This window comes from Silene latifolia, chromosome 2 (assembly GCF_048544455.1).
Source record: "Silene latifolia isolate original U9 population chromosome 2, ASM4854445v1, whole genome shotgun sequence".
Taxonomy (NCBI): Eukaryota; Viridiplantae; Streptophyta; class Magnoliopsida; order Caryophyllales; family Caryophyllaceae; genus Silene; species Silene latifolia.
Genome location: NC_133527.1, coordinates 63,470,116 through 63,542,204, shown reverse-complemented (window position 1 = coordinate 63,542,204; position 72,089 = coordinate 63,470,116). Strand labels below are relative to the sequence as shown.

General features: G+C 38.0%; 3 protein-coding genes across 3 annotated transcripts; all 3 read left to right on the top strand.

Moving 5' to 3' along the window:
* Positions 1 to 15,216: 15,216 nt before the first annotated feature.
* LOC141640886 (uncharacterized) lies at positions 15,217 to 17,911 on the top strand. The gene is made up of 3 exons (XM_074449564.1): positions 15,217 to 16,739; positions 16,869 to 17,364; positions 17,525 to 17,911. The coding sequence occupies exons 1-3, from the start codon at positions 15,217 to 15,219 to the stop codon at positions 17,909 to 17,911; spliced, it is 2,406 nt and encodes an 801-aa protein (XP_074305665.1).
* A 16,665-nt stretch (positions 17,912 to 34,576) lies between these two features.
* LOC141640884 (uncharacterized) lies at positions 34,577 to 35,527 on the top strand. Its single transcript, XM_074449563.1, has one exon. It carries the CDS (start codon positions 34,577 to 34,579, stop codon positions 35,525 to 35,527), a length of 951 nt encoding a protein of 316 aa, XP_074305664.1.
* A 740-nt stretch (positions 35,528 to 36,267) lies between these two features.
* On the top strand, positions 36,268 to 37,895 carry LOC141640883 (uncharacterized). Its single transcript, XM_074449562.1, has 3 exons — positions 36,268 to 36,522; positions 36,616 to 36,826; positions 37,033 to 37,895. Exons 1-3 carry the CDS (start codon positions 36,268 to 36,270, stop codon positions 37,893 to 37,895), a joined length of 1,329 nt encoding a protein of 442 aa, XP_074305663.1.
* Positions 37,896 to 72,089: the final 34,194 nt, after the last annotated feature.

Sequence of the window (72,089 nt, the reverse complement as noted above, 5' to 3'; positions counted from 1 at the left end):
TCCGCGTCACCAAATCTCACATGTTAATTTATATTTCGCACTTAATTTCTTTATTTACGCATCAACGTACAAACAATTAATCAAATATCCAACGAGTAAGACCGTATTGACCCTAATCAATCAACTCGGTAAAAAATACCTAAAACGTTTGGCGCCCACCGTGGGGCATTGTGGTCGTCAATCGTTGATACTCTAATTACACAATGGATAAACAAGCATCGGACACCGTGTCGGGGAGCAGACAACCATCGCCACCACCGCCCTCTACTCAAAATCCAACATCAACAGTGGCAACACAGGCTCCCGGACACACCTCAAGAATCATACCAACAGCAAAAACCTCTCTACCTCCTAGGACTCCAGCTGTCGCGACCCAAGCTAGATCAGATAAGGGAGCAGCAAGTTCAGGCCTCACCCCGCCACCTAGTCCCACATAAATCTTGCTCACTAGCGTAGAAAATATTCAGAAAGCCATGGAAAACATGAGAGAAAACCAGAAGAAAGCTGAAGCTGAAGCAAGAAAGTGGGACAGAGAGCTCTGGGCGCAGATAGACATCCTGAAACAGCAGTCTGACACCCCAGCGAGCAGGGCAGACGTGGGAAGGTCTCCACTAGTAGATCTTACGCAGGGGCATCAGGCAGCAGGAATCGACTTCGACAGATACTGGCTGAACTGATAACAAGATTAGATCTGTCCACAATACCATACGCGTTCAAGCACGTAGGAAAGCTAGCCATTCCGCTGTAGTTGTGCCGCCACATCTACTTTATCAACGAGGCTATCATAAGCCTCCTTTTGTCTGGCCACCGCAACAACAAACCCTTCCTCCCATTAAAGAGAATGAAGGGGCTGCCGAATTGAAGTCTATGGTAAAAGCACTTATGCCTCAAATGCAAGAAAGTGATAAATCTAGAGAAGCTCACCTCAAGCTACTTGAATCTCAAGTAGCTCAATTACTTGCCGAGTTGGATTCTAGCGACTCAGAGACAGAATATGCTGTATTTCCTGTCGGTAGTCTTTCCCATGAAAGACCCGAGTTCTCTAGTGATGATGAAGACATTTATGACTCGAAAATTGAAGGTGATAACGAAGATGAAGCTTTTCTCAAGCACTTCACCACGGTCCAGCCTAACCCACTCGATCGAACAGTCCACATTGCTCGATCGAGTAAATTCTATGATGAGGAAGACGATCGAGTAGATTTAACCGCTCGATCGAATGGTTTGTGTGAAGAAGCCTCTCGATCGAGTTCCATAGCTGCTCGATCGAGTAGTTTAGCCAGAGAGAGCAATGAAACGTCATTTGGGTCCGTTTTGGGTGACGATTTTGATGATGATAATGGTTACGGTGAATATCCCCTTTTCAAGGCCGAGCACGATTTACGGGACGATATCCACAGAGGAGGGTGACGAGAAGACAGCTGAGTCGGTAATTGCTCCTAGCACGGATGAGGTAATATATTCTTTTATCAATGATTCCGACATTGAGAACAACCCACCCGAGGTAGTAAGCGATAATTTTATTGTTGTTAATATTAATAGTACACTACCTCGTATGACTCGTGTTTTTTCTTTTAATGCCATACCCCCTCCCAGTTGGTCAATTAATTTAACAGTTCTTCACCGTTCTTGTCATCTTAATTTTGTTAATCTGGAACGGTACCATATGTTATTATTAATTGCTCCTGAGCTCCTTTATTTGGTTGATAAATTTAGGAGTTGTCATAGGAAATTTGTTAGGCTTAAACATTTATACATTTTATTTTCCTATGCTTCTATTCTACTGTGGTCCTACTTACAGTTTTTTGTAGCACATGCGCAACTGTTTGATCGGTTGCTGCGCGCTTTGAGTTGTTTTGACCAGGCTAAATTAGAGAGGCTCGTTGAATAAAAGAAGGTCGAGCTGGGACCTGACTGAAACTAGCGCTACCGGGAGGCAACCCGGAGATTTTTTATCTTTAGTTGTTTTTCAAACTTCGCATTTCATTTCATTTTAGTTGTAATAATTGGTCTTCGTACCATAGACTATATCAGTTATGGTTGTTTTGTTAGTTTTGCGGGCTGTTTTGTTGCGTCTTTGCAGGAATATACTGAGGATGTCTCGATCGAGTACTTTTTGTACTCGATCGAACCCTTTCTCTGATAATTTCACTCGATCGAGCATTTATTCTTCTCGATCGAGTACCTCCCAAAGAAAAATCCTTCGATGGAGTGCCATATCTTCTCGATCGAGCAGTTTTAGATGCCCAAGTCACTCGATCGAGTAATCTACTCTCTCGATCGAGTGTTTTTTGCTTGGATTAGCTTCCCGTGACGATGTCCTGCAGCTGTTTGTGACCTCCCACGTTGCTGGCTGGTTTGGGAAGGTCCCTACTTCGCGCAATCTTGTGAGCTTTCCGTATTTACTCTCTTTCTCTTTTAGTTTGCATTTCCTTTCCATGTTTTGGTACAATGAGGGCATTGTACGTTTTGGTTTAGGGAGGTTATGCATCCATATCTGTGTCTGCATGTTGTTTTTATTGCACTTCTATTGTCACGTTTAATTTCTGTATGCATTGTTGTTTATTTTTAATAAAAATTCAAAAATATCATAAAAATAGAAAAAATTCAAACAATTTCACGTTTATTTTAGCATGTAGGTTGAGTCGGAATGGTAGATTTCAATGATGAAACTGCTCTTCAATTGTCTTTTTGCTTAAGCCTTGCATAAACTATTATCTCTTTAGCACTGTCTTTTTGCATATCTACGAGTTAATGTTAAAATTTAGCTGAACGAATAGACTTGACCGGAAAGTATTGGCCAGCTACTTATAATTTCTAAGATTTAGAGCCTTATAAACTGGTGTCATTTGTGACCAGTTTCATGTAGGATTGTGAGTAGTTACTCCTTGCATAACATGTTCATTAATTTGTACGTATATGAAATTCAATTGCTTTTTGCCTACATACATTCGGGTTAGTGGTTGGTGTCACATGCAGGGAGGTGCTTACAATTTCCCTTTCTTTCATTTTTACCCATTTAACTCCACATTAGCCAAATTTGCCTATTGACCCTTAACTACATCCAAATTTAGCCTGCCTTGTCAAGCTAGTTAGTGTATGTTCTGCGGTATATATTTCATTGTGCCATGTTTGGCTTGTATCTGATGATTTGGAGTTGGTAATTTATGAAGAAAAGGAGGATGAAAAAAAAATAGAGGAGCAGTGAAAAAAATCGTGAAAAAGAAAAAAGAAAAAAAATAGAAAAAGAAAAAAAAAGAAACCGAAAAGAAAAGAAAAAGTGAAGGAAAAAATGTTGTTGACGAGACGGTTTCACTCCTATGCTTTATTTTCATTTATTGAGGAGTATTTTCAGTTCGGTTTGGTGAGTTTTGTGCCAAATGAAGGGCATTGTGCTTAATTCTATAATTGAGTTGGAAATGGATGTTGTTATATGGTTTTGTTTAGGTACTACCTTGGCCGCCTATACCTCCACATTCCCATAAATGTTTTGCCTTTTCTTACCCATTGCCTCACTTTAGCATATTTTTGTAAGCCCTCGGCTGTGACGGACCTTGTTTGGTTGGAATGTATGTACGGTAGCTAGAGTTGTCTATCATATTGGTTGCATGCATGTTTATGTGGGTCGTAGTCTAGGTGAGCGACTATTTTTCTTTCTCTCTTATATATATATGTTCACCCTTTGCTTCATGAGAGAAGGGTGACCCGTGATAGTCCAATTTTAAAGGTCTTGTAAGGTCGACTGTTTTGCTATAAGTGTTAGTTTGCTTGCATTAAATTGGTTTAAGTGGGCATTCGTAGTTAGCTCTGAGTTATCTTTTCCGTTCCATTAGTTTGCATTTAGTTTACTCGAGGACGAGTAAAGGTTTGGTTTGGGGATATTTGATACGTGCATTTTATATAGTCCTTTTTGGCCTTTTTATGCACGTATTTATATGCTATTATCGTAGTTTTATGCTACGAAATGCCCCGAATATGCTACTTTGGTTTGTTTTGTTCTATTTGCAGAAATGGACCCGAAAGTAGTGAAATCGAACCTTTTACCGTCTGTTTAGCATGAATTTGGAGGAAGAGTAAATTTGAAGCGGGAATGTAGCTATTTTGAGATGCGCAAAGAAGTAAAATAGCTAGGCGAGCAAAGGAAGAACTTCAAATTGCTAGTGCCTACTTTGAAGAGCCATATCTCTAGTTTTACAACATATTTTCAAGTGATTCTAATTGGATATAAAAGCTTGTCCTCTTAGCTTTCCAACGCCATCAGAATCGCCCTGTTTTCCCAAGTAACGAAGAAATGGCAGCCATTTGAAGTTCAATGCGCGAAGCAGGAATTGTGCGCTGGAAAGTACTCGATCGAGTATAATTATGCTCGATCGACTCCTTTTTCTACTCGATCGAGTAGTTTCATTTTAGAGTTTACTCGATCGAGTTTTTATTTTACTCGATCGAGTGGTTTTAGCTTAATTTTACTCGATCGAGTGGTTTAAAATCACTCGATCGAGTGGTTTGCTATTGGGCTAGGGCTTTTTAGTCTTATTTCGCTATTAGGTCAAATAAAAATCCTATTTCTTATAAATAGTAAGGATCAGACGTGACTTGTATCATATCACACACTACTACATACACTACTTTTCTTCTGTTTTCTACTGTTCTCTTTTCCTTTCTTTTTCCGGATCTACTGTAATTCTCTCTTTTTCATTTTCTCTTTATTTAATGTTTATTTGTTTTCCCTTTGCTTTTGTTCTTTCTTTTATCATGTCTAGCTAATTTCTCTCTGCTAGGATTAGGGGATTCGATGAATGAATGTTAATTGCTAATTAGTTTGCAGATTGTTGTTGTTTTTTTTGTCTATGTTGTTAATCACTGCTTTAATTGTATCTTGCTGATTGAATCGATGCAATTAGCCTTTTTAATTTTGGTAAGCCTTGACCTAGACCGGAAGGTTGGAAGGGGTGAGACCCGCAGTGAACGATAGAATGCTTTAGTGAGGGCGGAAGCTAAGCTAATAGTATTTTAGGGCGAATTGAGACCGGAAGGAGATATTCATTGCCCCTTAGACCAACACATCGACTAATCTGTGACCTTAACTGCAATTAATTGACGTTCATTGATGAACCGACATCCTAGTTTTCTTTCCCTCTGCTTAATTTCTCTTATCTCTTTTTCTCTTGCCTTAATCTCGTTAGTTTAGTCAAAACAATTCAAAACCCCCACTGTGACCATAGACAGACCGAATTTGACAAGTAGATAGTGACCGCCTCCCAGTGGAGATCGACCCTACTTACTGCTAGCTTCTTTTAGTGTAACTGGGTAGTTTATTTTTGGTACCTGACGACGGTGTCACGCCTACACCATAGCAATCACACAACAAATTTCCAACAACCTAAAGGACACATCTAACAAAAGGAATGGAAAAGAAATAGAGATAATACAATGAAAGTAGGTACAAGGGAAGAGAATACCGAGTAAGAGCGTAGGAGTTCCCCCAACCTAGCTGCAAAAATTGGGGAAAATAACCAACAAAGGCCAACTATGTTTCTGACCCAAAACAAAAGGGTACTCGATCGAACCGATCACCACTCGATCGAGTACTCTTCTGGCGAGCAAATTCCTACATTTAAAACAAAGGCCCATACAAATCACAATCAATACAACTTAAAGCACACAATAGTAAATCAAAAAGTAACGCATGTGCTACACACAGACATAAGTAGCACCAATAAATAGTCCAAGCAAAGAATGTAAGCAATGAATAAAGTTTTGGGTCATCAAACTCAAAATATAATATAAAATATGAGCAAGGTTGCTCATCGCTCTTCAAGTGATCATCATGAGGAAGGAGATGGGGCGTATCATCCGTCATAGGAGCTTCATCAACTTTGACGGGCTTCTCTTAGAAAATCTCGGCCTCCAAGGCATCCAATTCAGCTTCAATATCAACATTGTCATCAAAGCTATAAACTGGCTCAGGATAAGGCTCATCTCCATAAATCAACTTCTCTATCTCATCTACTTCCTTGCTCCATGGTCCTGACGCAGCAGCAGGGGCGTCGGACTGATTCTTGTCATACAAAGTAAAGGAATCATGAATAGTTGGATTAACAATATTAAGCATATAACATGGAGCTACTGAGTGGGGACGCTTTAAAGCGTTATCAAGAACAAATTTAATTATGTCATCCCCAACTCTTAGTGTGAAAATGCCATTCCTAACATCTATGAGTGCTCTTGCAGTGTGAAGGAACGGTCTACCTAGAATAATAGGGACTTGAGAGTCCTCAGCCATATCCATAATGATAAAGTTAACTGGAATGAAATACTTCCCTATTCTAACTGGCACATCCCCTAAGATACCCATAGACTTCTTTAAAGATCTATCAACCATTTTCAAGGTCATATTAGTGACACGTAGTTGACCCATATTTAACTTTTTGCATATAGAATATGGCATGACACTAACACTAGCCCCTAAATTGCAAAGGGCTTTATCAATAGCTATACTACCAATATGACAAGGAATAGAAAAACTCCCTGGATCCTCTAGCTTTGGTGGTGAGTTAGCTTGTAATGCGGCCGCGCACTCTTGAGTGATCACTATCGTCTCAACTTCATCAAAAGACCGCTTCTTTAACAAGATTTCATTCAAAAATTTAGCATACGCCAGCACTTGAGTTACCAATTCAGTAAATGGCACACTCACTTGAAGATTCTTCACTATCTCCATGAACCTCCCAAACTGTTGTTCAAGCGTAGACTTTTGAAAACGTTGTGGAAAAGGTAGTTGAATTTTAATTGGCTCGACTTCTTTTACTTTGATAGTCGGTTTAGAAGAACCATCGTCATTTATAGGGTGTACTTGATTGAGTCCAGTGGTCACTCGATCGAGGATCCTATTTTATTCCAATGCCGTAGCTGAAAATCTCGAAAAATCACGCTCTGGGGGGTTCCTCGATCGAGCCCGTGTTGTACTCGATCGAGTACAGTGGTTCCTCGATCAATCCTGTTGGGGCTCGATCGAGTACTCACGATATTCCTCTTTTTTTCGTCTTTTTGCTTACCCCGTGTTTGATCCTTGCTTAATTCTTTCTCATCATCACTCAACTTGAGATTTCCCAATCCCTTAGGATGCATATAAGGGACTTCCTCTTCATCAATGGGCACATCTGGACTTTGATAAGTGGTACCGCTCCTCAAAGAAATAGCATTAACTTGCTCATGTGCTTGGTTACCTTGAGGAGGAAGATTGCCATTCTATTTTGAAGGATTTTGAGCCGCCATTTGAGCAGCTTGAGTATCCAACATCTTGTTGTGAGCTATTAGTTCGGAAATCTGAGTTGTTTGCTTTTCTTGAATCATCAAATTTTTTTGCAAAAGAGCCTTCATCTCTACCATCTTATTGCTTGGACCTTGAGGAGGAGGTTGGATCTGTTGAAAACCTCCTTGATTTTGCCGAACAAAGTTCCCTTGTGGTTGATTACCACGATTTTGAGAAATGATATAAGTATTCTACTGTAGGGCTTGACAAATACATTATGACTCCTTTAAGGGAAGAAGTTAGAATAGGGAGCACCTTGCTTAAAAGACTAGAAAGCATGGACTTGTTCAATGGTATACACTTGGCCACAGTGTGGCCATCTATCCCACATCTCTCATAGGACACTTCTTGGTTAATCATTGCATGGACCTTTTCTTGCTTATTACCCAAAGACTGAGATGTCTTTAATTAAGCTATTTGAGCCATTAAGGCCTCCAGTTGTGCCGCAATAACATTGTCTGAACCACTTTCTGTCTTAGTACCTCTGGGGTTACCATACTCAGCAGTGTGAGTAGCTATCTGATCAATCAACTTCTAAGCATTACTGTCATTAGTATTATCCTGGAATCTCCCATTGGCAGCAGAATTAAGCAAAGCTCTGTGATCATCATACAACTCGTTGTAAAACTTGTTGCAAAGGAACCAAATCTGGAAACCATGATGAGGGACGGATCGAACTAGCCTTTTGAAACTAACCCAGGTCTTATTAAACTCTTCAGTAGAACCTTCTTTAAAACTCATGATCTGGCTTTTAAGAGCATTAGTCTTCTGCGGTGGAAAATACCTCTTGTAGAATGAAAGAGCTAGTGAAGTCCAGTTAGTGATTGATTCAGTCCTCATATCCAAGTCACGTAGCCATTCTGCTACATCATCTCTCAAAGAGAAAGGAAAAAGAGTCTGTTTGACTTGATCTTGAGTCACCCCAACAGTGAAAGGAATAGAATAGCAATATGTGACGAATTTCTCCATGTGCTTGGCGGGGTCCTCTCCAGCTTCTCCTCAAAATAGATTTCTCTCTACCAGGCTTATATAAGATGGTTTGATCTCAAAGGTTTCTTTATCAGTGGTAGGGAGCTTAAAGCCTTTAGGAATACAATCAATGGTGGGTTCGGAATGACTTGCTAAGGTCGGCATCTTCAATGTGTTAGGAGTAACGGGTGCAGAAACTAATGTGTCCTCTTCAAAGGACAAATCTTCTGCGAAAGTAAATCACTCGTAGTCAAGTGTACTCAAGTCTTCTACCTAACCTACTTCTCTTTGAAATTTTCTTATACAGCGAAAAGTCTTCTCTGGCTCGGGATCAAAAGGTACAATCTCCAACCTGTCAGACCTGGGCATACATGAACAACAAGAAAATATCAAATGGTCTCAAGGAACTGATGCTCCCTGAGACAAAAAGACAAAAATAAACAAAAACAAACAGAAAAATGATTGCCTCCTCGGTAAAAAAAAGGCCTGTATTTAATATAAATTAGCACGAAAACCGTATCAAAAGTAATTAAGGGGAGGCATAAATATGTATGTAATTATGACTCATCAAGCTTGTACTGCGCCGTTTTTTTGAGGACGGTAAGGTGATGACTTGTGATGTTTGATTTTATACTTTTCAAGTATAACTGCAGCCTTAGCTTGAAAATGGGTTCCATGATCGCTGATGAACTCATGTGGTACTCCGTACCGGCAAATGATGTCATTCTGAATGAACTCTACTACTTGCTTCGCTTTTAACACTTTGTTAGACTTAGCCTCTTCCTACTTTGTGAAGTACTCAATTACAACAAGGATAAAATAGTGCCCTCCAGTTCTTGATGGGTTTACTTTTCCAATGATGTCTATTCCTCCAGGTTGAAAATGGCCAGGGTGACGTCATGGTGTATAACATAAAAGGTGCCACATATTGCACATTTGCGAATATCTAACAATTGTGACAGTGCCTGACATACTTGCAACAATCTGTTTCCATCGTTGTCTAATAATAACCAAGCCTTATGATCTTACGGACTAACATATGGGCATTCATGTGTAGCCCACATTCACCGTCATGAACTTCCTCTATAACCTTTTCAGCTGTCGGTTTATCGATGTGATACGGTCGTTATGTACCAAAAATAAAATACCTAAGTACTACTAACAGAAGTCAGCGGTAAGTAGGGTCGATCTCCACAGGGAGGCTAAGTTGCTATCTATCTGTTTAATTCGGTCTGTCAGGGTGTCACAGAAATGGGGGTTTTGATTTTATTGATTTAACTAAACTAAAGAGACTAAGGCAAGAGAGAAATAAATAGAAGAAATTAACAATAAAGAGAGGGATGTGCTAGGAATCGGTCTACCGTGGCAGCTACACTATCGGGTCAACTGAGTCGATTAAATTATTGATAAGAAGAGCGAGGTCGTCACCTTTCGGTCCTTAAACCTACGATTATACCCTTTCGGTCTCTAATCGCCCTAGGGTCCCCCTAACTTAGCTTTCGCCCTAATTAGGTATCACCTATTGTAATCAAGCAAGCCTTCCCTTCCAATCTTTCGATCCAGGTCGGGGGTAACTAAATAAATTGATCTCCTGCATGCATTCATTCAACCTAATGACAATTATATTGCTTAATACAATTCTCGTCGCAAAACTAATCTAATCATGCTAATCCTTACATATTGCTACCACGGCTTCCCTAGTCCTAACATATCAAGGAAATTAGCTACGCATAATTAAATAAGCAATGACAAGAATTAAAGAAGAAATAAGCATTAAAAGAGAATAAGGGAAAGATTACTGAATTAGTGGTCCGGAAATAGAGAAGAACAAAGTAACAGTGAACAGTAACGTGCGATCCCAGATAAAAAGCACACCCTAAATGACGTCCTAACTCTCCTATTTATAAGAAAATAGGATTATTACTTAACCTAATGACGGAAATAAGCTAAAAAGCCCAACCCGTAAGAGAAACCACTCGATCGAGTGGTTTAGAATCACTCGATCGAGCAGTTCCTGACTCAAACCGCTCGATCGAGTACAAAATCTACTCGATCGAGTAAAGCAATAACAGCAACTGGTCGATCGAGTGAGCAAAGTACTCGATCGACCATTTATTATTCCTAAAACCACTCGGTCGACTAGAAAAGCACTCGATCGAGTGGATCTTGACTTCAGTAGGTATAAAATCCGTTAGTTTGACTTTGACTTGTCCTTTTAGCTCCCGAAATAGCTTCACGCATCCCAAGACAGCTATATATCCGCTCCAAATTCACTCCTCCTCCAAATGCATGCAAATTAGACAGTAAATGGCTTGATTTCACTACTTTCTGGTCCGTTCCTGCAATTAAGACAAAATAAACCAAAGTAGCATATTCGGGGCATTTCGTAGCAATAAACTACGATAAAAGAATAGAAATACGTGTATAAAATATTCTAAAAAGACTATATAAAATGCACGTATCAAATCTCCCCAAACCAAACCTTTACTCGTCCTCGAGTAAACTAAAATGCAACTAATGGAACAGAAAAGATAACTCAGAACTAGCTACAAATGCCCACATAAGCCGATTTAATGCAGACAAACTAACACTTATAGCTAAACAGTCAAATGCAAACGAGTTATAAGATGTTTATAAAAGCAGTTGAACCGTCGACCTTGCAAGAACTTAAACAATGGACTCTCACGGGTCACTCTCTCTCATGAAGCAAAGGGTGAACATATATATGTAAGAGAGAAAGAAAAATAGTCGCTCACCTAAACTACGACCCACATAAACATGCATGCAACTAATATGATAGACAATTCTAGCTATCGTACACACATTCCATCCAAACAAGGTCCTGTCACAGCCGAGGGCTTACAAAAATATGGTAAAGTGAGGCAATGGGTAAGAAAAGGCAAAACAGTTATGGGAATGTGGAGGTATAGGCAGCCAAGCTAGTACCTAGACAAAACCATATGACAACATCCGTTTCCACCTCAATTATGAATTAAATACAATGCCCTTCATTTGGCATAAAACTCACCAAACCGAACTGAACTTACTCCTCAATTAATATAAGTAAAGCATAGGAGCAAAACCGATCTTTTTCAAACAACATTTCTCTTTTTTTTTCTTTTTCTTTTTTTTCTATTTTTTCGATTTCTTTCTTTTTTTTCGAATTCTTTTTCATTTCTTTTTTTTTCTTTTTCACGTCTTTTTTCATCATCCTCCCCTTCTTCATAAAATACCAACTCCGAATGAACAGAATACGCGCCAAAATTTGATACAATAGACAGTATACCGCAGAACAATCTAAACTAGCTTGACAAGGCAGGCTAAATTTGGAATGTAGCTAAGGGTCAAAAGGCAAATTTGGCTAATGTGGAGTTAAATGGGTAAAAATGAAAGAAAGGGGAAATGTAAGCACCTCCCTGTATGTGACACCAACCACTAACCCGAATGTATGAAGGCAAAAAACAATTTAATTTCATATACGTGCAAATTGATGAACATGTTATGCAAGGAGTATACTACTCACAATCCTACATGAAACCGGTCACAAATGACACCAGTTTATAAGGCTCTAAATCTTAGAAATTATAAGTAGGTTGCCAAAATTTCAGGTCAAGTCTATTCGTTCAGGTAAATTTTAACATTAACTCGTAGATATGCAATAAGACAAAGCTAAAAGATAACAGTTTATTGCAAGGCTTAAGCAAAAAGGCAATTATAGTTCAATATCATCATTGAAATCTACCGTTCCGACTCAACCTATATGCAAAAGTAAACATGAACTTTAACAATTTTTTTAATTTTTATGGAATTTTTGATTTATGAAAATAAACCACAATGCAAACATAAATTAAATATGATAACAGAAATGCAATAAAAACAATATGCAGACACAGATATGGATGCACAACCTTCCCAAACCAAACTGTACAATGCCCCCATTGTACCAAAACATGGAAAGGAAATGCAAACTAAAGGAGAAAGAGAGTAAATGCGGAAAACTTACAAGACGCGAAAAAAATACGGGACCTCCCCAAACCGACCATGAACATGGGAGGTTGCGAAAGGCCCGGAGAACCGTCACAGGAAGCTAATCCAAGTCAATAACACTCGATAGCCGTCGAACAGTGGTCGATCGAGTGAATGGGCATCCAAAAACTGCTCGATCGAGCAACTCTCTTTTTTCAGGTGCTCGATCGAGTAAAATAAATGTTCGATCGAGAGGACTTATCCGCAAAAGTGCTCGATCGAGTAGAAAAACTACTCGATCGAGTGATTCTCAGCGTGTTTCTGCAAAACGCAAATAAAAACAGCCCGTAAACTAACAAAACAAGCATACAAAAATAGTCTATGGTATGAAAACCATTTATTACAACTGAAATGAAATAGAAAATTAAAAATAAATCTCCGGGTTGCCTCCCAGGTAGCGCTAGCTTCAGTCAGGTCCCAGCTCGACCCTCTTTTTCTTTGAGCCTCTCTAATCAGTCATAATCAAAACATCTCAAAGCGCGCAGCATTAGATCGTACATCTGCGCATGTGCTACACAAAAGCATAAGTAGCACCATAGTGGAATAAAGAAATAGGAAAATAAAATGTCGAACTGTTTAAGTCTAACAAATTTCCTATGTGAGCTCCTAAATTTATCCACAAAATATAGGAGCGCGGGAGCAATTGTAAATAAAGTAGGGCCCCGTTTCAGATTAACGAACTTGTAATGATAAGGACGGTGAAAAATCGTTAAATTATGCGTCCACATGTGAGAGGGTATAGCATTAAAAGAAGAAGCATAAATCAAACGAGGCAATATACTATTAAAACAAACAATAATAAAATTATCGTTTACTACCTCAGGTTGGTCGCTCTCAATGATGGAATCATAGATAAAAGAATTTATTACCTCTTCCGTGCTAGGAGCAATTACCGTCTCAGCTGCTTCTTCATCAACCTCCTCAGTGGATTTCATCCCGTAAATCTCAGCATCAAGTGTTTCCGACTCGGCTTTGAATAAGGGAGATTCATCGTAACCGTTATCATCATCAAAATTGTCGACTAAAACGAACCCAAGTAGCAAATCATCGCTCTCGCTGGCCAATTTAGTCGATCGAGTAGAATTTTTACTCGATCGACCACTTTCCTCCCGCATTCCACTCGATCGAGTAGTTATATTACTCGATCGAGGACTATCTTCTGGAAATTCACTCGATCGACTAATATTAGTCACTCGATCGAGTGATTCTTCTTGTACAGGGCTGAAATCTTCGCGTAAGTCAGTGAAATGTGATAGAAATTCGTCATCCGAGTCATAAAAATCATTCTCAGGATTGGGCAACACGGTTTCTTCATGCGAAAAACCGCTCTCAGTACGGTATACCTCTTCTGGTTACCCATTATCCGACTCAGCTGCTAACTGAGCTATTTGTGACTCGAGCTCAAGGATTTGAGCTTCCATACGTCTATCACTCTCTTGCATTTTGGGTACAAGCGTCCCCAATAAATATTTCAGCTCCGCGATCTCTTCTATCTGTATCTCAGCTGTTAACTGAGCAATTACAGACTCGAGCTTATCAACTCGCGAAAAGAATTGTCTATCATCATGCAGCAGGAGCTGATAACCAGGCCAGCACCTTTTTTATGACAGGCACAATTCAAACCTGTGATTCCATTCAGGCAACCTCAATCGCCAAATTCCAACTTCACCAAGTCCACAAGAACAAAGAGCCAGGCTAGCCACCATCAGCCACCTTGGCCAGCTGAATCCTTATTCAACTAGTCACAAATTAATCCTAGGGAGCCAGGCCAAATTCCTAAAGCATTGCACCAAAAATCGATGAAAAGATAAGTTGCGGTGGGGGTAAAACAGATAAAGTAAAGTTGCCATTTTTGGCCAAACAAGAGAAAACTCTCAACAAAGAGGAACTGGCCTATTCAAAGCATTCATTTTATAGAGCCTTGAGCCATATAAAATGCCTGCACCTAAGCCACTTGACCCACAACAACCAACTAAAGATTTCAAAGAACTGAGACAACATGTCACTATCAACCTGCAGACTCTTTTGTTCTTGTTCGGTTTGCCTTAATTTCTTTTGTATCCGTTGTAATATAAGTCCACTACTCTTGTTTGCTTCCTAAGTTTAATCCTGGCCCTTAGATGGAGTTGTCTAGGGTTTATCATGTATTGAACTTCTCACGTAAAGGCCTATATAAGGACCCTTTCTCATCCGTTGTACTCGAGACTTTGATTAATGAAAAACCTTGAGATTTCTCTCAAAATTTGCAAATCTTTTAACTTTCTTGAGTCTTAGTTATAAGTCGACTTAATATCTTCTTGTGCTTGCTTAGAAGGTGATTAAGGATCTGTGGTGCTACTTGGAATAGGTCTGTGCTTGCTTGAGCTATTTTAAGTGCATTGTCTGGTTAAGCTTGAATTGGTTCTGTGCTTGCTTGAATAAATTCAATCTTAGTCTTCCTAAATTATCAAATTGATTTCCTGTGCTTGCTTGGGAATTAGTTTGTTAATTATATCCCATTTTCATTTACCAAAATTATCACAAAAAAATCACAGGAGTCTTACCAGAAACCGTCGAGATTTCTCTTATTTCATCTGGTTTTCTATTTATTAAAATACTTGGAGTGCATGTAAAATCCTGAGAATTGGCACAGTTTTAGTTTACTCTCTTAACTAAATTATCACCAAGTTTCATGATTTTTCAGGGTCATTTACTATTTTTATAAAAATTCCCAAGTTTATTGCATTCCCTGAAAATTACTCCTTTGCCTGTTTCAGGATTTATCCCATTTGTGCTTGTTCCCATAGTTTACACTGCAAATTCTGGTATCAGAGCTTAGGTTCATAACACAATCCTACCTTGTGTTAGTCCTGAGTGTGAGAGAGGTCAGTTCTTTTCCCAGCTACATCAAAACTACAAAAAATAACCCAATGAGTGAGGAGAGGTTAGCAGGAATGGAAGCAAAGATGGATCAATTAACCAACCTGGTTAATGTGACCCTGGAAGCTGTGAACACTGTGATGGCAAACATTCCCACTCCAGAAAGAGGAAGGCCACCACCCTACAGAGGAAGAGGCAGGGGTAGAGGTATCCTTGGAGCAGGAAGAGGCCAACCACACCATCATAATGAAGAGGAACTCAACTCAGATTCAGAAGAATCCATGATGGAAGAAGGTAACTACTTGGCTAGAGATAAGGATGTTAAGGTAGAAATCCCTGATTTCCATGGTAGTTTAAATCCTGAGGACTTGTTAGACTGGCTTAGATCTGTTGAGAGAGTCTTTGAGTTTAAAAATTATGATGACAGAAAAGCTTTTAAGGTTGCTATTTTAAAACTCAAGGGCTATGCATCTCTTTGGTATGAGAATATGAAACACCAAAGGATTAGAGATGGTAAGGAACCAGTTAGGTCTTGGCTTAAGTTAAGAAAAAAGTTGAAGGAGAAATTCATAGCTAAAGACTATACTCAGGATATTTTTATTAAGCTGACCCAGTTGAAACAAGAGCAGTTAACTGTTGAGGCCTACCTTAGGAGCTTTGAACAACTAACCCTACAATGTGAGGTCACTGAAAAACCTGAGCAAAAGATTGCTAGGTTCATTGAGGGTTTAGACCCTAAGATAGCTGGCAAATTGAGAATGCAACAAGTCTGGTCATTTGATGAGGCAATTAACCTAGCCTTAAGAATTGAGAAGCTAGGGAAGGTGAAGCCTGCAACACCCAAATTTCCCACCAGAACAACTTTCAAACCCTATACTGGTGTCAAAATGACTGAGGTACCTAAACCAGCTACCCAACCAACAGTAGACAAGGGGAAGGCACCCATGTACCCCAGAACCAACCCACCTTTATCCAGGGATAAAATCAAGTGCTTCCAATGTCAGGGCTTTGGCCATTTTAAGAAGGACTGTCCTTCTAACAGAGCTCTCACAGCTATGGAGATTGAGGAATGGGAAAGAGAGGGTCTAGTTGAGTATGAAGAAGAAGAGACACTGGTTCCAACAGGGATGGAAACTGAGAGGGAAACTGATCAAGGACAAGTTGTGGCTCACCCTGACACAGGGCACAATTTGGTCCTATGGAGGGTTATGCACTCTCAACCAGCTCCTCTAGAAGCTGATCAGAGATCCATGATATTCAGGAGTAGGTGCACTGTCCAAGGGAGAGTGTGTAATTTGATCATTGATGGAGGTAGCTGTACCAATGTAGCATCCACTATCATGGTTAGCAAGCTGAGCTTGCCTACTCAGGAGCACCCCAACCCATACAAGCTGAGATGGTTAAGCAAAGGATCTGAAGTTAAAGTTGACAAGCAATGTATTGTTCCCTTTTCAATTGGGAAGGTGTACAAGGATGAAGTGCTGTGTGATGTGGTCCCTATGGATGCCCGCCATCTACTACTAGGGAGACCATGGGAATTTGACAGAATACCACTCACCAGGGGAAGGAAAATGTCTATGTTTTCAAGCATAATGGAAAGAGAGTCACTCTGACTCCCTTGCCACCACCAAACCGGAGAGGGGTTATGGAAGTCCTAACATGCCCGAAGAGGTTAATGGAGTACTATTTCTATCCGAGGCAGCTATGATCAAGGAGCGAGGCAAGAACAACCTGTGTTGTTCCTCCTATCAAGGGAAACCAACACTGAATGGAACAAAGATGTACCTGCAGAGGTTCAACCCTTAGTTAAGAAGTACAAGGAGGTTTTTCCAGCAGAGTTGCCTAGTGGATTGCCACCCCTGAGAGGCATTGAGCATCACATAGACCTTGTACCTGGTTCTGTACTTCCTAACAGGCCAGCTTACAGGTGTGATCCCACAACAACTAAGGAGCTACAACATCAGATTGAAGAATTAATGACTAAGGGGTTTGTAAGGGAGTCATTGAGCCCCTGTGCAGTACCTGCCTTACTAGTGCCTAAGAAAGATGGAAGTTGGAGAATGTGTACTGATAGCAGGGCTATAAACAACATCACAGTCAAGTACAGATTCCCTATTCCAAGACTAGATGACATGTTGGATGAGCTCAGTGGGGCTCAGATCTTTTCAAAAATCGATCTCAGGCAAGGGTATCATCAGGTGAGAATAAGAGAAGGTGATGAGTGGAAAACAGCTTTCAAAACCAAACATGGCCTGTATGAGTGGCTTGTCATGCCATTTGGATTGTCTAATGCTCCAAGCACCTTCATGAGGCTCATGACTGAGGTTCTAAGACCCTGCCTTGGAAAGTTTGCTGTAGTATACTTTGATGACATACTCATTTACTATAAGTCCATCTGAGCATGTATTACACTTGGAAGTGATTTTTAAAATACTCAGGGAACAGAAGTTGTATGGGAAGCTTGAGAAATGTACCTTCATGGTCAATGAGGTAGCATTTCTGGGATATATTATATCAGGAAGGGGGATTTCAGTTGATCAGGAGAAGATTCAGGCTATGCAAACTTGGCCAGTCCCACAAACAATCACAGAAGTAAGGGGGTTCCATGGCCTGGCATCTTTCTACAGAAGGTTCATTAAGAATTTCAGCTCAATTGTTGCACCAATTACTGAGTGTATGAGGAAGGGAGACTTCCAATGGATCGAAATCGCTCAACAAAGTCCTTTGAGAGGATCAAAAAATTAATGTGTGAGACTCCCATTCTCAAGCTACCTGACTTTGAACAACTATTTGAGGTGGAGTGTGATGCTAGTGGGGTTGGAATAGGAGCTGTCCTAATCCAAGGCCAGAGACCAGTGGCCTATTTCAGTGAGAAGTTGAATGGAGCCAAGCTGAAATATTCAACTTATGACAAAGAGTTCTATGCAATCATAAGGGCTCTTACCCATTGGAGTCACTACTTGAAACCTAAGCCATTTGTGTTGCATTCTGATCATGAGGCCCTGAAATACATCAATGGCCAACACAAGCTGAGCCATAGACATGCTAAGTGGGTAGAATTCCTGCAAGCCTTTAACTTTTCAAGCAAATATAAAGAGGGGAAGCAGAATGTGGTAGCTGATGCCCTATCTAGAAGGCATTCTTTGTTGACTGTCATTAGTAACAAGGTCCTTGGGTTTGAATTCATGAAGGAGATGTATAAGGAGGACCCGACTTCTCCGAGGAGTGGATTGTTCTCACGAAGGAGGCTCAACTCGAGTAAGAAATATATGCTACAGGAAGGTTTTTTGTTTCATGGTAACAAGTTGTGTGTACCAAGGGGATCCTACAGGATTTACCGATCGGGAAGTCCATTCGGGAGGGTTAGGGGGACATTTTGGTGTTCAAAAAACCCTAGATATCTTACAAGACCAATTTTATTGGCCTAGGATGATGGGTGATGTTCAGCAAAGTCCTTAGAAGGTGTTCAACATGTCGAAAGCCAAGAGTTCCTTCCAAGCGGGACCCTACACCCCACCGCCTATCCCCGATAAGCCTTGGGAAGGTGTGAGCCTTGATTTCATTGTGGCATTACCAAGAACACAGAGAGGAAAAGATTCAATCATGGTGGTTGTGGACAGGTTCAGTAAGATGGCTCACTTCATAGCCCGCAAGAAGACCGAGGATGCTTTGCTAGTGTTCTTTGAGCTATACCTTAAAGAGATTGTGAGACTTCATGGGGTTCCTAAGACAATTGTATCTGACAGGGATACAAAATTTATGAGCTACTTTTGGAAGACCCTATGGAAGTCGCTAAAGACAAAGCTTTTGTTCAGTACACTCTCATCACCCACAAACAGATGGCCAAACCGAGGTCACTAACAAAACTTTGGGGAGAATTTTAAGGTGCCTAGTTAGCAAAACCTTGAAGGATTGGGATTTAAAGCTAGCTGCAGCTGAATTTGCATTCAACAGAGCACCATCTACCGCAACGGTTACAGTCCTTTTGAGATAGTCTATGGGGTTAATCCACTTATGCCCTTGGACTTATCTTCTGTCCCAAAGGAAGAGATCAATCCTGATGCCAAGAGAACAGCTGAACAACTGCTGAAGTTGCATGAAACTGTAAGAAAACAAATTGAAAGGTCCAATGAGCTGTATAAAAAACAATCCAAGAAGCCTAGGAAAAGGAAGGAGTTTGAGGCAGGAGATATGGTTTGGCTGCACCTTAGGAAGGAAAGATTCCCCTCCAAAAGAAAGAACAAGCTTATGCCTAGAGCAGATGGGCCATTTGAAGTCTTGGAAAGAATTGGTCCAAATGCTTATAAAATTGACCAGGGGGAGTATGGGGTTCATGGCACATTCAATGTGGGTGATCTAAGTCCATTCTATGAAGATTCTGAGGGAGAGGAGGATCCAGGCTTGAGGGCAAGCCCTGTTCAACCAGGGAGGATTGCAGCAGAGCGATAACCAGGCCAAGACCTTTTTTATGACAGGCACAATTCAAACCTGTGATTCCATTCAGGCAACCTCAACTGCCAGTCCAACTTCACCAGTCCACAAGAACAGCAGCCAGGCTAGCCACCATCAGCCACCTTGGCCAGCTGAATCCTTATTCAACTAGTCACAAATTAATCCTAGGGAGCCAGGCCAAATTCCTAAAGCATTGCACCAAAAATCGATCGAAAAGATAAGTTGCGGGGGTAAAACAGATAAAGTAAAGTTGCCATTTTTGGCCAAACAAGAGAAAACTCTCAACAAAGAGGAACTGGCCTATTCAAAGCATTCATTTTATAGAGCCTTGAGCCATATAAAATGCCTGCACCTAAGCCACTTGACCCACAACAACCAGCTAAAGATTTCAGCAACCAGACAACATGTCACTATCAACCTGCAGCTCTTTTGTTCTTGTTCAGTTTGCCTTAATTTCTTTTGTATCCGTTGTAATATAAGTCCACTACTCTTGTTTGCTTCCTAAGTTTAATCCTGGCCCTTAGATGGAGTTGTCTAGGGTTTATCATGTACTGAACTTCTCACAGAAAGGCCTATATAAGGACCCTTTCTCAGTCTGTTGTACTCAGACTTTGATTAATGAAAACCTTGAGATTTCTCTCAAAAATTTGCAAATCTTTTAACTTTGCTGAGTCTTAGTTATAAGTCAGACTTAATATCTTCTTGTGCTTGCTTAGAAGGTGATTAAGGATCTGTGGTGCTACTTGGAATAGGTCTGTGCTTGCTTGAGCTATTTTAAGTGCATTGTCTGGTTAAGCTTGAATTGGTTCTGTGCTTGCTTGAATAAATTCAATCTTAGTCTTCCTAAATTATCAAATTGATTTCCTGTGCTTGCTTGGGAATTAGTTTGTTAATTATATCCCATTTTCATTTACCAAAATTATCACAAAACAGTCACAGGAGTCTTACCAGAAAGCGTCTCGAGATTTCTCTTATTTCATCTGGTTTTCTATTTATTAAAATACTTGGAGTGCATGTAAAATCCTGAGAATTGGCACAGTTTTAGTTTACTCTCTTAACTAAATTATCACCAAGTTTCATGATTTTTCAGGGTCATTTACTATTTTTATAAAAATTCCCAAGTTTATTGCATTCCCTGAAAATTACTCCTTTGCCTGTTTCAGGATTTATCCCATTTGTGCTTGTTCCCATAGTTTACACTGCACATCATCTCGCGCTTGGAATGCAAGTGTCTCTAACAAGGATTTCAGCTCCGCAATATTTTCTTCTTGTATATCAGGAGGGTCTTGTTACGGTGGCCATTGATAGGGTGGATGCGGCGGCACAACTACAGCTGCCTGACAAAGGGCTACACCGCGCTCAGCAGCACCACATCCCCAAGATCTCCTCCTCTCCCAACTAGCAGGTATTTCAGCTTGGGCTTCAAACTGAGCAATTAGTCGGGAGACTGATGTCATCTTGGCAAGAGGGATCGAAGGTACTCTAGCCTTCCCTTCGATAATCTCCCTCGGTAGCCTGTCTAAAAAACCTGTAGGCCTATCAAAACAGCACTAAAGAGAAAGATAAGAATAGCCTCCAGGTACTTAGTCTTCCCTTGAGGTGAAAACACAAACAAAATAAGACAGATAAAAGGCGTCGCCTCCCCGGCAACGGCGCCAAAATTTGATACGGTCGTTATGTACCAAAAATAAAATACCTAAGTACTACTAACAAAAGTCAGCGGTAAGTAGGGTCGATCTCCACGGGGAGGCTAAGTTGCTATCTATCTATTTAATTCGGTCTATCAGGGTGTCACAGAAATGGGGGTTTTGATTTTATTGATTTAACTAAACTAAAGAGACTAAGGCAAGAGAGAAATAAATAGAAGAAATTAACAATAAAGAGAGGGATATGCTAGGAATCGGTCTACCGTGGCAGCTACACTATCGGGTCAAGTGAGTCGATTAAATTATTGATAAGAAGAGCGAGGTCGTCACCTTTCGGTCCTTAAACCTACGGTTATACCCTTTCGGTCTCTAATCGCCCTAGGGTCCCCCTAACTTAGCTTTCGCCCTAATTAGGTATCACCTATTGTAATCAAGCAAGCCTTCCCTTACAATCTTTCGATCCAGGTCGGGGGTAACTAAATAAATTGGTCTCCTGCATGCATTCATTCAACCTAATGACAATTATATTGCTTAATACAATTCTCGTCGCAAAACTAATCTAATCATGCTAATCCTAACATATTGCTACCACGGCTTCCCTAGTCCTAACATATCAAGGAAATTAGCTACGCATAATTAAATAAGCAATGACAAGAACTAAAGAAGAAATAAGCATTAAAAGAGAATAAGGGAAAGATTACTGAATTAGTGGTCCGGAAATAGAGAAGAACAAAGTAACAGTGAACAGTAACGTGCGATCCCAGATAAAAAGCACACCCTAAATGACGTCCTAACTCTCCTATTTATAAGAAAATAGGATTATTACTTAACCTAATGACGGAAATAAGCTAAAAAGCCCAACCCGTAAGAGAAACCACTCGATCGAGTGGTTTAGAATCACTCGATCGAGCAGTTCTTGACTCAAACCGCTCGATCGAGTAGAAAATCTACTCGATCGAGTAGAAAATCTACTCGATCGAGTAAAGCAATAACAGCAACTGCTCGATCGAGTGAGCAAAGTACTCGATCGACCATTTATTATTCATAAAACCACTCGGTCGACTAGAAAAGCACTCGATCGAGTAGATCCTGACTTCAGCAGCTATAAAATCCGTTAGTTTGACTTTGACTTGTCCTTTTAGCTCCCGAAATAGCTTCACGCATCCCAAGACATCTATATTTCCGCTCCAAATTCACTCCTCCTCCAAATGCATGCAAATCAGAGAGTAAATGACTTGGTTTCACTACTTTCTGGTCCGTTCCTGCAATTAAGACAAAATAAACCAAAGTAGCATATTCGGGGCATTTCGTAGCAATAAACTACGATAAAAGCATAGAAATACGTGCATAAAATAGGCTAAAAAGACTATATAAAATGCACGTATCACGATGCATCACAACAAAAACACCTTGAGCCATCCTCTTGTACAATTACCCACTATCGGTCCGGATAAATTGGGCGGATAACATTCGTAGAGCGCGTTTCCCACGCGTATTACGGTCGTGAGGATACTCTCATGTTTCCTTGAATTTGAAAATGGCTGTGTACTAGGGTTCAGTTTCACCTTTCTCGGCATCATAGATTGCATTCACATAGGTAGGTGACGATCTTCGCTCGACACATATTGGCATACGGTCTATGTGGTCAGGAATGTTGCTCAAGACAGCTATCTTGGATAACGCATCTGCAAACTGATTTTCCTCTCTCGGGTTTGATATAGGGCCAAACTTTGGCTCTTAATTTTCCATGACCCACCACTTGATTGATCACAAGGGACGAGTCTCCATGTACTAACAACTTCTTCACACCCAAGTCAAGAGCACTGCATAAACCAAGCAAACATACTTCATATTCGGCGGCGACGTTTATGACATTGAAATCCAGCTTGATGGACATGGGCACGTGTTCACCTATTGGCGAGATAAGAAGAAGGCCCACTCCATATATCATATAGTTTGATGCTCCATCGAAATAAAAATCCCATATGTCATTCTCGACGTGAACCACGTCTTCGTCGGGAAATGACCAACTGTCAACGACTTCTATTTCTTCAATTGGATTCTCGGCGAGGAAATCGGCAGCCACCCTTCCCTTGATCACTTTCAAAGGTGCATATTTGAGATCGAACTCTGATAACATGAGGGTCCATCTCGACATTCTTCCATTTAGCACTGGTTTTTAAAAAAAGTATTTGATCGGATCCATTTTGAAGTAGACACTCACACTGTAGCTAAGCATGTAATGTCTTAATTTCTTCGTTGCCCAGACTAGGGCCAAACACGTCTTTTCAAGAGGCGTATAATTCACTTCATAGTCAAAGAACTTTTTACTGATGTAGTAAATAGCTCTTTCTTCTTTGTCAACTGTTTGGGCTAACATAGCCCTCATCGCTGTATCAGTAACAGTTAGATACAGTGATAATGGCAACCCGGCTACTGGTGGGCTTAAAACTGGTGGAGAAGATAACAGTTCCTTTATTTTATCGAACGTGTCCTGACAATGGTCATCCCATATAATGTATTCTCCGACCTTTAGTTTCTTAAAGATCGGCTCACAAATCATCGTCAACTTCGCGGCAAAATGGCTTATGTATTGAACTCTTCCGAGGAAACCTCGAATTTCTTTCTCGGTCTCGGGATAGGACATTTCCAAAATGGTTTTTATCTTTGATGGGTCCACTTTGATTCCACGGTGGCTAACGATATGACCCAACAGTTTGCCAGAGGTGACCCCGAAAGCACACTTCTGCAGATTCAGTCTCATGTTGTACTTTCGTAATCTTTCAAAGAATTTTCGTAGCGCCCCAAGATGGCAACTACATTCCTTTGACTTGACTATCATGTCATCGACATAAAGTTCAACTTCTTTGTGCATCATATCACGTAGCAACGTCGTTACCGTTCTCTGGTACGTCACCCAGGCATTTATCAAACTGAAAGGCATTACTATGTAACAATATGTCCCCCATTGTGACGTAAACGCTGTCTTACGCATATCTTCCTCGGCCATATTAATATGATTGTAATTGGCATATCCATCCATTAAGGACAGTAATGCATGATTTGCGGTATTTTCAACTAAGATATCAATGTGAGGTAACGGAAAGTCGTCCTTCGGACTAGCTTTGTTCAGATCTCGAAAGTCCACGCACACGCGAACCATACCATCTTGTTTTGATACTGGCACTACATTGGCGACCTAATCTGAATACTCTGACACCTTGATGAACCCGACTTTAAGTTGTTTATCAATTTCTTCCTTAACCTTAAAAGACCACTCCAAACGAATTCTGCGTAGCTTCTGCTTTACTTGTTTGAACCCTGGTTTTATCGGGATCCTGTGCTCTGCAATTTCCCTATCAATTCCCGGCATGTCTTTGTAAGACCATGTGAAAATATCTTTGAAGTCAATCAGCAGGTCAATGAACCCTTGTATCTCTAGGGGATCTAAGGCAGTTCATATCGTAAGCTCCTACGGATCTAGGGTGGTTCCCACATTGACAGTTTTGGTATCTTCGATCACCGAGTTTCTTTGGTCATATTCTTTGGTCATATTCTTCTAATCCTCAATGTCACTACTAAAACAATTATTTTCAAAATTTTAATTGCAATGTAAATAAAACAAGTCGTAAGCAAATTGGTTCATCTTATTAATATGAAACTGCGCGAAATACTCTAACATTTGAGCTTACTGATCAGAGGTCGGTGGCAAGACAACAAAGGTACTCGAGACAGGCCCCGATATACCATAATTAGAAAGGGGTGCATTGAATGGAAAGACTTGGGTGGGGGTAGCTTCGACACCTGACTCCTTAGACTCAAACTTAGGACTCTTATCAGACTCGGACTTGGACTCGGACTCAGAATTGGAACCATCATCCAGCTTGAACATTTCTCCTTCTCTCGTAGTCAACTTGAAGAGGAGTCCCCTGTTGTCGGTCCATTTAACAGTTTTCCGCCATCCAGAGATAGTCCTCTTAGGATCTATATTAGTGACGAGGGTAGATGGATCGAACTTGTCACATCGAAGGATTATGTTAACCAAGTCTTCGCTCGGTGTTACCCTCTTTCTTTCTTCTCCGAATAGGAGACCTAATGCCGTCCATCCTTTGATAGGGGTCGAATCGCTCCTTTCTGGTACTACGGCTAGCACGTCTTCGGGGATGTAGTAACAGTCTTGGAATATTTCAATTCCAGGAACCATCCCTTTATTCTTCCAGTCATAAATGGGTTCGGGAAAGTCCAAACATGGTTCATCTTATCCGACCCTCACGAAATACCCATTTAGCGTTAATAGGAATGGCTCCATTTTGATTTCTCGGTCTTCGATCGATTTCTTCTTTTTTGCCGTAAGATATTCTTCAACGGGCTCATATCAAAGCCCAAATGTTGTTCCTTTTGGGACTGCCGGTTTTAGCACAAACGTGTCCTCCCTCCGGGGGTACATAGAAAAACCGAAGTACTTTCCCGTTTTGAAGATTCTCTCACAAACGTGACTTCCCATGTATAGGTTCATGTTTCCTAACTCGGGGTTGAATTCGATAATGCTTATGACTTCAAAACCACAAGTATCATTAGTGGTTTCGAGACTCACTTTGGAGGTGATATCCCCTCCGGCTACCACGATGGGTGTGGCGTCGATGGTGACGGTTCCCCCTTGAGAGGGATCTTGATCTTTCGGTGTAGGGTGGAGGACACGACCCTTAATGCATAGATCCACGGCCTTCCCTATAACAGATTGAAGGATGAGGCTACATCGATAACCTGAAAACCCACCTTCCTTTCAATGAATCCAGTCTGCATTATCAAGTCGATGATTCCGAATACCCGACGGATTGTCCCGTCAAATGCCCGAACCGTTTTGGTAGTTGAGGTGAAATCTTTCTTGTTCAGGCCCAACACGTGGGTAGTTCTTAATGCTAGGACATTTACAGTTGACCCGTCATCGATAAGGGTCACTGGGATATGTTTTTGGAGGCATATCACTGTATGGCCAAACAGTGCTTTTGCCCAAATGAAGGCAAGTCTTCATCTGAAAAGGTCACGGCATTAGTGAGCCGTGGTTGACTTTGGGCGACGTAGGTGACAATATCATCTGGGGTAGTACTTGGGGATATGGTCATGTTTATTGGCGCTTGCAGCAAGGCTTGACGGTGTTTAAATGAGCTATAGTTTAGTTGCCAAATGGAGACATCAGCCTTAATCTTTTGGGGCTTCTTAATGAGGGAAGCCTCTGAGGTCGACCCTTCACTAAGTGCCTCGACTAAAGTAGGTTCTTTTGAGGGTCCCTTATCTGGAACATCCTTGGCAATAGAAGTGTGGCTCGCCTTCTTAACTCGATAGGGGCGCCCAGATCGAGTCAGATGATTTGACTCAAGGACATCCTTCCATAGTTTTAAGATTTCATCTTGGGTTCATTGGACAATCGCTCCTTTGTTAAGGTAGATAATATCTTAATTATCGTCCCAAATTCCATGGATTTCATTCCCACTCCGGATAATGTATGGTGTGCAGTCGATATCGAAATCCCCAAATCGAAGTTCGTTCTTGGGGCTTGGAAGGTACTTTGAAAAATCAATGAACTCCTTCCTTACAAAGAAACCTTTTAGGCGACAAACGGGCCGGATCAAATGGGTCATATCAATATTGTCTTCGACAAATACTGTAACAACTCAGATTATAAAAAAAAAGGAAAAACTTATATTAAAAGAACTATCGGAGTATAACAATGATAAAAGGGTCAAGGTGGCGGATACACCTGACCAATCCGGTTCGCTACTAAAACCAAAACAAACTAATACATTATTTCAAGGTTCTCAAAACAAGAAAACAAACTCCTAATTTATTATTCATCTCGCCGCACAGTACTTCCGAGCAAGATATCATCCAAAATAGTAACAATCTGAACAACCTGAGAATGGGGGTTGAGAATCAGTCGGGAGTAACTAGATGCTCTCCCAGTCATGTTTACAATAATTTAATATAACCAACAATCAATAACAATTAAATGTAAAACCAGTAAACACGTGAGACCGTATATACTCATGAAAACTCGACACCAACTTACCATTAAATAATGATATGATCAGACAACCATTTATAATGATAACTCCAGGTTAGACAACATGAGAGGACACATGACGACAAACCATGTTATGAAACCATGTAGAATCTTAGGATCATCAAACTCAATGCAAATATAACCAAACCAAAAAACTACTAGAGCGTATAACGAACTGCCTCTAGCCACGAGCACCGTGTATAGAATGAACGCCGTTAGAGCGATTAACGAACTGCCTCTAACTGCTAGAGCGATTAACGAACTGCCTCTAGTTGATGGACCAATTAATGAACTGCACCCATCGGGTTCTGGACCGATTAACGAACTGCATCCAAGGTACTATGTATAGCGTATAACCACTGCCTATATGCCTAAGACCCGGCCAGACCTCTCGGTGCAATAACTGTACACCGAACGACACTCGGGGAACATAGTGAGTAACGAACTGCCTCTTCTACCCCCCGACCATACGCCATGCAACCATCCCCGGAGGGTAGCGTTTGTTTATTCAGATAGTATATAACTGTAACTATCGTCATCTATATAACCATCCAACCAACAAATGCACAGTATAACTGACTGTACCAATAATGCATGGACAACATCATGACACAACTTATAGAATAGTGTAACTGACTGTGCTACTAATCATACGAACAAGAGTAAATAAAACATATGCACAAATATTGTCATATAATATAACTGAACGCCACATAACATGTGAAACAAGTATTAACCATTTAATGTTATAGTACTCCAGCTATAACTTTAACAATACCCTTACCTCGTAACTCAACGTTATATTATCTCAGCTATAACATTGACTTCATTAGCCCAATCTTCCATTAGCATTAGCTATAACATCGATATGTGATTTAAGTTATAGTAGTTCAGCTATAACATTGAGTCAAAACCTCAAAGTTATACAGCTTCATCTATAACTTTATCACGACCCCAGAGTTGTACAAATCAGCTATAACTCTAGGTCTTCACATAAACCACCACCAAGCCGCCATTAAGGTTTCCATTGGGAACCCCAGCCGCACGCCAAAAACACCCAAAACGGAGCATAGGCAATATACATTATGTAAATAAAACAATAAAACGCATACGCAAATACACAAACACAATTAAACATGAAAATAAACAATCAAACATGTTCTAATTACGCAAGTCAATTATTTAATCATGTAAATTACATCAATTGGCATAAAGACAATTAAAGGAAAATACCTAGTTATCTTTTTAGCAATTAATGAAAACCTTCATATAGAATACGACCAACAAAGCCTTTTCTCCAACACGTGTCAACGTCCCAAAAATCGACTTTAAAGAAAGGCATAAATCAAAACCCTTGGAAACGCCATGAAAGACTATTCTTCTTCTTTACCCATTAAAACAAGAGACCCAAAACGCATGTCTAAAGGTCCATACAAACAATCTCCATAAAATTATTTGGAGAAGAATAGTTTGTAAAGATAAGAGCAAGGATTGTGAAAATATGATTTGTGTATAAGTTTGGAGGAAGGAAAGATGTAAAACAATGGAGTCAAAGGGAGAAAAGAAGAACACAGAGTTGTGAAAATGGCAGCTGCAATGGGTGGAAAAAAGAAGAGCAAGGAACAGGCAAGCATAGTAGATGGTAAGCTGAAAATGTCACCACTCCATCGAAAAATGTTCATAGTTTAAGTTAAAAATGTAACTTTCTTATCAGCGTTTTTTTTTACCTCTGTTTGCGTGGTTTGACATGAACTTAACATGGTGACATCTAAGCTTAAAATGGTCACATATGTTGTGAAGTTTAATATGTCATAATGTTATTCAGTTGATGTACCCATTTTAGGATGTGGTTGTTTATAGGTAACATCATCTGAACATGGCAACCATAATGACGAAGTATAATGACATATGTTTGAGTGTGAAGGTGTGACCATCTTAGTTGTTATATGTAGGTATGTTTAAGTGACATGTATCCTTCTAATACGGTGACATGTATATTAGTGGTGAAGATGTGACCATCTTAGTTGTTATTAGTAGTGTCATAGATTTAGTTTAATATGGTGACATATATTCTCTAAAAGGGTGACATGTTTGTTAGTCTAAAAATGTGGCCATCTTAGTTGTTATATGTAGGTATGTTTAGGTGACATGTATGCTTCTAATATGGTGACATGCATATTAGTGGTAAAGATGTGACCATCTTAGTTGTTATATGTAGGTATTGTTAAGTGAGATGAACATTAAATTAGTGTTATCAGATTAGTTTACTCTGGTGACATCTATGAAAGTGACCATCTTTGTTAGCTGAGATACCTATTTTAGGATGTAGTTTATTGAATATGAAAGCATTTAAAAAGGTAACAATATGTGGGAAGAATGATGACATATTTTATATTTAAAAAATGTGACCATCTAAGGTGTAAAAGGTGACCTTTATAGTAGTGTCATAAATTTGTTTAATATGGTGACATATATTCTCTAAAAAGGTGACATGTTTGTTAGTCTGAAAATGTGGCCATCTTTGGAGCTGATGTACCTATTTGTTGATGTGGATGAATTTCTGTCAGAGTATTTAAAATGGTAACATTAAGGATGAATAATGATGACATAGTTTTTAGTATCAAAATTTAATCACCTTAGTTGTATTCTGTATAGGTGTTCAGTTGAGTTGAACATTAGAGCAATGGTGACATCTATTCTCTTAAATGGTGACATTGTTGTAAAAGCATCTAAATTGGTATCATTATTGGAGTTAATGTGCAAGCAGAGCCATTAAAAGTGGACAAGAAAAAGGCCACTGCTGGGGAATGCTCGAAGGAGTTGGAGCTTGGCCAAGACTCAAAGAGAAAGACAACCACAAGTGCAGGGGATCAAAAAGTGGTTAAGAAAAGATGGAGAAAGGAAGGAACGTAAGTTGCCTATAGTTCTAAACTATGTGACCATTTAATTGTGTATCCACCAACTATTATTCTTTAACGACTAAATAATGGTGTCCGGAAATTGGAAATTGAAGTCGGTCGAGGTACATGGGTCACCAGCTTCACTACACTATGCTATTCAGCACTTATCAACGGCTTAAAGGAAGGACGTTGAAGAGATTGGGTTCGAGGGCCTTCTAGAGCGGAAGGCATCTAAGTTTTTTCATACTATGGTTGATTGGTTGTTGGAGTGTTATGATACGTTTACAAGGCTGTTCTTATTCAATAGGATTGTCCAGTTCACAGTAAGTAAACATGATGTGTATGATGTCTTCATGTTACCGTGTAAGGGCCAGTCAGTACCGGCGGTAACAGACGATAAAGTGGTTGTGCAATTCCGAAGAGAGAAGTTCGGTGTTTTGCCAAAAAAAGATATATCTTTAGACAAGGTGAAGGGTGAAATGATGAAATTGGTTCAAGGTGGACCAGATTTTAAAAATTGTTTGTATTGTTTACAATGGGATCATTCTTGGTCCCAACAGCCAAAACCGTGTTGACGTGAGGTTGATTGGGGCGGTGGAGGATGTAGCTGTCATTCCAAACATGGACTGGTGATCTTACGTGCTTGATCGTTTGGATTATGCCGTGGATTCATGGAAGAACAACGATAGCAAAAGCATGGATGGCTGCCTAATGTTCTTTCAGTTGCTCTATTTTCATCGCCTATATTGGAGGGGTGAGCCTGCCTTATCTACCCTACCCTTGATACGACATTGGAGCTATGACGAGATGAAGGCGCGGGTTAAGGAGGAATTCAAGGCTTACACTGTTCATAGAGGCTTTGGTATAGGGATCTGGGATCTGAAGACGTACCCGATCTCCATGAGTCTGGAAAAGTCATTCTACAGGCTCCTTGTTGAAACTGTTAGTGCTGAAATGGAAGCTATGGTACAGGAGGAAGCTCGACCAACTAAGAAAAGAGCTGAGAAAAGAACGGCTGCAAAGAATAAAGGGCTTAGGTGTTTGTCGCTTCCGCTACCAGATGGCCTCCCTACCGATGTGGAACTCTGCAAGAAGTATAAAGACGTAAGTCCCTTGAAAAATTTATTGTTCACTTAGAGTTGTTGAGTGTGTTTACAACTTAAACTGGTTACATATTGTACTTCAGATGGTGACTTAGAATATCTTTTATTCTCTTTTCATTGATGTTGTATGCTCAAAGTTAAAATGTGACCATCATAGCTGTGATATGTTGGTGTGTTGAAATGTTATGATCTTATTAAGGTGGTTACATTCTCACTAAAGATAATGACATCCTCGCTAAAGATAGTGACATTCTAATTGCATTAGCTTCATTTTAAGATTATTATTTTTTAGTGTTAAAATGTGATCATCATGGGTGTGATATGTAAATGTGTTTAAATGTGATGGTCTTATGGTGACATTCTCACTAAATCTGGTGACATTCTGATTTCCTAGCTTGAGATTGAGATTGTTATATTTTAGTGTTGAAATGTAACCATCCTAGCTGTGATATGTAGGTGTGTAAAAATGTGATGATCTTATTAAGTTGGTGACATCCACACTAAAAATGGTGACATTCTGATTGCAATCCCTTCAGTTTTTGAATGTTTCCTTTTGCTGCTCAAAAGTGACCATCGTAGTGGTGATATGTAGGTGTGTTTAATTGTTATTATATTATTAAGTTGATTTCCCTATTTGAGATGTGCTACATTCACCAAATGAGTTGCAACATAATCAATGTTTGTCTATGTGTAGGAGCGTGTACTGAAATGGTACATGTCAAAGAGGAACCAACAGTTGGTCTCACGCTTGCACCGTTAGATGGCAGTAAAAATGGAGGCGGATCCTAGTGTGTCTGAAGCGGTGGCGCAAACGAAGCAGGCAGATGCCGGAGAAGTGGGAGCATCGGAAGAGACATTCACGCAACAATTCAAAAACGACCCCGTATTCTATGTTGCCTTCATTGCCATGCTTGATGAGGTGGACACTGCTTTGGAGAACGTGGTGCTCCCACCCTCGTTTGACCTGGGCATAGATGACATTGGCATTGGGGGAAAGCCACCAGCCCACTCCTACGAGCTGAGGTACACCCGTGCTAGAGACCATACACCAGGGGATCCGGCATATAATGGTGCTAAGGATGTTACCTCTTCCCCAACCCGTACACAGAAGCCTGGCAAGAAGAAATGAAGATGGGGCAAAGGCCGTTAATATAATCGTCGATGTTAATTAATGATGTAATATTTTGGATTAGTAGTTGCTGGGTTGCTTAACAATGTAATATTTTGGTGCACACTTTTAAGACCTTCTTGGTGGTAGGGATTGTGCGACAATCCTTGTTTTGTATAAACCTTATGACATAACAATGTAATATTTTAGCAGTAATGTGGTGACATTTTAATGTTGTACAGCAGTGTGACCATTTTATGAAGCAGGACTTATCATCCCTATGTTTCCCAACCTTATCTTTTTATAACGTTCAGCAAACATAGGTACATTTCTCGCTTAAGGTGGTAACATATTCAAGAATCACTTATATATGACCGTTTTTAGAGTTTTATGTTCATTTAAAATGGTAACATATCTACCCTGGCATATGGGTGATCATGCTTGCAAAACTTAAATTTTTATCAGCTTCCAAAAATAAACACATTATCTAGTTAAAATGGTAACATATCTCCCATACATTGATCACATTTTGCCAAAACATGTCTTTATAACATTCAGCAAACATTGATACATTTCAGCTTAATGTGGTAACATATTCAACAACCACTTATATGTCACCATCTTGAGTGTATTATGTTTACATGTAAACAGAAATCCACTCTGACATATAGGTGATCATGCTTGCAAAACGTGCCTTTTTATCACCTTCTAAAAATAAACATATTATCTTAGTTAAAATGGTAACATATCTCGCATACATTGATCACATTTTGCCAAAACTTGTCTTTATAACATTCAGCAAACATAGATACATTTGAGCAGCATCTTATAACTCGATAATTCAGAAACCCTAGAGAGAGAAAGCGATTTTTAGAGATTTTCCTCGTTCCTTCAGCAATGGCGAGGAACAGGCGGATCTCGTCTCCGATTAGTACTTCTAAATCACATAAAGATAATAATTCATCATCTATTATTAAATCTACTTCAAAAATTAGTACTAGTACGGCACATATTACAAATACGAGTGAAATAGTTTCACAAGCTAATCAGGCGGAGAGTTCATCCACGGCTGAAATTCGAGCTTTCAACCTTGATAAGGAATTGATCTCAATCAATGAGGACAAATCAACTGATGACGAGGAGTGGACGGTGGTGAGCAATCGAAGGAAACTGAAATCGGTAGTGTCTGGTAAGCGTCCTTCTCTGAAAATTGAAGCCTCTGATGTCAATCCGGAGTTGGAGTATTGGGCGTCTGCGATTTCTTGCTATGTCCTTGGTGCTAATCCACCGAGCCTTGTGCTAGGAGGTTTTATCAGGCGTATATGGAAGAATTTAGCGATTGCATCTATTGCTTATCAACCTAATAGTGTATGTTTGATCAGATTTAAGACAAAGGATGATAAGCAACGTGCACTTCAGTCAGGACCTCTATTCTTTGACAATAAGCCTTTTATTGTCAAGGACTGGAATCCTAGAATGAAACTTGTCAAGGAAAAACCAGTTGTAGTACCTGTATGGATTCGTCTTTATGACCTGGACATTAAGTATTGGGGTTTAGCTTTACCTAAGATTGTTGGACTGGTGGGTAAACCAATATGTAGTGATCAGGCTACTAAGGACAAAGAATTCCTAGGGTTTACTAGATACTTGGTTGAGGTTAAAGTGGGAGAGCAGCTGCCTGATTCAATTGAGTTCATTGATGAACATGATAATTGTTAGACACAACTGGTTCATTATGAATGGAAACCAGTCTCATGTAACCTGTGCAATGGAATAGGACATAAATCTGGTCTCTGTAAGAAAAAACCAGTAACCACTAAGCCTAAAAAAGTACAACAGGTCTGGGAACCTAAGGTACCCGTCCCCCCAAAAGCATCAGAGAATGTGCCTATACCTCACCAGGGCAAGAGCAGTCAGTCCGATATAGTTCTTCCGCTATTGCAGCCTCATATGGTTGTCACACCCATGCCATATTAGGGCTCAATGCTGAATTCTCTTACTCCTGCCAAATTTCTCAATAGACTCACTAAGAAAGGGGAGGGGACTTCTTCAGGACCCACGTTTGTTGATGTTCTCAGCTATTCCATAAGAAAGAATTTGTTGAATAGCATGGGGAAGGAATTATCCTCTCATCATCTCAATGGTTAGCATAGGGTTTTGGAACGTTCGTGGTTTCAATAAGAAGAATAAGCAAGGTGATGTTAGACGTTTCTTGCATATCAATAAAGTAGGTTTGCTTGGGTTGGCAGAAACTAAAGTTAAAACTATCAACATTACTAATGTGCAAGCTGGTTTAGGAAATAATTGGAAGTTCATAAATAATAATGATCTTCATGCGAGTGGCAGGATTTGGCTCCTATTTGATCCTTCCCATTTTCATATGCTTTTTATTATGAAAGATGTGCAGGCTATTCATGTTTATGTTGAGCATCTACAGACTGGTTTCTCTTGGATATGCTCCCTTGTTTATGGGTGCAATAAGGACTCTGAGAGAGCCAGCCTGTGGCATTCCATTCTTCATTGCAAATACATTGTTCATGGTCCCTGGCTACTTATGGGGGACTTTAACAATGTACTTCATGTTGGGGAACGTATTGGTTCTGAGGTGACATTAGCTGAAATCAGAGACTTTCAACATTGTGTGGATAATTGTGGGCTTTATGACCTTGTTACCCAAGGTGCCTATTTTACTTGGAACAACAAACAAGAAGAGAACAAGCGTTTCTTTAGCAGAATTGATAGAGTCTTAGCTAATGGCCCTTCATGTATTGCTTCATTCTTACCTGAGGGATTATTTGACCATAGCCCTTGCATTATCCGTCTTTGGGATGAGCTCGATAGGATACATTCTTGCTTCAAGTACTTTAACATGTGGGGCAAGGATGAAAGATTCCAAAGTACTGTCCTGGATGTTTGGCAGCAACAGATCGGGAGTTGTAAGAGCTTTCAAGTGGTTAAGAAGCTCAAAATCCTTAAATTTCCTCTTAGGCAGTTGAACAAAGAGGGGTTTGGGGATATAATCAACACTGCGAAGGTGGCTCAGCTTCTACTTCGAGGATATTTAGAAAAAGCTTCATCAGGATCCACATAATGTTAGCTTGCAGACTGAAGAAAGAGCTACTGTTAAGTCCTATAGGGAACTGAATGAGGCTATGAATATGTTCCTTAATCACAAGCAAAGATTCAATGGATGAAATTTAATGATGAGAACTCACACTATTTTCATAGTTCCATCAAGGCTAGGAGAGCTCTCAACAAAATTATTTCTATTAAGGATCACTTTGGGACACTCTGTTCTGATAATAAGACCATTGAGGATGCTTTTCTGACCTATTATAAGGATCTCCTAGGCAGCTTTAAGGATGTTGTTAGAGTGAACTTAGGAGTTGTAAGGAGAGGCAAGTGTGTCAATCATCAGCAAACTACTGGCATGATACAGAGGGTCTCTGATGCTGAAATCAAGGAAGCACTATTTGCTATCCCCATTGATAAGGCACCTGGCCCTGATGGCTACACCTCCTGTTTCTTCAGAGACCCTTTTGATATCATTGGAAGTGATGTTATTCAAGCTGTGCATGAATTCTTAAAGAATGGCAAGATGCTGCAGCAATTAAATGCCACTATGGTGACTCTGATTCCTAAAAACGACTCTCCTGAGACTGTCATGGACTTCAGGCCCATTGCCTGTTTCAATGTCCTCTTCAAATGTATTTCAAAAATCGTTTGTGCCAGATTGTCCAAGGTCTTACCTGACATAGTCAGTCCTAATCAGAGTGCATTCATACATGGGAGAGGCTTTATAACAGGAAGCAATGCTCTCCTATAGTTGTGATGAAAATTGACCTTAAGAAGGCCTACGACTCTATTGAGTGGATTTTTGTTGAAGACATGCTCATTGCTTTGAAATTTCCCACTCAAATGGTTAACTGGATCATGCAGTGTGTTACTACTCCTTCTTACACTTTGTCACTGAATGGCTCTCAGTTTGGGTACGTCAAAGGGAGAAGGGGCCTAAGACAAGGGGACCCTTTGTCTCCCCTTCTCTTCACTTTGTGTTTAGAGTACTTCACAAGAATCCTAGCTATGGTGACTCTCAGAGCTGAGTTTAAATTTTATCCTCTGTGTAGAGCTTTAGGCCTCTATCACCTTGTATTTGCAGATGACCTATTGCTCTTTTAGAAAGGAGATGTTAGTTCTGTCAAGATCCTTATGAGGGCTATGCTTACCTTTTCCTTAGCTTCTGGCCTAACCATTAATTCTAGCAAGTTAGATGTGTATATGAATGGCTTGCCTGATTCTGAGGTAGCACATATTCTGAACATTACTGGCTTCAAGCAAGGAAGTTTTCCCTTTCATTATTTGGGGGTGGACATTTCTTACAAGAGGCTCAGTAATCATCAATGTAGCAAGTTGGTGGATAAAATGGTCCTTAAAACCAGGAGCTGGGGGGCTAAACAACTATTAGTTATTCTTGGAGACTAATTCTAGTCAAAAGAGTATTATCTCAGCTTCACTGTTATTGGGCTCGAATTTTCCTCCTCCCTAAAGGTATTATCAACAGAGTGACTATCATTTGCAGGAACTACTTATGGTCAGGTGATGATGAGTACCATAGAGCCCCTGCTGTGTCTTGGGAGAGCTGCTGCCAGGATAAAACAAAGGGAGGTCTGGGAGTAGCTAATTGCTATCTCTGGAATGTGGCTAGCATTGCCAAGAACTCCTGGTGGATTGCTAACAAGAAGGATAGTCTTTGGGTGTGTTGGGTTCATCATATCTATATTAAGCAGACTGACTGGTGGAACTACTCTCCTACTATTAATTCTAGCTGGGTTTGGCGCCAAATCTCTAAGGTTAAAAACAAGCTGAAGCTGGTAATGAATGTCCAACATTGGCTTCAAAAACCTTTCTCTTCCCAGATAACCTATGAGTGTTTGATGACTACTGGAGAGCAGGTGACTTGGGGACCCTTTGTTTGGAATCGTTTATGCTCACCTAAAGTTAATTTTATCATCTGTCTTTTTGCTAAAAATAGGTTGCTTACTAAGCAGAGGGTTCTAAGGTTTGGGGTTTTATCTGATGGTCTATGCTGCATCTGTGCTGCTGCCCAAAAGTCTCAGGAACATTTGTTATTTGGCTGCCACTTCAACATGCAGTGTTTGCAGTTGGTGAGTCAATGGCTGGGTATGAATTGGTCTAGCATCTCCTTGGATGATATGTTGCATTGGAAATACAGGAGTCTTTTGAAGAAACAGGTTGTAATGGCCTGTATAGCGAGCTTGATCTATAGCATGTGGGCGTGCAGGAACTCTGCCAAGCATGATGGATGCATTCCTAGACCAGCTAAGGTGCTGCAACAGGTTCAAAGTATGGTAAAATTTTGGTTGCAGGTGATTCATTCAGAAGGTAATTTACTCAAGAGTCGACCTTGGCTTGTAGCTAGGAACCTTCTTATTGTCTAATAAGTGAGAGTGATGTAGTGAGGAAAGATCGTTGAGCTTAATGAGAATTTTCACATTGTACCAAAAAAAAAATAGATACATTTGAGCTTAATGTGGTAACATATTCAACACCACCTATATGTCACCATCTTGAGAGTATTATATTTACATGCAAATAGAAATCCACCCTGATTAATGGGCGATCATGCTTCAAAAACTTACATTTTTATCACCTTCCAAAAAATAACACATTATCTTAGTTCAAAATGGTAACATATCTCCCTACAATGGTGAAATTATCAGCTTTTGCCTATCCTACAATGGTCATATAAGACGAGGGACAGCGACGTACATAGTAGTCTCTACTTCAATCCCTTTCTTAGCCTTCTTCTTTGGCCCCATGTTCGTTTTTTTACGTTGTATGCGACCCTTTGTCGTACAACGTAACGGGTAAGAATAGGAGGCATGGTGGCATCTACAGTTGTTTCCTCTTCCTCCATATTAAGGTTAGAAAGCAGCAATGTTACCTCCTCATTAGCCTTAACAAACAGCTTATCCACAACAACTCTTGCATCAGCAACATCTTGGCATTTTGTTATAAGATAGTTCATAGCAATCAACATTGAACGACGCCAATTGATGGCGTTGTGAGCAGCAGTTCTGCAGATGTCATTTAGGAGGAGCTTCTCCCACACTGTTGTTTTTGAAAATTTGGTCCATATCCTTAGTATGTACCTGTCCGGTATCTCCACAACAAAATGCATGTGAAGGACACGGATGGTGTGACTACAAAGCATACCCATAACCTGGAACTTTCGATAAGTGCATTCTATATAATTATTGTTACAAGCGTATGTCACATGATGTGTGTTCTCCTCGTGGCTCGCAAGGTGGACACGATACAACAAAACATCGGGGTCCTCAATCGGGAGAATCAGAGCACGGGTTCCTATGGCAGCAGCGAATTCTTTCTCAAATACCCAAAAGAGCTCCAATGTGTACACCTGAGATGCGTGTAGTAGCAAATCCACCAAAGGATACACAGAGATAGGTGTAGATCTTATACCATTGAATTCTTTTTGCTCCTCCTCACCTCTCCATCTTTTGACCGTGTTTTCAAATATTCCAAAAAACGCAGTCACTGAGGTGGTCTTTGAAGCTTAAAAACCCATAGCATGGTTTGTCCTCTCACTCCTTTGGGATGATAAAATCCCGGCAGAAAAGTATTGAGTGTTCAAGGCAATGCTCCATTTAGCTCTATGTTTGTACAATCTCTTAAACCATGAACGGTTAACCAAACCATATTCTGTCAACATTTTTTGCCATGTTTCTTCAAATTCAGTCTCATTATAACAACCGTTGAGACATTTGTTGAATAAGTTTTGGAATGGCCGATCACCCTTTAATTTCCCAAGATGAGATATCGCGTTTTGTTGAATGTGCCACTGACATAGCCGATGTCTCATTTCTGGATAAACCTGCCACAAGTTCAACATTATTAGTATTAAAACATATGCATGTCTGCATGAAAATAAATGGTGACATATACACTGTATGTGGTAAATGTTACCATTTTTGCTTACAGTGTGACTATTTTAGAGTTTAGTGTTTCCATTTTAACCAAAGCTGGCATTTTTATCAAAATATTGCTTAGAGTGTTACCATTTTAATCATATTTTCAATGTGTAATGTCAATTTAAATGCCAGCTGATGAAAAGTTTTTTCAGTTATTCAGTAATATATGTGACCATTTTAGCTTACAGTGTGACCAGTTTAGCTTACAATTATGTCGTAAATGTTACCACCCTGTGGCGAATCCATCATAATAATAATGATAAATACGTCTTCAGACAATAATACACAATGTGACCATGCTAGCTTATGTTGGTATACTGTAAGATGGCAACATTTATGGAAAAATGTGGTGACTTGATAGAATATGACACAATGTAACCATATTAGCTTATGTTGCTACAAACTAAGAAGGCGACATTGATGTAGGGACGTGGTGACATAAGACGTTACGACACAAATGTAACCATGTTAGCTTATGTTGCTACAACCTAAGAAGGTAACATTGATGAGGACCCTGGTAACATAAGACAATATGACAAAAATGCAACCATGTTAGCCTATGTTGCTACACACTAAAATGGTATCATTGTGACACGTTCTCGTTTAAACAAATATGTGACCATGTTTAACCAAGTAAGTAACCATGTTTGTATGTTAGTTAATGCAAATATGTTGTTATGGTGACAATTATACAATCAAACTAAGATAGGTACATATCTATGATAAGGTGGTGACATTCACCATTATCCAAATATCCTTTTTAAGGTGGTGACATTATCTTCATCAAAATTACATGTCACCATGTTTTGTTTATTATGTTTAGATGTTAAGAACAATTTAAAACGTAACAATTGTCGCTAAAGTGGTTACAGTAGAAACAACTGTATAATCAAATTATGATAGGTACATATGTATGATAAGGTGGTCACATTCACCAATTATGTTAACAAGTTAATAATATTAGTACATTTCTCAAACATACCTACATATCTTGATAAGGTGATCACATTTTCAACAGTCACATGTAAGTGTCCTTGTTCACATTTTCAGCAGTCACATATTCTTGTTAAGGTGGTGACATTATCAAAATTTGATTTCATGTCACCATGTTTAGTTTAATATGCCAGCAGTCACATATCCTTGTTAAGGTGGCCACAGTAAAAAAAATCACTTGTAAGTCTAGAAAGGATATCATCTTAGCCTAAAGTGATAACATATAAGCTCAAATATGGTCACATAGTGATTCCTACAAATTATTTAATAATTAATCACAAATGTCAAACCTTTTCTATGGCGTTTGCTATTGCTTGGTCTTGGTCAGTAAAAATTGAGACAGGGCGGACATCCTCACCCATGAATTCACTGAAAACGTTGAACAACCACTCAAATGATTCTTCCCTTTCATTCGACAGAAAAGCACAACTGAACATGACATTGGACCAATGATTGTTAATATCCACAAATGCTCCACATATAAGATTGTACCTATTTGTGCGATACGTCGTATCAAATATTTTAACATCTCCGTAAAAAAATAGTCCTCTCTCATCATAGCATCCCGCCAGAAAAGGTTACTTAGTCGTCCTTCTTCGTCATATTGAACCCGGAAGAAGAACCCCGGCTCCTCCGATTGTCTTCCTGTCATGAGGTTGATTAATGTTGCTGCATCACTGATACCGTCGTAGAGTACCAAAGATAAATTTACAAATCCAAACTACTACTATAGCTAGTGGCAGTCAGGGTCGAACCACGGAGAGGCGATGCAATTAATAGTTGTCTAATTTTAGTCTAAAGTAACAAATGAGTGGGGGTTTGTTTTGAATAGTTCTATCACTAAAGGCAATCAAATTAAAACTAAACTAAGGTAAATAAATGAGTAATTAAAGAAATAAGATGAAATCAAATATTAAAAGGATGCTAGGATGATCGGTTCACTGTAGTTTCGACGACGACAACTCTAGGTAAACTGTCTTAAGCATGTTAGACGGGAAAATAAAAAGTCCTCTCGGTCCAATGTAACAGGTAGCAACCTTTCGGCCTAAGCTACGGGTCCCTAATCTCACTAATACTAACTTTCGTTCTTGATTAATGAAACTCAAAATCTAAATTAACTTATCTCTCGATCTTATTAATTTAGTCGTCTTAATTAAGTAGTCTATTTCCCTCCCCTATCTTTCGATCTTATCGGGTCGGTCAATTCCTAAGCATTCAACTAGTCACGTGCACTCGATTCGTCAAATATAGCAATTAAATTAATTAAGTTGAAGCAAATCTAACACGCCCAGGTCGATCGACCATGTATGGCAGTCGATCGACCGGAGCCCGACAGCAGGTCACCTACGTTGATACCGTCTAACCTACAGATCCCCTACATCTTAGCACGAAGGATTTAGCTACTCATGATGGTGATAATAACAGTAATAAAATTAATTAATAAAGCATACGAATTCATACTTAAATTAACTAAAAAAATAACTATCATGAAACGATAATTTGGCTTTGGGAAATCTAAACTAGCAATTCTAATTACGGAGGAATTAAAGCAATAGAATGAATAAAGGAACAGAAGAATATCGTAAGAAGAAATGAACAGGAAAGACCAAAACCAAATGCGGAAAGTAAACTTTATTAACGGAGAATTAAACTAAACTAATAAAAATTCAATCTTTGTGTGATGGACCCTTATTATTTCCCTAAAATTCGATGATGCCTTCTGAAACCTAAAGTTACGTTATATAGATAGTCTTACGTAACTTTTATTCCAAAAACCTAATTACATTGGGCTTTCTCATCTTTTAATTTCCGTCAGCTCGTGGGGTGGTTGATCGACCATGTGTGTCAGTCGATCGACCAAGGTGCGCTGTACAGGAGCTTCTGACAATCGTACTCTGTGAAGGAAATGTAGATTCATATACATATTAACATACTCATATATGTCTAAACTAATTTGTCATAAAATTAAAACGGATCTTATGCATGCAAACAATAAAATAAATAGAGGAGAAATCATGTCCTTACATTGTAGATTTCGGCTATTAGGGCACAAGAGAGATCACCTATCTCTCTTGTTCTTGAGCTTTTCCAATGGAAGAATAAAGATCTAAGTGTAAGATCTCTCCCTATGCTTTATACCCAAGGCTCCTCTTAATATAATTAATATTACAAATACTAGTTATAATATTAATCAAGGTAGAAAAATGGAACCAAAATATTTATAAACTCTTATATATTTCGGTTTTTAGAGAGATAAAGAGGAGGATTTTTATTCTCTCTAAAACTATATTTTGGATGATGGAATAATGGAATGATTTTTCTACACTCATCAAAGTAGTGTATGTAGAAAAAATATAAGACAAACCCTTGCCTTGCCCTCTTGGAAAACCGGGTAGGAGGAGAAGAGGAGGGAAGAACACCCACCCAATGCATGCCCTTGTTTGTCTTAACAATGCACACTAGGCTTGCAAGCCTATTCTTTTTAGCAATCATTATGTTTACTAATTATAAAATAAACACAATATGTAGCTAAAACTCCTCCAATTTTCGGCACTTTACATAATATGGATCCCATATTATTTTTGTCAATTGTCTATATGTTACATGTCACATGTCACATATATTTGTTATGTATTTTCAACATATTAAAAATCAACGTATCAATAAAATACGTCACATACAAAAATTGACTTAGTAATTTCATAATTACTTGTGCCAAAAATATTTTACCAATTTATAAATCACAACTGATTGTATTTATAATAATTCATTCAATTCCGATTGTTTCTTTAAACAATTATTTCATCCGAGTAATGATACAATTCAATTACTCAGACCGTATCTTATTTAATCACATTTCAATATGATACGTAAATTTTACTTCCAAAATCGTCCGTCAATTTTCAAGTAATTTAATTAACTCGTAACATTATACGATTAATTAAATAATCAATTAAGAGTGTTGCCCTTTAGGTATGACCTAGGGGTCAATCGATCACCACCGTCACACGACAGTAATGTCAAACTCTAGTCACCTAATCATTACCGATATATGTTGACCGGTTGTGATAACAATATTACTTCCCAATTGTATTCATTTTAATGAGACTTAAATATGTGATCATTATGATCAACAGTCGTGATCGCATTATTGTCGGAGGACACATATTCCAACAATCTCCCACTTGTCCTCGACAAGTGTTTGTCACCAATTCTCTTGTCCTATTACTATCTCCCACTCAATGCAAGGTGTCTTTCAGGTCGTACTTGCAAGTGATCATATCGAGAGTGGTTTCCTCGATCCGGAGAATAAGCGATTGACCGGATTTATCCACTCGGATACCTTCCGAGCGTGGCCACGCATTTCGATTCATTACTCCTCGAGTGGCCCCGAGATATTGTTATAACCCCGACTAGGGGTGGACAATTCCTATTGCACTCATTCCCTTCGACTAGCCAGAGCCATCATAACCCAAAATATGCCCATTTGACCCCATTTACGAAGGTCGTAGTAACACAAATCAAAGTTAATCGAAAACTGTGCCATCTTAGGTGAACAGCCTTTAGTCAAAAGAATCGACTCATTTTGAATACTATAGTAGCTCTCGCCACGACCAGGCTATATAAATTTGCTAGAACTCTATAAGCGGTCATTAGGCCCGACAAAATGTTCCTAATAATCTGCCTATGTGATCGACTAGTCATCTCACATGACTGTATGGCACTTGAACTTGCCATCAATCGCCTCACACTCTAGTCACTTCGAGACGTCACCTCATATAAGTAACTATGGGCAAAACAATGTTAATCCATGTTCACTTTAACGGGGTTCAATTGTCTCTACAACCCGTTTGGATATAATAAGTGTTCAAGGTGAGTTAATAATAACTCAAACGACAAGTGTCGACATCACACTCGGGTAGTCAATATCATATTACAACCTTGTGATGTTTATCATAAGTGTAAACACTTATTGATTGCAATAGAAGTTTAACATCCCATGTGTCCACGTGTTCAAACTTCTTACACTTGCGATTTCCTTCACATTCATGTTCTTATACCATGAATTTTACCAAGTACACATCAAGGTTCTCGACCTTGGTTTTGGTTCTTTAACTTGAAAGAACTTTCTTATCGATCATTTCATAACGAACGAATTTGCGATGAATAATACAACTTGTACCGATCAAGTATTCCATCCACACACAATGCACTAGGTATATGTTTTGTAGAATCTTGTAATAGTTGACAAGATTATTAGCTTAGTACTTCTCACAAGTCCTAGCTTAACTAGGAAAGATTATCTTTGAATAACTTCTTATTCAACCAACCATCTTTCCAAAACTTCTCATTTCTCTTTTCAAGTTTGAAAGATTTAGGATTCTCATAAATCCTTATATGTGCTCGGATCTTCTACAAAATGTGCAACCTCTTATCACATAATGGAACATTCCGTCAAGCACTGAAATCGCTCATCGGATTCTACTTGAGAATTCATGACGTTTCTATTATGGCTTATCAATCAATCATCATGCTCTTATGCATATGATTCATAATTGGACATGTATATGATTATTCTAATGGCGGAAACATTAGTTATTGATAATCATGAGATCAACCGTTCTCAGGTTCAATGAACTACCATGATTTGCTAATGGTAATTCCATTTTCATTCATATGAATATCCTATGTATATGTTGATACGATGTGTATCTCTTTAATACTAATCCAACATCCCATGATGTAATTGGATTCATCATTGTCCATTTTTCATCCAGAATTGAAAACTCAAAAGCTTCTTTATGAAAGAAGGTATTAGCTCGTCATTCTTTAGTGAGTAATGAGTTTTATACATTCAAGGATGATAGCTCCCACTAATTTCCATGTCTTCACATGAGAATTTCCTAACTCCCACTCAATTCAACATATTTCGAAATTGACTTCTCAATCGAAATTTGTCAAGAATATAAATATAAATTGCTTTGCCAAGTTACTAGGATAAAACCATATATGTTCCCTTCATATCCTTTCAAAATGCCTATTTTGAAGTGATCTCATCTCAACCTTACGGAAAGAAATTTCAATTCTCTAACACACTCATGTCATAATGATGTGTAGCAATGTCATTATTCAAATATAAACAATATCTAGAATACGTCCTTCGGAATACTCTTTCGGAAGGAGGATTAACCATTTCTAAGCGAGGTTAAGTAATGACATTTGCGTGGTTAAAACGTTGGCTATTTGAAGATATCGGAATATCAATCTTTGCAACTTAATCTTGATCATAACTAGTATGTTACTTTGATTCATGTAGGCTCTTAAGTAAAACTCATGGTTGAAACTAATGGTCAATTGTTTCATAAACTTAGTCAAAAACTTGTTAAGACTATACATTAGTCATTTTTCTTCCAAAACTTTCTTTTGGTCTCCTCGTGTAGTTATCTTGAGAAAATACTCTTATGATTACTACACTTGGTCTCTTTAGTCATATAGAACTAACTTGAGACCACAGATCTCATCTATTCGGCATACTATGTAAATAGATATACCTTTGTTCAAATCATTTTCTTTTGCGTAGATCTACATTTACACAAGTACACAATTTTATCTTGCCTTGTGTGATGTGTCCTCATTTTTCTCCCACTCTATCTTTAGAATAAATACACTATATATTCAAAGATAGCATATGAGACACAAATTAATGACGTTGAAGTATAAGAAGAACTATCTCATAGATAGACTAATAGTTATTGATTTCATATGTGTACTTGGTGATTGACATACCTTTAAGAGAGTTCATAGACTCAAAATCGCTTCAAAAATGATCATACACAAGCCTTAAGCATGTGGACATATAATGAAACCCGTCATTATATTTGTCTATTAGATCACCTTTAAGTGAATGATCTTATGTTTCAAAACGCAAGCATTTTAAAGATGAAATTTAGAACATTAAAAGGATAAATGATAAAACGGGTGACTTGGGTTGCAAACCAAGTCACCATCATCCAAAATACAAACCATTATCCAAAATACCTTTCCATGTCGAACATGGAAACTTAAAGTTCTAAAAATTCAAAACATAACTTAAAATAAGACAATGAAAAACAAAGCTCCACAAAAGCTATCCTTAGCTTCTCCATGGTTTCTCATGCTTGTTTTTCTTTTCCCTTGTCTTTTCTTGGTGGAGGCCCTATTTACAATAAAAAGGGAGATACATTATCACAACTTTGCATCATAATACCATAGTTGAATTTAGAAACATAAAAGAAGGTTAGTCATTTACCTACTGGAGTGATCTTTCCAGCTTTGATATCACCAAGGTATTTGGAACAATTCCTCTTCCAATGTCCCATGCCATTACAATAATGGCATTTGTCAAGAGGACCCTTCTTGACTTTGGATGTGCTAGCTTCACAAGACTTAGCTTTGGTGAATGTGGGAGCTAGCTTCTTGCCCTTCCTCCCATTCTTCTTGAACTTCCCCTTACTCTTTGTGCTTATGTTAAGCACATCCTTGGGAGGGTTCACATTTAACCCCATGTCCCTCTCGGCTTGCACAAGTAACTTGTGCAACTCCTCAAGAGACACATCCTTGTCTTGCATGTTGAAATTCACCCGGAATTGCACATATGCCTTAACCTTAGACAAGGAGTGTAGAATCCTATCTACGATGAGTTCTTTGGGGATTTCAACCTTTTGAATCTTCAAGGTCTCGACAAGCTCCATGAGTTTGAGCACATGAGGGCTAACCTTTTGGCCCTCTTTGAAGTCGAGATCAAAGAATGCCGCGGCCTCCTCATATTGGACGATCCGCGGAGTTTGTGAAAACATGGTCACAAGTTTGGAGTAAATCTCATTAGCATTGCCCATTTTAAAGGCTCTCCTTTGGAGTTCCGCCTCCATCGCAAATATTAAGACATTTTTCATTGCGGCGGACTCCTTTTGGTAAGCCTCATTGGCTTCCCTAGTGGCCGCGGTGGACCTAGTGGAGGGTTCGGGTGGAGAGGCCTCGGTAAGGTAACGAAGCTTGTCGTCACCTTCGGCGGCTAATTTGAGTTGGGCATCCCATTCGGAGAAATTTGACCCATTCTTTTCAAGTTTACATCGATCCATAAAGGATCGGAGCCAAGATGAAGTAGCGAGTGGTGTAGCATTAGGAGTTGGTGTTGATGTTGCCATTTGTTATGAAAAAGAAGTGGTCTACAAAACAAAATTTTAAGGAGTAAAACAAATGTCGTTTTAATTATACTCGTAAAAATGTATGATTTAAACAAGTTTTATGCATTTTTCTAGTGACCTCTACCCAACTAGATAAATGATTCCAAGACCCAAATTCATATCGACTTAGGCACGGTATGGCCGATGAAACCTTTATCAATATAACTCGGTGGATTAACATTTTAATCGATTCTAGTTTTAGAACTCTTGGTCGATAAAATTACTCTAATAATTATCTATAGCCCGGAACACATGCAACTACGGTCGCGAATACTTCCGTTGAGCTCAATCCAAATTTCGAATAAATGTGTCCATTATCCAAATCCACATCAACTTGGGCACGGTATGGCCGATGAAACCCTCATTAACATGAACTCGGTGGATTAACACTCATCACCCACTTCCCCTACGTAACAAGGTTTATACCCCGGTAGGGCCGAGTGCACTCCCTCGCGAAATAGGTTTTCATGGTTTCTACTATTTGGTAAGGCTATGTCTCAATTGTTTGTTTTAGCGAGAGGTCATGTCAATTTATTATCTATCACGTTTTAAGTGAACTAAAGCGGTGAACTACGATAATTCGAATTGACACGGTCGATAAACTCGATAAAAGAAGACAATGCATGTTTAGTTATGGCGATTTAGCGATGCATGTGACATAAAATAAAATGCAAGCATAAAGATAAATAAATCCTAGTATGGCCTTTCCTAAAATAGAAAAACTATTAATCTATTACATATTCGGAAACCAACTCCATTGGTCCCTTGAACTTCGGTTGTGGCACGCATCTCGAGGTAACACCGTCCTTTTGTATCGCCATTCTTGAAGTAATCCGCCTTTTGGAACTCCGGAATGAATAAAATTACATAATAAATTACATAATTTCCTATTATACATTTGTAACTAAAATAAAATAAATCTATTAAATTACAAAACGGTGATACGAGATCACAATAAAATTACAACCGAATCGATATTCCCATACATTTCGGGAAATACCAATTAAAATCTAAGGCCATACTAAGTAAAATTACATAATTCAAAATTTCATAAATTAAAATTATGACAATCATAAGGAAAAATGCAGCATTATAATATGTATGAACATGCTCAATTTTTATGCTAAATCGCCTTTTAATTAGCCAATATCGTATATTACTCGGTTTTTGACGGTTTGCGTGATTTCAACATTTTATAATCACAAAAATGCATAAACTCATATTTATGCATAAGTTAATTACCCTAACCTCTTAGGACTCAAAATATAGTCTCCACTAGTAATTTGACCATAATTAACTTTTATTTACAAAATTGTTCATAATTGGACCAAAAATTACAAAAATAAGCTATTAAACTTCAAATAAATCTAAAAATTTCAAATAAATTCAAAATTTGAAATTTAAATTCATGAACATTCTGGAAAAATTCCATGACACTCATAATGTTCAAAATCTTAGGTTAAAAATTTCGAAAATTTTCCGGAAAAACAATGTTGCGGTTTATCGATTTTAATAAAATAATCATAAAAAACATGGAAAAATTATTTTCATTAACTTTTCAATTTTAGATCTGAAAAATATATTAAAATGCAACATTAGACGTTTTTCTTAAGTCATAGATTATGTTTTTATTAATTTTCACTAATAATGTCACTATTTATGCCATTTTTCTTCAAAAATTCATAAATCATGCAAAAAGACTTCTTTATAGCCAATTATTTTACACACATCTTGTAAAATTTCATGTGACAACATATTAATTTTCTATGATCAGATTCGAAATTTAACTCATATTAACCTATTTTTCACTTAAATCCGAATTTAATAAAGAAAAATTCATTTTTCGAGCATAACAAGTCCAAAAATTATGAAACTTTACAGGTTATCTCAAAATAATATATGTGACCACATATCCAAAAACCAAGTGAAAATTCGAAGTATAGCTATTTTTAGACCAAAAATGACATTTTTACTCATAAAATCACATTTAAATGTCATTATTATAAAATATGAACAATAAAAATCCGAAAAATTAACCAAAATATCCTAAAACATTTTAGGACCAGAAATATTAACATGCATGTAATAATTTCGTGATATATCATAATAACACAAATTTTACAAATTTTATTTGTTATTCATATAACTCGGAAAAACTTTTAACCAATTTGCATGCAAACAACCGTGGCTCTTGATACCGATTGAAGGAAATGTAGATTCATATACATATTAACATACTCATATATGTCTAAACTAATTTGTCATAAAATTAAAACGGATCTTATGCATGCAAACAATAAAATAAATAGAGGAGAAATCATGTCCTTACATTGTAGATTTCGGTTATTAGGGCACAAGAGAGATCACCTATCTCTCTTGTTCTTGAGCTTTTCCAATGGAAGAATAAAGATCTAAGTGTAAGATCTCTCCCTATGCTTTATACCCAAGGCTCCTCTTAATATAATTAATATTACAAATACTAGTTATAATATTAATCAAGGTAGAAAAATGGAACCAAAATATTTATAAACTCTTATATATTTCGGTTTTTAGAGAGATAAAGAGGAGGATTTTTATTCTCTCTAAAACTATATTTTGGATGATGGAATAATGGAATGATTTTTCTACACTCATCAAAGTAGTGTATGTAGAAAAAATATAAGACAAACCCTTGCCTTGCCATCTTGGAAAACCGGGTAGGAGGAGAAGAGGAGGGAAGAACACCCACCCAATGCATGCCCTTGTTTGTCTTAACAATGCACACTAGGCTTGCAAGCCTATTCTTTTTAGCAATCATTATGTTTACTAATTATAAAATAAACACAATATGTAGCTAAAACTCCTCCAATTTTCGGCACTTTACATAATATGGATCCCATATTATTTTTGTCAATTGTCTATATGTTACATGTCACATGTCACATATATTTGTTATGTATTTTCAACATATTAAAAATCAACGTATCAATAAAATACGTCACATACAAAAATTGACTTAGTAATTTCATAATTACTTGTGCCAAAAATATTTTACCAATTTATAAATCACAACAGATTGTATTTATAATAATTCATTCAATTCCGATTGTTTCTTTAAACAATTATTTCATCCGAGTAATGATACAATTCAATTACTCAGACCGTATCTTATTTAATCACATTTCAATATGATACGTAAATTTTACTTCCAAAATCGTCCGTCAATTTTCAAGTAATTTAATGAACTCGTAACATTATACGATTAATTAAATAATCAATTAAGAGTGTTGCCCTTTAGGTATGACCTAGGGGGTCAACTGATCACCACCGTCACACGACAGTAATGTCAAACTCTAGTCAGCCAATCATTACCGATATATGTTGACCGATTGTGAGAACAATATTACTTCCCAATTGTATTCATTTTAATGAGACTTAAACATGTGATCATTATGATCAACAGTCGGGATCGCATTATTGTCGGAGGACACATATTCCAACACTCTGGTCTATCGGCCAAGAGCATCGGTCTATCGACCACTTCAACAGGTACTTGGTTCCAAAAGCTTCGCAAATTCGTCTTTCGGGCCTCGATACGCGCACCAAGTTTGCTTCCCGTGTCTTTACTCCATGTCAAATGCAATGCTAAGTACTTAGGGACGGATTCGGCTCGATTTCCGCTGGATTCTTCACATTTCTGCAATATTAGACAAAAACACGAAAGTAGACGGAAATAGGGAAAATAGTAGCATAAACTACATAATTGAGCTCTGAAATGCGTGTGAAATAGGGTGTAAAACATCATATTTAGGACACGCATTAAACTTCCCCAAACCAAACCCTTGCTTGTCCCCAAGCAAGAACTAGACTCGATCCTAAAACGTAATGTAACGAGTTCAATCTTAGAACGAAATGCCAACCGAATAGCCTAAACCGATTTAATGCAACAACTAACAATCAATTAGCGATATGAATCATGCAAACGAGTTATGTAGTCGTCAAAAACTGCTGAACCGTCAACTATAGAGACTTATCATTATGGACTCACACGGGTCGCTCATATCACACATAAGCACAGGTGAATATATGTAAAGATAGAAAGAAGTAATTTTGTAAAGACTCTCACCTAACTACGACCTATAAGAACATGCCTGCAATCTAATATGAAAACGATCTCTACAACTGTACATATGCATTCCAACCAAACAAATGACCATGACACATGCCGAGGTAAATATGGATATGTGAGGTATGGGCAGGAAGGGCTAAGATAAATTTGGATAAAAACAAAGTTAAAAGCCAAGCTAGTAACTAAGGGAACCAAATTATAACAACATCCAACTTCTTGCTCAAGATTTCAATCGAAACGGTGCTAATAGTAAGCACGAATCTCACAATTTCCACAATTAGTCAACTCCCCATAAGATACAAATACAACATGGGAGCAAAAATCGCCATTTAACAAGACTTTGAATTACGCGATTTTGATTTTTTTCTTTCGCTACTGCAGCAAGCAGTCGATCGACCAAGTGGGACGGTCGATCGACTGATCCTCTTTTTTTCTCGAATCATTTTTTTCTTTCTTTTTTTCTTTTTTTTTCTCTCTTTTTTTTCTTGTCCTTTTCATCTTCCCAACATCATCTCAAAATGAGCATTAGCTACCAAAAACGAAATAACAATCCCAAGAACATAAACTACTAGCTTGACAAGGGCAGGCTAAATGTAGGATGTAGTAACGGGACAAAAAGGCTATTTTTGGCAGTGTGGAGCTTATGGGCAAAATGAATAAAGGGGTGACCTCTTCCACATGTGTCAACTAACCACGAACCCAAATGCATACAGGTATTAAGCAGATAAAGTTCATATTTATGCATATTGATATAACATGTCTCACAAGGAGTAACTACTCACATTCTTAGATAAACCGGTCATGAATGTCACCAGTTATAAGCTCTAAACCTCAGAAATATAAGTAGTTTGCCATAAATCTAAGTCAAGTCTCAAGTTCAGCAAGAAATTTAACGAAAACTCGTAGCTATGCATACATGATTCTACTAATAACATGTCAATTAGCAAGGCTTAGGCATAAACAGATGCAAATGCAATGTCATCACTGAAATACTACCGTTCTGACTCAACCTATATGCTAAAATAAACGTGCAATTTTTTTGAATTTTTGAAATTTTTTGAATTTTTTGAATTTTTGTATATATGTAGGAAATAAAATAACAAATGCAAACTGAAGTGCAATAAACGTGAAACATAAATGCAATAAAACATGTGAATGCAATGCAAAACCCTTCCCCAAACCAAATCACACAATGTCCCCATTGTGCAAAATCATATAATGAAATAAAAGGGAAACGAGAATTTGCGATAAATTAACTAAATAAGACATGAAGTTTAAACTCGGAAACTCACAAGACATTAAGCGCAGCAAAATGAAACCTCCCCAAACCAGCGTGAGCTAGGAATTTTCAGTAGCCAGCAATGCTACCATAGGTACCTGAAAGGACAGAAAATATCGTGCATTATTCCGAGAAAACAATTTACGAAACGCAAAATTATGTGCAAAATAAGGAAACGGAAGAAAACAGAAATGAATCAGAGAATATTGGAGAAAAGACTCCCTCAACTCCGCAAATCGACCAAACACAGCAGGGGAAATAGTCGTGAGCAGGTACAGCAGCGGGGCACGGTCGATCGACCATAGCAGCCAGTCGATCGACCAGGGGTGACAAGAACAGAAGCCCCTGGTATCGCGGCTCAGTCGATCGACCATATTAGCCAGTCGATCGACTGAGAAACCTGCTGTAAGTTTCTGATTTCTTCGAATTAGCTCAATAAATTGAGCTAATATGGTCTATGAACCTGCAAATACACATAATAACGCGCCCTAAATTGCGCAAAACCCAAATGTAAAGTCTAAAGTCTTTAAATCCTAAGCAAACTTATAAAAGTGAAGTCTCGCGCAAACCAAAGCAATAAAAAGTCTAACAAAAGCAATAAAATGCTTTAAAAAGTCTCAATCAACTAATAGTTGATCAAAAATGGCCACGGGATGGCCCACTTGCTCGGCTTCTGGCTGCAAGAAGTAGCCTCCACAGTGCTCATCTCCTCAGCGGGGCTCCTAACGACTCCAATACCCGCAGAACTCAACGGATCAGCATCTCTAACATCTTCCCAATCAATGACCTCGTCTGGCACATCAAAATCCAAATCGGATTCCGTCACCCTGACTAGCTCCTCATCAGTTGCATAGCTCAGACATCCTACACCGCCTCTTTGAACGATTGGCTCCTTCACAGCTGGAGCAACATGCGGCCCCAACTTCCCCAAACCATTTCCTACAATATCTAAAACAGAAGAATCTTCCTCCAATTTACTCCCAATCTAGGGCGGAGGTGTTATAGCAGAAACAGGCATAGGGGTAGGCATATGAGAAAGCACAAAATAAGATTTATTCTCAGAAATTGTATAACAAGTGACTGGCCACATAGGATCTTTCTTCTTAGCGGTCTGGGCAAAAATAATGGACTGTTTCCCTACTTTAAAGGTCAATGTCCCTGAGCCAACATCTATAACTGCACCAGCAGTGTGCAGAAATGGTCTACCCAAAATGATAGGAATGTGAGCATCCTCGGGTATATCTAATACAACGAAGTTAACTAGGAAAAAGAACTTTCCTATTTGCACAGGAATATCCTCAAAGACTCCTATAGGCTGGACCGCAGAACGATCAGCCATCTGTACCGTCATGTTAGTAACTGCAAACCTAGTCAATTTCAATTTCTTAGCAAGACTCAAAGGCATAACCCTAATGCAAGCTCCTAGATCACATAATGCCTTCTCAATTGAGAAGGTACCAATATTACAGGGAACAGAAAAGCTACCAGGGTCAGCTAACTTATGTGGAGCAGTGTGAGTCAAATAAGAACATGACTCCTCAGTTAGTGCGACAGATTGCACAGTATCAAGTGACTTCTTTTTAGACAAAAGCTGCTTCATAAATTTCGTGTAAGCAGGCACTTGATTAACTAATTCTAGGAAAGGAACTTGCACATTTAAACTACGAATAACATTTTCAAATTTATTAAACGATACCTGTACCTTTGTCGGCACCAATCTCTCTGGATAAGGAGCTGTAAGAAGCCACTTAGCCCTCTCCTCTAGGTCTCTCGTACCGGCATCAGTGGACTTAGGCTGAAAATCCACTACCTTGTCCTTGTTGTAGCTCGAACCTTCTACAGACCATCTCAGGAATAAACCATTGACCGTCAGGGGATCATACTTTGGAACCGGAACTGACCCATCAGCATTTGGATCTTGCCTCAATAATTTCGGAGTCATCGTGCCCCGAAATAAGTGGTCCCTCAAGTTAGTTGGCATTGGAGGACGAAAAGGTTCACGATCAGCAGCACTGTCAGTCGATCGACCATGTAGGTCAGTCGATCGACTGGCTTCCTCAGGACCAGAAGTTGTACTGTTACGCGGGCTGGTCGATCGACCATGGGTGTCACTCGATCGACCGACATACCTGCTGATCGTCTTTTTCTTGCTACTGTTCACTACGGCCTTTTTCTTGCTCGGTTCCGCCTCATCTTTTTCAGTAACATCTTCGACCATAGCGGGCCCATCAAGGGTAGACCCACTCCTCAAAGTGATCGCATTTAGAGTCTCTTTTTGATCCGGCTGCGACGGTAGATGCCATGGAGCTCTATTTGCACTTTTGCTTGCCAATTGAGCAATTTGACTCTCCAACATTTTTGTAGAAGTCTCTCTAGCTAGAGACTCCTTTTGCAGCAAACCCGACAGATTCTGAACCATGTTTTTCAATTCAGAAATATCAGAACCTTGAAATTGCTGCTGCTGAGGCACATAGGGAGGCTTTTGATACTGCTGCTGCTTATGAGGGGGCATATAACTCTGCTGCTGCTGTTGCTACTGTGGACCCGGATTAAGGACATTTTGGTTAGTCCACCTCAAATTGGGGTGAGCATTAGAAGGATCGGGATAAGTACCCGTCTGCCTATAATGTTGAAAGGCAGCACATGTTTCATTCGAACTAGTACAAAACTCCGAAACATGTCCCTCTCCTCCACATCTTTTGCATGTAAATGGACCATCTGAAACTGCATTAACTTTATATATCCCTCCTTTTTTAGATTCCCCAAAATCTATCTTAACGAGTCTCGCAGTAAGGGCTTCTATTGCAGCTACAGCAGGAGATTCAGCTGATCTTCTCTGATTTCCTCTAGAATTCCCATGCTCAGCTTTATGGGTGGCCAGGTCATCGATGTTTTTCCACCCCTTTGTCTCACCGCTATTTTCTTGAAATCTCCCATTAGCTGCAGCATCTAGGATAGCTCTCTGATCATCATACAGACCATTATAGAATTGGTTGCACATAAACCATTTCTCAAACCCATGGTGCGGAATAGTTTGCACTAGTCTTTTGAAACGGACCCATGCCTCATGAAAATCTTCATCAGGACCATGTTTAAAGCTCGCGATCTGAGCTCTAATCGCATTGGTCTTCGATGCAGAGAAATATTTCTTATAGAATTCTAGGGCCAGCGAATTCCAATCAGTAATCCCGTTAGCAGCTCGATCCAGATCTCGGTACCATTCCCTTGCAGGATCACGAAGCGAGAATATGAACATCGTCTTCTTTACCTGGTCCTGGGTCACACCTGCTGGTGGGGGTATGGAACAACAGTAGTCAATGAATGTCTCCAGATGTTTAGCTGCATCTTCATTTGCAGCTCCCCCAAATTGGTTTCTCTCAACCAAGTTAATGTAATACGGTTTCGGTTCGAATTTCCTTTCCGTCCCGGCTGGCAATGCGAATCCCTTATAGAGATTTTCGGCTTTAGGCTCGAAGTGACTGGCTATACTTGCTTCTTCAGCCATATCTGGAGATGTAACGGTCTCAGCTGAGGAGGTAGAAACAGGGGACGAAGGTGGGTCCTCCTCAAATAGCTCGTTCTCGTAGTAACTGGACAGAGTACGCAGCTCTTCCTCTGTCGGCAATACTCTAGATGATCATCTCAACTTACGCAACGTCCTTTCGATTTCAGGATCTAATGGTCTCAATTCACCACCGTGTGACATGCGCATAAGAGGAAACTACAAGTAGAATATGAGAAGAGTTTAAGGAACAGATGTCCCTTAAACTAAGAAAAAGACTAAAATAAAAACAACTAAAATTAAACAATTGCCTCCCCGGCAACGGCGCCAAAATTTGATACCGTCGTAGACTACCAAAGATAAAATTATAAATCCAAACTACTACTATAGCTAGTGGAAGTCAGGGTCGAACCACGAAGAGGCGATGCAATTAATAGTTGTCTAATTTTAGTCTAAAGTAACAAATGAGTGGGGGTTTGTTTTGAATAGTTCTATAACTAAAGGCAATCAAATTAAAACTAAACTAAGGTAAATAAATGAGTAATTACAGAAATAAGATGAAATCAAATATTAAAAGGATGCTAAGATGATCGGTTCACTGTAGTTTCGACGGCGGCAACTCTAGGTAAACTGTCTTACGCATGTTAGACGGGAAAATAAAAAGTCCTCTCGGTCCAATTTAACAGGTAGCAACCTTTCGGCCTAAGCAACGGGTCCCTAATCTCACTAATACTAACTTTCGTTCTTGATTAATGAAACTCAAAATCTAAATTAACTTATCTCTCGATCTTATTAATTTAGTCCTCTTAATTAAGTAGTCTATTTCCCTCCCTATCTTTCGATCTTATCGGGTCGGTCAATTCCTAAGCATTCAACTAGTCGCGTGCACTCGATTAGTCAAATATAGCAATTAAATTAATGAAGTCGAAGCAAATCTAACACGCCCTGGTCGATCGACCATGTATGGCAGTCGATCGACCGGAGCCCGACAGCAGGTCACCTACGTTGATAACGTCTAACCTACAGATCCCCTACATCTTAGCACGAAGGATTTAGCTACTCATGATGGTGATAATAACAGTAATAAAATTAACTAATAAAGCAAACGAATTCATACTTAAATTAACTAAATAAATAACTATCATGAAACGATAATTTGGCTTTGAAAAATCTAAACTAGCAATTCTAATTACGGAGGAATTAAAGCAATAAACTGAACAAAGGAACAGAAGAATACCGTAAGAAGAATTGAATAGGAAAGACCAAAACCAAATGCGGAAAGTAAACTTTATTGACGAAGAATTAAACTTAACTAATAAAAATTCAATCTTTGTGTGATGAACCCTAATTATTTCCCTAAAATTCGATGATGCCTTCTGAAACCTAAAGTTACGTTATATAGATAGTCTTACGTAACTTTTATTCCAAAAACCTAATTACATTGGGCTTTCTCGTCTTTTAATTTCCGTCAGCTCGTGGGGAGGTCGATCGACCATGTGTGTCAGTCGATCGACCAAGGTGCGCTGTACAGGAGCTTCTGACAATCGTACTCTGGTCTATTGACCAAGAGCATGTTGGAAATCTATATCTCATTTTTAACATATTCAAATATGTTTCAAATTTATTTAGTCATAAAATAAAATCTAGATCTTATGCATGCAAACTAAAATAGATAAGTGAAGAAATCATTTTCTCACCATATGAATTTCGTGTCAAATGGGCACCAACAAGATCTCCTTCTTGTTAGTTCTTGAGCTTTCCAATATTAGATGAACATACATGACCTCAAAATAGAAGCCCTCCAATTAGTAGCACCCAAGACTATCCCTTAAACCCACAAACTAATATGTACTAGATATTTATATTGTGGTTTACCTTAAAATTGATTACTAATACTCATATATTACATTGATAATTTTAGTAATCTTTTGAACAAATTTGAATTAAAAATTCATCCTGTTTGATGAAGATTAAAGAGAGAATAATTCATGAACTTTTGCATGCGTTTTGAATGGTAGAGTGTGATAATCATAAAAGAACAAAAGCCCTCTAATTAGTAGAGAGGCCACACGGTTTTTGGTGAGGCAAAGGACCAATATATGGTGCTTCACTTTTCTTTTTGTTCTTTTCTATACCTTAGGCTTGTAAGGCTAGTTGTAGGTTAGTGATCATTAGCTTATTTTATCTCATAAAATAATTCACCCACTAACTCCCTTTACACTCTTATTTCGGCCCATCTTTATAAAATGGACTATCATTTTATTTTTCGTCAATTTGTCATTTGTCACACAATATGTCACATGTAGTATGATACATGTTACTAATTAATTAAATGCATATTTATCACATAAATATCATTTTATAAATTAATTAAATTACATTCAACAAATTGACTAGTGATACTTGATCACATAAATAAAATGGGTCATATAATTATAATTCACAATATCTTGTAATTATTATCAACCATTCATTCTTATCTTTATTGTTTCTCAAACAATAAACAATTTTAGTAATAAAGCATTTTATTTACTAAAATAATTCTTATTTAATCCCATTACAATAAGATATCAATATTCTCTCTCACAATTGAATTGTTCAATTTTAAGGAATTAATTAATCAGTATCGGTATACAATTAATTAACCTTTTCAATTAAGGGAATCGTCCTTTAGGTGTGACCTCAAGGGATCAACTGATCACCACCGTCGCACGACAATAATGTCAAACTCTAGCTTGACCAATCATTACCGATATGTGTGGACCAGTTGACTATATATATTATGTATCATCCCTTCCGTATTCTTGTAATGAGATTTAATAATGATATTTAAATCATGTGATCGCACTATTGTTGAGGACACATTTCCCAACAATCTCCCACTTGTCCTCGACAAGTGTGCGTCACCAATTCTCTTGTCCTATTACTATCTCCCACTCAATGCAAGGTGTCTTTCGGGTCGTACTTGCAAGTGATCATATCGAGAGTGGTTTCCTCGATCTGGAGAATAACTGATTGACCGGATTTATCTATCATAGATACCTTCCGAGCGTGGCCACGCATTTCCAGTTCATTACTCCTCGAGTGGCCCTGAGATATTGTTTTTGTTGAGGCTGGTGTCCTTTACAGTTAGTGCAAGGACTTCTAAATCTCTAAAAGGATCAAAGGGTATACTTTTGTATCATAATCAGTTGGTCCACGTTTATCAATAACGGTTGGCTTGCTAGATAAGTTTGACGTTATTGTCATACAGATGGCGGTGATCAACTGGTCCCTAAAAGTCACACCAATAGGATACGTTTGAGAGATGTGACGGTATGAAAATACAGATCATGTTGATGAGAAAATTGACTAAGCGATTAGTCCGAGTTATTAGTCAAAAATGCGATGTTGAGATATTTTATTTAATACGGATTAAATAAAATGGGCTAAGGCGAATTAAACAGTTAATTCGTAAATTAAATATAAACGATTATATTTAATTAATGTATATTGAATTAATTATACAATATTGTCTTTGTCGGACATGTATTAATAATTCAACTAATCCGTGTCATTAGTTGATGTTTTAATAACCGATAACCGATGACGATTTATAATAAAGACCGCGTCATATACATTTTAGCATCGGACCACGAGTTAAAATAAGGAGAAAATGAAAGCCCATTTCCTCCTCTTCCACTCGGTTTGGCCGAACCAAGCAAACAAAAGAGAGCTCTCTCTCTCTTTTGTAACCTAATTGTTATTCATTTGAAAAATCATTAGGGTTTTGGGAACATTGCCTCTCAAAATTCAGATCTCACATCGGAAAAACTCACATAACAACTCTCTCAATATTGCAAGTCAATTAGAGAGTAATTCTAGCACATGGGCATAGTCTCAGACGGTCTTGGGTGCAACGATTAGGAGGAAATCTACTTTGATTTCTGTTCATTACGCCGCACTACAAAGGACCCGAGGTTGATTCTTAATCTTTATCGTTTCATTGTTGTTTTTCGTTTATGACCATAAATTGCATATTAAATTTACGTTATAGTCCTATAATTTAAGGGTATTATACGGATATTACCCCTCAGTTTTAACCCTGACAAGGGGTGGACAATTCCTATCGCACTTATTCCCTTCGACTAGCCACAGCCATCATAACCCAAAATATGCCCATTTGACCCCATTTACGAAGGTCGTAGTAACACAAATCAAAGTTAATCTGAAACTGTGCCATCTTAGGCGAACAGTCTTTAGTCAAAAAAATCGACTCATTAGAATACTATAGTAGCTCTCGCCATGACCAGGCTATATAAATTTGCCAGAACTCTATAAGCGGTCACTGCCCGACAAAGTGTTCCTAACAGTCTGCCTATGTGATCGACTAGTCATCTCTCATGACTCTATGGCACTTTAACTTGCCATCAATCGCATCACACTCTAGTCACTTCGAGACGTCACCTCATACAAGTGACTATGGGCGAATACAATGTTAATCCGTGTTCACTTTAACGGGGTTCAATGTTGTCTCTACAACCCGTTTGGATGTAACAAAGTATAAAGGAGTTTTTAAAGTAAAAACTCGAACGAAAAATGTGATTATCACATATGAATAGTCAATGCCTGATTACTATTTCATGTTCTATAATCTAATTTGATCTTGCATGTAGTTGTTCATTTCAATTCAATTGAAATGATATGACTCATCATGTTTAGCCTATGAGAAGGCTTTGGTTAGTAGGTTTTATCAACTTCTTGTACCTTACTCAACCTTACTACATACTCGTTTTCCTTTGTAATGTATACATTTGCATTACAAAACTTTTTGAGTACGTGTCGAGATCCAATCAAGACATAGGCCCTCTAGCCTAAGAATAGCTCCCACTGTTTTCACAGTATGCGTGACTCATTCTCTTGCACATCTCATGATTGCAAGTGTACTCAATTTCCGTTATAAATATCTCTCATTGTTCTTTATTGCCTAGAACGATTCTAGAAAATCTACTTCTTAATTAACACAGCCACAATGTATCTTAACCATCCTAATGTGTTTTGATTATGGTTTTGTCATAAATCATACGCAATCTCAATTGTCAATTGTCACTTGTGTAACACCCTTACACAAAATTGCATCAAAAACACTTTGCTTTACTTCCTTAATGCTTCTGCAAGCACTTAAGGGTAATCTTTATTGCTTACTTGGTAAAGATTACTTAAATTCGATTTTGAAAACAATTCATCATACTCAAGGTATATGAAGTGTTATACATCATTACTTATTTAATTGATCCCAGAAATGAAGCAAATGGAATCAATCAAATATGTTCAATTTAATTGAACTAGTCATGAATCTTATCAACGTAAGACTTCTTATTGACGCCAATATCATGTGAATTTGTCTTCATAAATCCGGATATTAAAGATGTATTATAATACTCCAAAAGTCTTAAATCATTCGCAATGATCAATATGTCATCCACATATAAGACTAATTAAAATTACCGTAACTCCCACTAAACTTCATGTATAAAAACAACTTCTCGACTTATCGAGAAAAGTTTTACAACATGATCAAATCATTGATTCTAACTCATTGATGTCATACTTAAGATCCTCTCTTAAGTTTCACATTATTTTAGGATTTATAAGAATCTATAAAACTCATGACATGTATTGAATACATTCCTTCTTTTGAAGAAGTGGGTTTTAGATTCACTTGTTGTGTGCATATCCTCATAATGAAACACAATCCCTAAGAAGATCCAAATAGACTTAAGCATTTCAATTAGCGCAAAACCCTTTGCAACCAATCTTGCTTTGAAATTTCTCTTTATTAGTCCAAAACCCTTTGTCACTAATCAAGCCTTTTTATTTCGGATTTTCATGGCTCTAAGCCTTGTATTGAGTTGTGACTTAAACACTCTCATGTCTTATGTAAGTCATATGTTCATTACTTTCCAGAAGTAATCAACTTGAATCAAACGATTTCTTTTGTAAGTTATAAGATCTTTACTTTCTTAAAAGTAGCATGAATTCATCATCTTTAACAAGTGACGAATTTAACCTCCTAGGTTTTGAATAAATAATGTCTTACACAAAACGTCTCATGTAGCCAAGAAAGACCAGTTTCTTGCGACATAACATTCTCTGTGGCATTCTTTGTGACTCTTGAATAATTTCTCCCACTCTGTCTTCTAGAAATAAACTTGTATTTCATAAAGACGGCTTCACGAGCCGCAAACCCGTCGTACTCGTGATAATTGAAAAGGGAAAAATGAGCATTTGTTTCTTGTGAAAACTTACAAACATGGTATCCTTACCATTTCATATCTCATATGATTTGATTTAGTGGAAAAATAATTTAGACAAAAATGATAAAATCCCCAAAAGGATCAAGTAACTCAAAGTAACTTGATTGAAGTCCAAACCATATCGAATAGCGTTTGATTTCTTATCCAACCACACATTATTCCATAATGCGTGCTAAGAGAGATTAACTTGTGATACTATATCACATTTCCTTTGTCTTATATCAAAGTCTTCACTTTGATAATCCCATCACGACTAAATCGTGATTCCTTGAACTCTTTAAACTTCTTCAAAGATTTTTCTATTTACCTTATTAAGTGAACACATTAGCTTCAACTTAAATCGTTGGTAAAAGAAAATGATCAACCTATTTTGGATCGATGATTTACAACCTCGATCTCCTTTTCAACCAAAAGGCACGAGACATCTTGCTTTGAATACAAGATACGCATATACCATTAACAATCTAATGGTTTCAAGAGTACTCGATAACTCTTTGCGTTCATCATTCCAAAATTTAAGGTTTAATCTTAGGTTACCAATTTGAATCTTACATCATCTACATGATATATCATTCTAGTTTGGATTAGAATATAATCACCTTGATAATGGGCTAGCCATACATCAAATCGTGGTGTATAGGATCACAAAAGTGAAAACCTCTTTTGTATCTTAACAAGTTTATATTCTTATTTAGAGTTTATGCACTTAATAGTCACAATTAAGTACAACTTTAAATCCAAAAACTAGATTGAGTACACAATTACTCTATCTCTCGACATTATTGTTGCTAGTCGTCATATTCTAGTCATCTTATGTGTCGAAAACAATGATGAAAACCTCCTTTGGTTTCTAATATTGTGAAGTGGTACTAGCAAAATTTATGTTTAATCAAATAAACATTTAAAGAAGAAGGTCCCATTAGATGTCCCACAACTAACTTGTTGATTCTTCAATAATTTGGGGTAGTTTCCTTTCTTGTGTCCAACATTTAAGACAATGGAAACTTTATTGGTCGGGATTGATAGGTTTAGTATCGTCATTTCTCAATAACTTTACTTTTAACATTACCTTGTATCAATTCCATTATTATCTTTACTTCTTGAACCTCGTCCTCATCTTAACGGTTTAAGAGAATGCTCCCACTCATTTCAATGAGTCTTTGCTTTGAGAAGCAAAATTGAATTCATGAAGATTACTCTTCATTTGTTCGTTTTAGTCTTAAAACTTTCATTGAAGTGGTTGCGTTATTTTGGTCAATTTTGATTTCCAACAAATCTAGTTACCAAAATTAGAAACAATTCATTGTAAGTAGATGTGTTAGTCAAGAATCAAAAACCTGTTTGATAATGAATAACTTTAGTCTATACTCTTTACAAGAGATCCTTAGCAATGGTTCATTTGAGGTTTTAGAAGCAAATTCATATTAGTGTTTAATTACGATGTTTTAATGGAGATTTTGAAAAATCGAAATGATATCGTATATGAATTGTGGTAAAGAAATAGAACAATATAATAACGGGATAGGGGAAAACTTAACATTTATCGTTTTATTAATACTTGTAAATAACAAGTAAAGCATTTACATAGTGACCTCTACCCAACTATGATAAATGATTCCGAGATCCAAATTCATATTAACTTGGGCACGGGGTAGCCGATGAAACCCTTATCAATATAACTCGGTGGATTAACTCTTTAATCGATTCTACTTTTAGAACTCTCAGTCGATAAAATTACATTAACATTTATCTTTAGCCCAAAACACATCCGACAAAGGCACGGAGTAGCCGATGAAACCCTTATCAATTACTTTTGTTGAGTTCAACCCAAATTTCGAATAAATGTGTCCATGATCCAAATTGACATTAACTTGGGCACGGGGTAGCCGATGAAACCCTCATCAATATTAATTCGGTGGATTAGACATTTATCACCCACTTCCCCTACGTAACAAGGTTTGTACCCCGGGGTGGCCGAGTGCACTCCCTCGCGAAATAGGTTTTCATGGTTTCTACTTTTTGGTAAGGCTAAGTCTCAATTGTTTATTTTAGCGAGAGGTCATGTCAATTTATTATCTATCACGTTTTAAGTGAACTAAAGCGGTGAACTACGATAATTGTAATTGACACGGTCGATAAACTTGATAAAAAGATAATGCATGTTTTAGTTATGGCGATTTAGCGATGCATGCGACATATAAATAAAATGCAAAGTATAAATAAAATAATCCTAGTATGGCCTTCCTAAAATAGAAAAACTATTTAACTATTACATATTCGGAAACCAACTCCATTGGTCCCTTGAACTTCGGTTGAGGCACGCATCTCGAGGTAACACCGTCTTTATGTATCACCTTCTTGAGTGACACCGTCTTTATGGAACTCCGGAATAAATAAGTTACATAACAAATTACATAATTTCCTATTATACATTTGTAACAAAAATAAAATAAATCTATTAAATTACAAAACGGTGAAACGATATCACAATAAATTACAACCGAATCGATATTCCCATACATTTCGGGTAATACCAATTAAAACTAAGGCCATACTAAGTATAAAATTACATAATTCAAAATTACATAAAATAAAATTATGACAATCATAAATAAAATGCAGCATTATAATATGTATGAACATGCCCAATTTCATGCTAAATCGCCTTTAAGGAGCCAATATCGTATATTAATCGGTTTTTACGGATTTGCGTGATTCAACGTTTTATAATCACAAAAGTTACATAAATTCATATTTATGCACAAGTTAATTACCCTAACTTCTTAGGACTCAAAAATTAGTCTCCACTAACTATTTGACCATAATTAACTTATATTACTTAAAATTGTTCATTAATGGACTCAAAATTACAATAAAATGCTATAAACTTCAAATAAATCACAAAAATTTCAAATAAATTAAAATTTTGAAATTTAAACTCATGAACATTCTGGAAAAATACCATGACACTCATAATATTCAAAAACTTAGGTTAATAATTTCGAAAGTTATCGGAAAAACAATGTTGCGGTTTATCGGATTTATCAATAAAAATCATAAAAACATGAGAAAAAATATATTCATCAACTTTTCACTTTTAGATCTGAAAAAGATAATAAAATGCAATATGCGACGTTTTTCCTTAGTCATGAAGTATGTTTTAGCAATTGTTCACTAATTAAGTCACTATTTATGCCATTTTTCATCAAAAACCCATAAATCATGCATGAAGACTTCATTATAGCCTATTATTTTACACACATCTTGTAAAATTTCATGTGACAACATACTAAATATCTATGACCAGATTCGAAATATTTCTCATATTAACCTATTTTTCATTTAAATTCGATTTTTAACATGAAAATCCATATTTCGAGCATAAGAACTCATAAAATTATGAAAATTTCCAGATCATCTAAAAATAATATATGTGAAAACATATCCAAAAACCGCCGGAAAATTCGAAGTTTAGCTAATTTTCGTCCAAAAATGACATTTTTATCATAAAAATCACATTTTAATGCCAATATTATATAAAATGAACAATAAAAATCCATAAATTAACCAAAATATCCTAAATACATTTTAGGATAAGAAAATTTAACATGCAAAAATTAATTTCGTGATATATCATAATAACACAAATTTATAAGTTTTATATGTTAATCGTATAACTCGGAAAAACAATAACCGATTTGCATGCAAACAACCTTGTGCTCTTGATACCGCTTGTTGGAAATATATATCTCATTTTTAACATATTCAAATATGTTTCAAATTTATTTAGTCATAAAATAAAATCTAGATCTTATGCATGCAAACTAAAATAGATAAGTGAAGAAATCATTTTCTCACCATATGAATTTTGGTCAAATGGGCACCAACAAGATCTCCTTCTTGTTAGTTCTTGAGCTTTCCAATATTAGATGAACATACATGACCTCAAAATAGAAGCCCTCCAATTAGTAGCACCCAAGACTATCCCTTAAACCCACAAACTAATATGTACTAGATATTTATATTGTGGTTTACCTTAAAATTGATTACTAATACTCATATATTACATTGATAATTTTAGTAATCTTTTGAACAAATTTGAATCAAAAATTCATCCTTTTTTATGAAGAATAAAGAGAGAATAATTCATGAACTTTTGCATGTGTTTTGAATGGTAGAGTGTGATAATCATAAAAGAACAAAAGCCCTCTAATTAGTAGAGAGGCCACACGGTTTTTGGTGAGACAAGGGACCAATATATGGTCCTTCACTTTTCTTTTTGTTCTTTTCTATACCTTAGGCTTGTAAGCCTAGTTGTAGGTTAGTGATCATTAGCTTATTTGATCTCATAAAATAATTCACCCACTAACTCCCTTTACACTCTTATTTCGGCCCATCTTTATAAAATGGACTAACATTTTATTTTTTGTCAATTTGTCATTTGTCACACAATATGTCACATGTAGTATGATACATGTTACTAATTAATTAAATGCATATTTATCACATAAATATCATTTTATAAATTAATTAAATTACATTCAACAAATTGACTAGTGATACTTGATCACATAAATAAAATGGGTCATATAATTATAATTCACAATATCTTGTAATTGTAATCAACCATTCATTCTTATCTTTATTGTTTCTCAAACAATAAACAATTTTAGTAATAAAGCATTTTATTTACTAAAATAAATCTTATTTAATCCCATTACAATAAGATATCAATATTCTCTCTCACAATTGAATTGTTCAATTTTAAGGAATTAATTAATCTGTATCGGTATACAATTAATTAACCTTTTCAATTAAGGGAATCGTCCTTTAGGTGTGACCTCAAGGGATCAACTGATCACCACCGTCGCACGACAATAATGTCAAACTCTAGCCTTGACCAATCATTACCGATATGTGTGGACCAGTTGACTATATATATTATGTATCATCCCTTCCGTATTCTTGTAATGAGATTTAATAATGATATTTAAATCATGTGATCGCACTATTGTTGAGGACACATTTCCCAACAGAGCATCGGTCTATCGACCACTTCAATAGGTACTTGGGTCCAAAAGCTTCGCAAATTCGTCTTTCGGGCCTCGATACGTGCACCAAGTTTGCTTTCTGAGTCTTTACTCCTTGTCAAATGCAATGCTAAGTACTTAGGGACGGATTCGGCTCGATTTCCGCTGGATTCTTCACATTTCTGCAATATTAGACAAAAACACGAAAGTAGACGGAAATAGGGAAAATAGTAGCATAAACTACATAATTGAGCTCTGAAATGCGTGTGAAATAGGGTGTAAAACATCATATTTAGGACACGCATCAAACTTCCCCAAACAAAACCCTTCCTTGTCCCCAAGCAAGAAGTAGACTCGATCCTAAAACCTAATGTAACGAGTTCAATCTCAGAGCGAAATGCAAACCGATATCCTAAACCGATTTAATGCAACAATTAACAATCAATTAGCGATATGAATCATGCAAACGAGTTATGTAGTCGTCAAAAACTGCTGAACCGTCAACTATAGAGACTTATCATTATGGACTCTCACGGGTCGCTCATATCACACATAAACACAGGTGAATATATGTAAAGATAGAAAGAAGTAATTTTGTAAAGACTCTCACCTAACTACGACCTATAAGAACATGTCTGCAATCTAATATGAAAATGATCTCTACAACCGTACATATGCATTCCAACCAAACAAATGACCATGACACATGCCGAGATAAATATGGATATGTGAGGTATGGGCAGGAAGGGCTAAGATAAATTTGGATAAAAACAGAACTAAAAGCCAAGCTAGTAACTAAGGGAACCCAATTATAACAACATCCAACTTCTTGCTCAAGATTTCAATCGAAACGGTGCTAATAGTAAGCACGAATCTCACAATTTCCACAATTAGTCAACTCCCCATAAGATACAAATACAACATGGGACCAAAAATCGCCATTTAATAAGACTTTGAATTATGCGATTTTGATTTTTTTCTTTCGCTACTGCAGCAAGCAGTCGATCGACCAAGTGGGACGGTCGATCGAATGATCCTCTTTTTTTTCTCGAATCATTTTTTTCTTTCTTTTTTCTTTTTTTTTTTCTCTTTTTTTTTCTTGTCCTTTTCATCTTCCCAACATCATCTCAAAATGAGCATTAGCTACCAAAAACGAAATATCAATCCCAAGAACATAAACTACTAGCTTGACAAGGGCAGGCTAAATGTAGGATGTAGTAACGGGACAAAAAGGCTATTTTTGGCAGTGTGGAGCTTATGGGCAAAATGAATAAAGGTGTGACCTCTTCCACATGTGTCAACTAACCACGAACCCGAATGCATACAGGTATTAAGCAGATAAAGTTCATATTTATGCGTATTGATATAACATGTCTCACAAGGAGTGACTACTCACATTCTTAGATAAACCGGTCATGAATGTCACCAGTTATAAGCTCTAAACCTCAGAAATATAAGTAGTTTGCCATAAATCTAAGTCAAGTCTCAAGTTCAGCAAGAAATTTAACGAAAACTCGTAGGTATGCATACATGATTCTACTAATAACATGTCAATTAGCAAGGCTTAGGCATAAACAGATGCAAATGCAATGTCATCACTGAAATACTACCGTTCTGACTCAACCTATATGCTAAAATAAACGTGCAATTTTTTTTGAATTTTTGAATTTTTTTCAATTTTTTGAATTTTTGTATATATGTAGGAAATGAAATAACCAATGCAAACTGAAGTGCAATAAACGTGAAACATAAATGCAATAAAACATGTGAATGCAATGCAAAACCCTTCCCCAAACCAAATCATACAATGTCCCGATTGTGCAAAATCATATAATGAAATAAAAGGGAAACGAGAATTTGCGATAAATTAACTAAATAAGACATGAAGTTTAAAATCGGAAACTCACAAGACTTTAAGCGCAGCAAAAGGAAACCTTCCCAAACCAACGTGAGCTAGGAATTTTCAGTAGCCAGCAGTGCTACCATAGCACCTGAAAGGACAGAAAATACCGTGCATTATTCCGAGAAAACAAATTACGAAACGCAAAATTATGTGCAAAATAAGGAAATGGAAGAAAACAGAAATGAATCGGAGAATATTGGAGAAAAGACTCCCTCAACTCCGCAAATCGACCAAACACAGCAGGGGAAATAGTCGTGAGCAGGTACAGCAGCGGGGCACGGTCGATCGACCATAGCAGCCAGTCGATCGACCAGGGGTGACAAGAACAGAAGCCCCTGGTATCGCAGCTCAGTCGATCGACCATATTAGCCAGTCGATCGACTGAGAAACCTGCTGTAAGTTTCTGATTTCTTCGAATTAGCTCAATAAATTGAGCTAATATGGTCTATGAACCTGCAAATACACATAATAACGCGCCCTAAATTGCGCAAAACCCAAATGTAAAGTCTAAAGTCTTTAAATCCTAAGAAAACTTATAAAAGCGAAGTCTCGCGAACACCAAAGCAATAAAAAGTCTAACAAAAGCAATAAAATGCTTTAAAAAGTCTCAATCAACTAATAGTTGATCAAAAATGGCCACGGGATGGCCCACTTGCTCGGCTTCTGGCTGCAAGAAGTAGCCTCTACAGTGCTCATCTGCTCAGCGGCGCTCTTATCGACTCCAATATCCGCAGAACTCAACGGATCAGCATCTCTAACATCTTCCCAATCAATGACCTCGTCTGGCTCATCAAAATCAAAATCGGATCTCGTCACCCTGACTGGCTCCTCATCAGGCTCCTCATCAGTTGCATAGCTCAGACATCCTAGACCGCCTCTTTGAACGATTGGCTCCTTCACAGCTGGAGCAACATGCGGCCCCAACTTCCCCAAACCATTTCCTGCAATATCTAAAACTGAAGAATCTTCCTCCAATTTGCTCCCAATCTAGGGCGGAGGTGTTATAGCAGAAACAGGCATAGGGGTAGTGTGGACAAGGCCCTCGGGAACTGCGTCCGCGGGATCCACACCAGGCATAATCGACTCGAGGTTCTTTCGAATCGAATTAAGACAAATTAGAGTCGCCACCAAGTTTTTTGGGAACTTGGAATCGTTCAAGTCAACTTTACACCTTTCATCGAAAAGCATAAAGCCAATCGACTACGAGTGATTAAAGATAAAGACTTGTACCCTATATCACTCGATTTGAATGACTCTCGTAATCCAATGGTATTTAGACGGATCCACAAACCATAGATCTTGAGTAAGGGGTGAGGGTACGTGTTAGGAAGCCCATAAGGACACCTAACCCCGCCCGTCGATAACGGCCTCTACTAAGTCAAGTATCGGATTTCAAACAAGGTCATAGCTACTATGATATATGATATGCAAACATCGTTTTAAAACCCTAACATGTGAAGTTTCTATGTTGATTTAGATGCAACTAAACTAACTTTGTCAAAGTTGTAATTTAGCATGTGGATTGATTGATCTAACAACATATAAACGAAACAAACAAGGCTTGATGGGAATGGGGGAGCCGTTGGGATCTACCCTATTACAACCCAGGCATTTCATGCCGACACAACGATAAATTAAAGATACAACTCGATCTAAAATACAATGCTCTACACAAAACCGTACATGACGGCCTAGAAAAACGTGCACAAAGGGGTGGCCCACGGCTTACATGACTCACGGCCTTGGGTCACTCCTCGTAATGTGTGCTTTCACTTAATCTTATTGAATTAGACATAGGGCTACGCACCAACGCATGCATTAGCATAAATCGGGCCATGTTGCTTTAAACAACATGCGATTTACTACGCTCCTACATGCATTGGGGCACAACCATCTAACCAAACAAGACTAAGGTTTTGAAGAGGTTTTGACTCAATAAAAGAAAGCTAACTCGGAAATTACAACTCGATAAAAAACGATAAATTACAAGGGACAAAACAAATAAAGAACGAACGTTGCAAAACAAACGAAACAAGAAAAAACCAAAGGACACGGCCAAGCCTCACGGCCTAAAGCCACGTCCAACCCTAAGTCCTAGGTCGGGTTCATTAGTTAGATCGATTGATTTCAAAACAAGTTCGAAAGCGGGCTAGAAAACAAGTTAGAAACGACGTTGATCGATTTGAAAAGATACCTTGCAAACGCGCATTCTACACGGCCTAAAGGGGTCCAATTAGGTCAAGTTTGCTAATTAATTTAACTCATCGAGTGTTAATAAGAAGGTGCTAATCACGCACTCTTATACT

What these genes read in the sequence shown, in the direction of transcription:
- LOC141640884 (XM_074449563.1), top strand. Translation starts at nt 34,577, where the DNA reads ATGGTTAGCATAGGGTTTTGGAACGTTCGTGGTTTCAATAAGAAGAAT.
- LOC141640886 (XM_074449564.1), top strand. Translation starts at nt 15,217, where the DNA reads ATGAGTGAGGAGAGGTTAGCAGGAATGGAAGCAAAGATGGATCAATTA. An exon ending in CTCACCAGGGGAAGGAAAAT is followed by an intron (nt 16,740 to 16,868) that starts GTCTATGTTTTC and finishes TATCCGAGGCAG; the next exon opens with CTATGATCAAGGAGCGAGGC. An exon ending in TCAGGCAAGGGTATCATCAG is followed by an intron (nt 17,365 to 17,524) that starts GTGAGAATAAGA and finishes AGTTTGCTGTAG; the next exon opens with TATACTTTGATGACATACTC.
- LOC141640883 (XM_074449562.1), top strand. Translation starts at nt 36,268, where the DNA reads ATGAAAATTGACCTTAAGAAGGCCTACGACTCTATTGAGTGGATTTTT. An exon ending in TCACAAGAATCCTAGCTATG is followed by an intron (nt 36,523 to 36,615) that starts GTGACTCTCAGA and finishes TTGCTCTTTTAG; the next exon opens with AAAGGAGATGTTAGTTCTGT. An exon ending in CATTTCTTACAAGAGGCTCA is followed by an intron (nt 36,827 to 37,032) that starts GTAATCATCAAT and finishes ACTTATGGTCAG; the next exon opens with GTGATGATGAGTACCATAGA.